The sequence below is a fragment of the Pinus tabuliformis genome, chromosome 3_1 (assembly GCF_031772625.1).
Source record: "Pinus tabuliformis cultivar Carrire ecotype Pingquan chromosome 3_1, CPIR1, whole genome shotgun sequence".
In the NCBI taxonomy this organism is placed as follows: Eukaryota; Viridiplantae; Streptophyta; class Pinopsida; order Pinales; family Pinaceae; genus Pinus; species Pinus tabuliformis.
Genome location: NC_142301.1, coordinates 458,294,132 through 458,366,220, shown reverse-complemented (window position 1 = coordinate 458,366,220; position 72,089 = coordinate 458,294,132). Strand labels below are relative to the sequence as shown.

Below are 72,089 nucleotides of genomic sequence, written 5' to 3'. Positions count from 1 at the left end.
AATTGGAGATGACAAAGGTAAGTAGCCAGAAGAAAGTGTTTGGGTTCATAAGGATCCTACAAAGGAACCTGAATTTGATTTGGAGCACGTGAAGGAGACATTCATGGAAGCTAAAAAGAGCTTCACGAAGGCCTCCACTTCAGGTAGTAAGGATGAACTAGAGCCAAGTATGGATCCTTCAATGCTCACTACCTTTCTAGAGACATGCATGAAACTAATGCGTGATAGCAAGGATATGAAGGGACTACATGAACTCATCACTAGGTGCACTGGACCAGGAGAACTATGCGTAGTCCGAAAGCTTGGGAATCACACAAAGTGAACGGGAAGTGAGATGAGGTTGACTACGCAAATCGGGGAGAATGAAATGGATCAAGTGGTTTTGGATTTAGGATCAGACGTGAACATTCTACCAAAGAAAATATGGGATTGCATGTGTAAGCCCGCATTACAATGGTCTCCTATTCAATCAACAATGGTGAATCAACAAAAGATCATATCGATGGGAAGATTGTAGGGAATAATGGTAGACAGCGAAGGTGCGGGCGCGCTTGTAGATTTCGAAGTGATAGATATTGTCGATGACAATAATCCCTATCCTGCGCTATTGGGAATAGATTGGGCTATTCATATGAATGGAGTGATAAATCTAATGAAGCGCAAAATGATATTTGAGAACAAGTCACTGTGTGTAGTGGTACCTTTAGATGCTGCGAAAGGAGCACACTACACAGAACTGGTGTGTGACGATGATGGTGATAATGATCTTGACTGTATCTACAAGATAACCGCATGAGAGCAGGATTGGGTGAATCCAACAGCAGATGGTAGGATTTCGTGGGAGCGTGATAGCTCCTGCACTTTGGATTCAGATGAAGAAGTAGAACGATGACAGAGCCGGTTACACGAGGTAACCATGCTCAATTGCAGCATGATGATAAGGTCACTATGTTGTGTAGCAACATAGGCAAGGGATCTGCCTATGTATGACGGGTTGACATCGGTGGATGAATTCCTGGATAAATTTGAAAGTGAAGTACCAGAACAACAACGATTTGATGCTCTGAAATGTGTGCTGCACGCTACACCTGCAAGATGGTGGGGTACGCATCAAAGAAGTTTTGAGGATTGGCGTGACTGCAGAAGGATGATGCACCTCTGATTTGGAAAACCCTAGCTATGGATGAAAGCCAGTTATGATGGGCGAAATAGCTTGCGTGCCCACCTTTCTAGATGGATACAGATGTGTGGTACACAGCCTGCACAAATGCACACTGCTCTCATGATAGAAAGTAGGAACAACACGCAGAAGCAGGAAAGTCGAAGCGCACCAAAGATTATCCACGAAAAAGCCTTTGAAAAAGTGTATGAAGTACTGAACACAGTCCACCATGAGAAGCACACTGACTGGGACCTATGCGTACCAGCAGTTCAATGGGCCTATAAGGCTATGTACAAAACTCTGACCGCGAAACAAATTTCGAAGCAGAAGTATAAAGCAGGTGTTCTAATTTCTGAGGAGCATGAGAAGCCAAATCTACACATAATAACACCCATAGATACAATGATTCACATAGACCTGAACGAAGAAATCACACATCTACGCAAAGAAAAACATGTAAGACTTCATGAAGAAATTCGACAAGGAAACTTTAGGCTTCGCAAACTTGAAAAAGGTTGGGTATGGCTAAGGCAAAAAAGCACTTTAATGGACAGAGGTCAAGAAGCTGGAAAACGAAGTAAAGGAAGCATTTCTTGTCGATAAAACAAGGATGGCAAGGCAAGGTGCGTACAATCATACTGAAAAATTGGAGGACTATCACCGAGAATTGGTTAGTCTATTTCTATGGCTGGCACTGCATATTGCCAAGTATAGTAACTAGGTTAGCGCATTGCAAATAATAGAGCATGTGGTACCGATCACCACAATGGCAGATAAGGATTTTTTGAGAACCATGCTAGAGGATGGGATGGAGCCCTGCACAAGTGGTGTGACCACATGACTAGCCATAGGAATGATAGTCTTAGCACTCCAAGAAGTTGAAAGGGAGCGTGGGACTAGAAAATATTATGCTTGGAAGTTGCGCGGTCTGACAGGTGCGCGCAGGAATAGCTTGTCACATGGTTCGCACCCACGCATGGAGGGATGTGCTACTGCGCGGGTGGGCTGGGAAGTGACCATTGGTGTCATTGTTCATGATGGGATGTCTGATTTGAGTCCAAATGGAGTGGGCGGCGGGCATTTAAGACAAGAATTATGGGCAAGATTTCAGAAAATCTACCACCAAGAAAGCATTGATGGCCCGGAATTGGGGGGAATGGTCAAACTCAAATTCAAAAGGTGCTATAAAACTATAAGGGCTAGCCAATAGACAACACTTGGTTAATTGGGAGTTGAGCGGTTGAACAGAGCACAGAGTGTTGAGAGCTGAGCGAGAATAGTGCCTTTAAGTTCACAAAAGTCCACATACAGTGCAGAAAGAATGATAACCACTAAGGATGGGTTGGGAATTGAGGAAGGCATCGCCGGTGAGGCTGCGTAGACCCCAGTAGTGGAGGATGTTCCAGAAGGCACTGTAGTGGTACCAGAAATCCCCAAATCACTATGAACACCAAGGCCAAAGAATGATAAGCAGGCAATGGGCCTAGTACGCATGTCCCCGAGGAATCCGCGGAACAGTAAGTTATCAATGGAAGAAAATGCAAGGCAGTCACCATTGAAACAGATGAAGAGGAAGAGGACTTGCAGGCTTTGATTGTTGTAGTAGAGGAAGAAGAAGACATGGAGGAAGATGTCCAACCAATGCACCCTTTAGTGAAATTTCCTGAGTATGTCCCTCTACGATAAGGGAAAGCCAAAGTACCAAACGATCTGGATGCAACGAAGAGTGCACTCCAAATGCCGCTCATCCCTGATGGAATTATCTTTGAGGGTCTGCCTCTAGGACGCATGCCCAACATGAAATTTGAGGACTCGGACCTCGCGGATAGTGAAAAGTTCCCACACTTACAAACGACGAACCTGATGAAACAAAATACGGAGGGGCAAGTGATCACATTAAAGCTGCGAAAATGGTTGCGTGGTGTGGAAAAGGTCGGGTTGTTGCATATTTTATGGATACCACATTTCCACCGTGCGCCCATCACAATTTTCATCATCAGACAACTACTTTGCCTGGTGCATGATGGGTACCTATGGCTGGATGAGCCTATTCCCATCACGACCAACCTCATCCACCAAATTTCTCAGCTTCCCTGTAAAGGAAAGGATCCCGTAACAATAGCCGGGAAAGGCAGTGATTTGGCGCTCGCAGAAGTAATGAAGGCCAAGTATAAATTGGAAAACAAAAAGAGGGGTTACGCTATCACCAGTATCAAGGATAAGTGGGTGCGCGTAGCAACTCAAATCATGTCTGGTAAAGTAATGAGAAAATGCCACGTCGATGAGGTACTATCGCCGGTGGTCGTGTTGGCTGAGTAGTGCGCAGAGGGAGTCCAGTTCAATTGGGCCGAGTTCCTTTGCGATGAGTTTTTGATAATTTGTCGTGAAGCCCAGGCGTAGGGTAAGACCTTCCACTATGCGTGGTTGCTCTTATCCATCTTGCTGGTAGCAGGAGAACTGCGAGAGGATAGTCAGTTGCCGAACATTGATTGAGACTTACGAGAGGCCGCGAAGTATGCTTTGCTCTGGACCACCAAGGACACGAAACGAATTCGCAGCACAAAATTTTTTTGGGTGCTCATGGAGGTCAGTATCCGAATGTGGATCAACAGGAGGTCGTGCCTGTCCCCCACGATGCATAAAAGTTTGCAGAGTTTCGCACACTTCAAGGCTGATATGCACAACTTATACATCAGGGCGCGAAAGGATTCGATACAGTAATGGACAAAGCTACCATTTGTAGCCACTGATGATGAGATCTTTGTAATGTTGGAAACATGGCCTCCAGAATGGTGCGTGATGGATTTGGTGGAGTTGGAGAAGACATTAGTGTAGAAAAGGAAGGTTGATTCCAAGTTGCGCATCACGCAATTGACTGAGAAAAGGCGGCAGGAAACAACAATGAAGGAAAAGGCAGTGCGTTAAGTGACACAAAAATCCGTCAAGTAGAAGCAGCAACAACACAGGCAGCAGAGGAAACAAAAGAACAGTGAGACGAGGGACAAGCGATGTCCTCAAGGTAGGAGGTAGAGGAAATAGAAATAGTGGGAGGGAGCGTGGACCCAGGAACCCTACCCACACAGCTTAAACAGTTGCACATCGCAGAGAGATCACGTCCAAGGAAGAAGGTCAAGGCCTCAAAGATGGCCATTGACCTAATCACCCTAACTAAAGGTGATCTCTACGACATCGGAAAAACTATTCGTGATGTCATAGGTGAAGCACTCCAAGAGTTTATGAAGGAGCACCAGAGTGTGTTGGGGGCCCTCAGGGTGCAGCTGCAGGAGTTATAGGTGCAGCCCGCACAGGAAGGAACCTTGCCTACCCACATCACAGTAGGCACATCAGCAGCAGAATAGATGCTCCGCGCAAATATGGCCAATAGGATAACCTTTCTAGAGGGAGAACTAGTCTCAGAGAGAACAATGGATCGGGTGATGCTTAATAAAATGAAAGGCATTGGCCTTAACTTCATTTCCCTTCCCTGCGACACACTTTATCAGTTGTAGGATGGGATAACAACAGAACTCCACGCCAGAGAGAGCCTCACAGTCTAGGTTCTGAGTGAGCAGAAGACTAATATAGAAAAACTTAGCTTGTAGTGCAACGAGTTGGTGTCATAGAACCGACAGTTGGTACAGACAGTTGACGACACTTACCGATGCATCCTAGAGTTGTCCATTGTAGCAGACCTACCAACAGAAGTACAGATCAACTATTTGGCAAATGGAGTCCATAACACACATGAGGAAATAACAAGAGTGCAGGTGGAGCTAAATCTCTAGATTGCTGAGTTGCAGTTGAAGAAGCAGCCTTCCACCCCCCTAGAAATCAGAGAATAGCACATCGACACTATTATAGCAGGGTTGGAAGATATTGGAGGTGAAGTGCACAACTGTCCAAATATGTTGGAACAAGCACTGGAGGTTGTTACACTAAAAAATGTCACCATGACTATTTACAGTTAGTATGGCTCAATCAACAGTCATGCTACCCTCTTAGGCAAGTCTTATGTCTCTGCTCTCCATGTCAAACTCCAAAAAGAGAGAAAGTCTTGTATAAATGTATTTATCTCTGGGGACGCAGGTTCTCTCAAACTTACCTGCGGGGATGCTCCCAATGTTCACAAAAGCTACGTCCAAAGACGCTCTGTATGTAAAGGGACAGGTGCGTCCCCCTGTAAAGGTTAGAATGCGCAAGTTTCATCTTTAAAAAGTTACTTGTGGTCATTTCTAGAGCATTCTAGAAGGTTGTTCGACGTGTATTGGGCGCCTCCAGATGGTTCATGCACTCCTATCAAAGAGGAACTTATCCCATCAATAAGGGAGTGATCCCATCCAAAGAGGGGACTATCCCATTGATGGTGGACCTGATTAACCTCCTCTTGAGTACTATAAATACAGGCATTGGGCCAGAAGGAGGGGAGGTTGAAACTATACATTTTCTAAGGGTAAATGCTGCAGGAATTAGGACTCCCATTTAGAAGCTTGTGAGGAGAGATTACCATCTTTGCTTGTTCTATTTGGAAGTGGGTGAGCTTTGTCAAAGTAGAGGAAGACTCTTGTGGACCCTGGAAGGAGCTTGCACAACACCAAGGCTCAGGTTGTAATGGTTCCTTTTGATTACCTTTAATGCAAATTGGTCCATTCTTCTCAATAACTTGTTGTTTATGGGTTATTTCATGTACTCCTTGGTCTATATGTTGAATATGCTTTGTTTCATGTTATAATCAGGTGCTATTTAATTGTTTGACTGTTGGTGATTGCAGGTTTTGGAGAAAAGGAGGAGCTCATCCAGATCAACAAAGCTTGGACTTCTACAACAGCGTTTGGACAAAGGTAAGAACGAAACACTTGATTTCTCATATCATAATGCATGTTTAGAGGAGGATAGCTCCAGTTTGTTTTGTTTGTCATTAGAATGTCTTAGACTTCTAGGAAGGTCGGTTGTGTCCGCACTTTTGACTGATTCCGTGTGACAAATTGGCGACTCCGCTGGGGAAGTTTCTTGTCAAAAGCTCCTTTTTCAACCTCAACAGTCAAACGGTAAAAATGACATAGTAAAAAGTCTTTTTATAGGTTTTTTTGGATGAATTTGTTCATTTTTCACCATGAAAAGATGTTTTTCGATGTATTTTTGCCTATCTTAAACAGGTATGAGTAATGTGTCACTTTTGTGCAGGACAAAGGGACTTAGAGGGAAAATTGTCATTTTTTCACGAACAAAATATCAGAGTCATCTTTTAAGCCCTTTTATGACTCCTAAAATATGAAAAGATTGCCGAGCGTTTATTTTACACTCGTTAAAACGGAATTAAAAGACGGTCCCCTTATAGCTCTTTTCTGACCATAAAATCAGGAAAAGATTGCCGGGTTTTTGTCGTTTCAAACTCGATACGGAAATAAAACGACGTGTCCTTGATCACTTTTTACTTTTCAGGTCAGTGGCACTAATTATGAAAGTACTCCTTGGTCGCAAGATCAAGCGGTTCCCCCAGGTATTATTTTATACTTTTTCGGGCTTGAGGGACACAAATCTACGAAAAAGTTCAACTTGGAGTCTTCTTAAGTTTTTCAGACTCTCTAAAATTGAAAAACACCGAGTTTCTCCTATACTGGGCTCGTTAAACATTTCACAGTAAAGGACCTGTTCAATTACAAACAGGAACGAACCACTCCTTCCTAGGGTTCGAATCAAAACTAGGTTGGACTCATCTGAAGGATGTGCTTATAATCAAGCACATGTTATCCTCCTCAAGCTTGTTAAAAAATAAAGAGGTACTTGCCAGAAATGGTGGGGGAAAAGAGATAAGAATGAACCTATTTGTTACCGTTTGTTTCAGAAGAAGCTTTACTACCACTCTTGAACACGACACTTTTCATTCACCTGGGTTGGGAAATTCTTCACCTCACAGTTGATCAAACCACCTTTGAAAGTCTTTAACCGGGTTTCGGGGATTAACTTTGAGTTATTTGTCACCAAGCCATCTGTCGTGTCGTTATGTGTTCAAGAGGTCTGCAAGCAAAACTTTCATCTGCAAAATACTTGTCATCCATTTGACCATCCCTGAGTCAGTCCTTACAACAACATTTCTTCAACTTGAACAATGATTTCGTGTTGCGGGCTTGCCTGCAATGGGTCGCTTTCTATCGACATCAGCACATTATCTAGAGAGATGACTTAGAAATCATCAGTACCTTGAAGTCTGCATGCATCAATGGCAGGTTTCTCGCCTTTGACGTCAGTTTACATCATTGACTTTCGATCGAAGGATTCCGTGAAATGTTCGACATCAACTCATTCATTCACATCTCATGGATTGTACTGGGTACTTTGAGAACCATTGACATTACTGGTGGTCTCTCTCACGCTTGTTAATAGTTTACATCATTGACTGGTAATCAAGTGGTTTCTACCATGTTCGACATCAACTCATTTATTCGCATGGCTAGAATCGTACCAATTCGGGAAGTAGAGATGAAGACCCTGGATCTAGTTTCCACCATCCAGGCTGCGAGGAGTTTTGTATTCATTATCTAAGTAGACTAATCATAAACAGATGGCTGCGTCCATACTGTGTCTACAAAAGTCTATGATTGTGATGTACTGCAAGATCATTCCTGTATCAGAGTAGTTAGTCTGTTAGTTAAAGTTTTGATCTGAGTATGGGAATGCCTACCTCAGTGATGATATAATCTTATACATGTATTTTGTGTTGAAAATTGCAGGTTCTGACCAGGCTCTCCACGGGATAATCCTTGAAATGATAAAGCGCTTCACCCTTCCTAGATATTACAAACCCTAATCTATTCCAGGCTTCGCACTTTAGGGGGCAATCTGTTACACTAAAAAATGTCACCATGACTATTTACAGTTAGTATGGCTCAATCAATAGTCATGCTACCCTCTTAGGCAAGTCTTATGCCTCTGCTCTCCATGTCAAACTCCAAAAAGAGAGAAAGTCTTGTATAAATGTATTTATCTCTGGGGACGCAGGTTCTCTCAAACTTACCTGCGGGGACGCTCCCAATGTTCACAAAAGCTGCGTCCAAAGACACTCTGTATGTAAAGGGACAGGTGCGTCCCCCTGTAAAGGTTAGAATGCGCAAGTTTCATCTTTAAAAAGTTACTTGTGGTCATTTCTAGAGCATTCTAGAAGGTTGTTCGACGTGTATTGGGCGCCTCCAGATGGTTCATGCACTCCTATCAAAGAGGAACTTATCCCATCAATAAGGGAGTGATCCCATCCAAAGCGGGGACTATCCCATTGATGGTGGACCTGATTAACCTCCTCTTGAGTACTATAAATACAGGCATTGGGCCAGAAGGAGGGGAGGTTGAAACTATACATTTTCTAAGGGTAAATGCTGCAGGAATTAGGACTCCCATTTAGAAGCTTGTGAGGAGAGATTACCATCTTTGCTTGTTCTATTTGGAAGTGGGTGAGCTTTGTCAAAGTAGAGGAAGACTCTTGTGGACCCTGGAAGGAGCTTGCACAACACCAAGGCTCAGGTTGTAATGGTTCCTTTTGATTACCTTTAATGCAAATTGGTCCATTCTTCTCAATAACTTGTTGTTTATGGGTTATTTCATGTACTCCTTGGTCTATATGTTGAATATGCTTTGTTTTATGTTATAATCAGGTGCTATTTAATTGTTTGACTGTTGGTGATTGCAGGTTTTGGAGAAAAGGAGGAGCTCATCCAGATCAACAAAGCTTGGACTTCTACAACAGTGTTTGGACAAAGGTAAGAACGAAACACTTGATTTCTCATATCATAATGCATGTTTAGAGAAGGATAGCTCTAGTTTGTTTTGTTTGTCATTAGAATGTCTTAGACTTCTAGGAAGGTCGGTTGTGTCCGCACTTTTGACTGATTCCGTGTGACAGAGGTCCTCACGACTTTGCAGAAGGTCTTCACGACTTTGTAGCGATTGGAGACAGAGGCATGCAAACTTCAGTAGTAGTATGACAACATCAGAGGGATTGCGCAGACAATAGTCCTCAGCGGCTTGCAAGGATGCAGCAAGCCAAGGTGTTAAAAGAGTAGGTGGATGTGGCCCGCCATAAGGAAGTTGTTCTCAAAGCGTGCGTCTAGCCATGGATCGATGAAGCCTTCACAATCATAGAAGATATTGTAGGAAAGCTCACATAGACTCTGGGGATGCATGCACGAATGTAGTGCAGCACGGGCAGAAACAGAGGTCTAAGAAGAATGAATGTAGCAGGTACAACAAGCAACAACTCAGTGTGCTGTTGACATTCAGGCCATTCGGGACCAGTTGGATGGACTCCATGCCAAGATTGTCGTGCTGACAGAGTGACTTGAGGGCGAGTCATGATATTTGTGTTGGGGGCCTGTTGGGCATGGAATCCCCCCACAACATGTTTTGGGGCTCAAAGCCCAAGTTTTGAGTATTATTGTTGAAATGACTCCGCGAATTACAGGTGTGGAGTGCAAATTGTATGTTAGAGTCATAGGGTTTTCCCCCCTAAGTTTTAAATGTAGTGTCGGCCTACCCATCATCCATGGACCATGGAATTGCATAAATAGAGTAAGGTAGATAAAAGGAACAAGATAGAATCTAATCGATAGAATACGATAGCAAAGCATAGAGCAAGAATCTAATCGTCTTGGGTCATAGTAGTAGGAAGAGGCTCTGCAAATTAGTGCGCAGAGGGCTAGTAGAGTTTGCAGTGGAGTGCACGGACCCTTGTAGCTGAGTGCATTGGGTGGAGTCAAGTCTGTAACCAAGGAAGAAGAATAATAAAGAGAAGTTTGATTCCAAATCTTGTGTATCTATTTTGAGTTATTATATGGTTGATATCTTTTACGATTATACTTTTTTATTTATCGCGCGCACTCGTATGAAGGAACATTGTTAAGTATAACTAAAGACATGTAGATAAGCTAAGTGATCAACTAATATCAGGTTAATAGTAAGGGATTGGGTAACAATGCAGATCGAGCCCCAAGTAGTGCTTCGCGTAGTCAACATCACAGGATATGAGGTACTGATAGGTGTGCGTAGCGACATGCATGCAAGGTCAGACTGCAGACCACCGAAAATCATCATACATCTCTAGGGTGTGGAAACCTAGTTCTAGCACCCTCCCATACTACTTTAGGTGAGACCTCAGTCTGTGAGCCACGAAATGTTGCCAAAAGGGCCATTACTACCAAGTTTTGTTTGGCTAAATCACCTCCGAACCTGAGTCAGGCCCCAACAAGCCATCAAGTAGCCACTTTGGAGGTCCCACTCATTTTAAGGTATAAGTTACCTTTGATATGCGCATATTTGAGGGCTATATAGATGTAGATGCCATAGATAAATGATTGAATTTGTTGGAAGGATATTTTTTAGTTCATGACTTTTCTAATTAGGAAGAGATTACTTTTTCACTTCTCAAATTCACCCCACAGGTCAAGTATTGGTAGGAAACCTACTGTGAACAAAAGGATGAGAGGGAATCCTCACTGTTTTTAACCACACCCACTTGGGATTCTTTTCAAGACACCATAAAGGAATAATATTACCCTATCAGGAGCTATGAAGATAAATACATAAAGTGGACCACGCTACGACAGGGAAGGTACCAAGATGTGCCAGAGTTCTCAAATGTTTTCCACACCCTCCACACAAACTTAAGTATCAAGGACTCTACGTGGCATTTGGTACTCAAGTACTACGATTTTCTACACAAGTACATGTAGGAAGAGATGTATTTCCTATACATCTACTCACTTGACGTGTTATACTGACACACTGTCAAGACTGGGCATAAGTTTAAACAAAAGAAGTGAGAATTTGGATCTGCAAAATTCAAAGCAAGGAATAGGCACCCCCAAACCACAGAGCAAAGGTCAAAGCCAACCTATGGTGACCTAGGACAACCTGCTGAAGCTGCTAGTGAAGAACAACACCCCAAAGACAAAGAAGGACATAGGAAAATGGTGTGAGTTCCATAAGTGCTCCACTCACAACACAAGTGAGTGTCAGGCCAAGTAGACGCTAGTGGTTAAGCTGAAGGCTTCTGATTCAGATGCATGCTTCGACTCTGAGTTAGAACCTGAGCCTAGTGCCATAGTGGACACCACCAAGATATAGAAGAATGAGCCTGAAGATCCATTGGAGGGGGAACACCTCTTCCACTCATAGATGTGGGTAAATGGTTCTCTGTTATAGTTCATTGTAGGGAAGGTATCATTGTCCATGGGGAGATCTTATTCGTTAGCCAACAATGCTACCTTCTCTACAACAACAAGCCCTTCATGTATGAGGTACTGTGTGATGCTGCTCCTCTTAAAGTCTGTGATGTATTATTAGGAAAACCGTACTTGTGGAAGTGACATGTTGTATATGAGTCTAGACCTCGCTCTGTGATTATTTCTTTAGGAAATAAGTTGTACAGGATACTAGAGGTAGCCTTGCCTACCGCCATCTCTTTCATCACTATAAAGAAATGTAGTAAGATCATTTCCCAGACTAGGAAATTTTCTTTCGTTATGATTTTCCCTCAATGAAAGAAGAAGTTTGTGGCCATGATTTCCAGATAGGGCTCCTCCACACAACAACAATAGATGGAAAAGGTCATGGAGGAGTACGAGGACAATTTTACCTCACCTACAGGGGTACTTCTTCACTGTCGGGTCAAGCAATCCATTGATCTGACCCTGAGCGTGCCACTACATAATGGACTGATCTATCGACACTCTGTTCTAGAGAATGATGAGATCAAGAGACATATTTCAGAGTTGTTGTAGAAAGGGAACATCCAGCCAAGCTCATGACCTTGTGGGAGCCCGATTGTATTTGTACATAAGAAGGATGGGGCCTGGAGACTCTGTATTGACTATCGGGCACTAAACAAGATCACTATCTGGAACAGGTACCCAATCCCACGGATTGATGACATTATGGATGAGCTCAATGGGGCCAAATATTTTAGCAGGATTGCCTTGAAGGTTGGTTATCACTAGGTGCCTATCGAACCCTCTAATGTGTGAAAGACTACCTTCAAATCCAAGGAGGGCCTTTTCAAATGGTTGGTCATGCCTTTTGAGTTGACGAATGCCCCTGCAACCTTCATGATATTGTTGGACGACATCTTGTGAGCCTGCACCAATTCATTTGTGGTGGTGTATTTAGATGACATATTGATCTTCAACTAGAGTTGGGAAGAGAACCTCCACCATATTCGACAGGTCCTTCAAACCCTGTGACAACACAAGTTGTGTGCAAATTTGGAAAAATGCACTTTCGGGATGACCCAGGTTCAATATTTCCGGTACACCATTAATGAGCAAGGTGTGCATGTGGACACAGCCAAGATACAAGTCATTTGGGGTTGGCCAAACCCAACCTCTCTAACAGAACTCCGTAGCTTTATGGATCTTTCCAATTTCCACCGTAGGTTTGTGTTTGGTTTCTCTCATATCACTTGGGCTTTAAGTCAAGTCACTAAGGGCAGATCGAAAGAATTTTTTTTTTGGTCTGAGACCCAAGAGAAGGCATTTTTCGAGTTGAATAATTGCCTCTAGTCCACACCAATGCTCACATTACTAGACCTGCAACAACCATTTGAGATTGAGATGCCTCCAACTATGCTATTGGTGAAGTTCCTACTCAGCGAGGGTATCCAGTGGCTTACCACAATGAGACACATTCAAACAAAGTCTGAAAGTATCCCACTTACAAAAAAGAAATTTATTCCATTATGCAGGCTTGTCGTCAATGTAAGCATTACATTATGGGGAATAAAATGGTTATCCACATAGACCATCGACCCCTGCAATTCATATAGACACAAGGGAAGTTGCAGAACGATCACCATCATAAATGGTCGACCTACCTGTAATAGTTCCATTTGAACATTAATTACAAGAAGGGAAAAACCATTAATGTTGCAGACTACCTCGGCCGACCACCATTCATGGTGCTGATCACTATGCTCGACTCTTATCGGCAGTAGACTCTGGGGTGGCTACATCCTTACCATATAGATCAAGAATTTGGCAGCATATACTAGACACTCCTGGAAGGGAAGCAAGTTCGAAAGTTTCACCTTAAGGATGCACTATTATGCCACTTGGGACACATCTGTCTTCCTTCACGCGAGCATGCCAAGATGATTTGGGAGGTGCATTACAGGTGGGTCGTTGGACATTTTAGAGTAGAGAAAATAATGGTCGTACTGCAGAAGTATTTTTATTGGCTAAAACTTCCTTAGCATGTTGGGAAGTACATTAGATCCTACACGGCCTGCGACATTGCCAAACCAACCATCAAGAATCATGACATATATACTCCTCTACCTACTCGTAGTTGACCTTGGTAATCTATCTCCATGGATTACACATCGAGCCTTCCTTCTACTAAGTATGACACCGAATTTGTTTCCATAGTCGTTGATGGATTCTCTAAGATGACCATCATGGCAGCTTGCAAGAAGAGTATCACAGTAGAAGCCACTGCTAAGCTCTTCTTTGAGCGAGTGTGGATACACTTTGGGATCCCATAGTCCATTATCTCATATCGATACAGCAGATTCCTAAGTGCATTTTTGTCAAGTCTCTGGTCGATGCTGGATACCAAACTTACTAAGTTCATGACGTTCCAACCCCAAACTGATGGCCAAACAAAGGTCATTAACAATATGGTCGTACACATTATGCACATGTACAAATTGAAACATCCATGCACATGGGATGAAAGCCTCCACTATGTCTACCATAGCTATAACATAGCTCTCCATGCTCAATGGGCCATAGCCCCTTTCAAGTAGGGCTGGGACTTCAGCCATTATGTCCCATTGATGTGGCCATACCGTTTACAGATACTCAAGCAGTTTCGGCTCATGTCCAACTCGAAGCCGACAGGGCTAATGACTTCATTGAGCACATTCAACACATCCGCCAGTAGATCCATCATATATTGGAGAGAGATAATGCTAAGAACAAGTAGTACCATGATCAACATCGAGTGTCGCACAAGTTCCAAGTGGACGACAAAGTTTAGCTACATTTCTAGAAAGAGCACTTCGATGGACCCCAACGCAAGCTTCGCTCGGTCTTATATGGGCCATACATCATCAACAAGGGTGTAGGTGACAATTCCTTTGAGCTCAACATCCCACCACTCCTTGGTTTTCATCTAGTGTTTAATGTAGACCGCATTTGGCCATACTTTCCACCATTTCTGGACAAATCTGACATTGCATAAAAACTTACACGAACAAAGCTCAACCCAAACTGCACAGAATAGGCCAGACTGGATCAGATCATGGATGCACAGATCAAGAACAATGGTTCACCAGGGACCATGTTCAACATAAATTTCCTCACCTCATGGATTCTTTGCATGCAATGGGGACCATTTCTTCCTAAGGGGGGAGGATTGATCCGGGTGGATATTGGTGGCGATCCGCCTATTCCACCTAGACTTCTAGTTGGTTTCATATGTTTCCTTGTTTGTTTTAGCATTTACTATTTTTAGCAATTTTTTAGGTCCTAAACTTTCGGAGCATTTTTGACCCCCTAAATGGTGTTTTTTTAGGTGAGCAGCAAGCCCATAGCCATAGGTAGGGGACTGCCATAAATCATATATTGCTTGAATATAACTTTCCGACAAGGTATTGTATGCACCAAATAGAGATAATATGACCAAGTTATGACCTCTGGAAGTTGGATGCCCAACTAATCCCAACAGGTCCCACAAACCCTTGGAATTACATCTCCTGGTGTTAGGGTTTCCCCTTGTTGTTCGATAATAAATAGGACCTTTAGCCTCATTGTAACACAATTCAGAGGTATGTAGCTACCACATCTCCTCTCAATGATAAGCTACCATCAGTCGAGATAGTTTATTTCCTTTTTGTTTGTAAGCATATTTCAGTATTATGATATTAATGAAATGAAGTGTTATTTCTACTGCATCTTTGTATCTATGGTTATATCTGTAATTTGTTGAGTTCCTATTTAAGTTCATATCACCTTACGTGTGGAACCAATACCACCCTAAATCACTTGAGCTTTCAGTGAGAAGATAACATTTACAAAGAAAAATGGTAAAAGTTTGTGGATGGAGCAACAACTACTCTATATGGTTAATAACCCAATGTGGCTGCCATATTCGAAAACATCATTTTCTTTAATTTACTAAGCCTCCAAATTTAAAATCACTACATAGAGAATCACACAACAATTTATTATGTGTCAAGTACAATACCATCACCTATGAAATATATCTTCCTACATTAAATGTTTGGCAAGGCTTATTTCCGCATCAATGTAACTTCATCTGTACCTCTTGTGGTGTGTCACTTACAATATCATATCATTTATCTAAAGATTATTAAATTTCTCATAAATTAACTTTGATACCCTTGGGACATGTGTCGAGGGTCAAAACATTGTAGAACCATGTATATTTAACATATAGTGCCATTCATATGACAAGTTTGAAGTTTGAGTGTAATATCAACTCACATAAAATGTTAATAGGTTAACCCCCAAACTGTTTTTCCCAATTATACTTTGCAACTCATCAAAGATTATAGTTGAGTGCATCAAATTCATACATGCAATGAATCTACCAAAACTTTCATCATTTTTTTTATCTTATGTCTTTCACTATCAACTTCTAGGCTTTACTCGAACATGAGACTTATAAGGGGTGGATATAATCCCTACACAAATACCCTCTTTTCATATTCTTGATTGTGAAAAACGCCTTAATTTGATAGATTTCCATAATCATGAGCACTTTTGATAAAATCAATCATGAACGGATATATAATAAACACAATGGTACATAAACAATTATAACAACCATTGAACCTTAAAATGTGGCAAAATCAGATATTCACCTCCTTATTACCACAAGGGAGAGTGGACCCTAGCTTCAATTTTGTATGAATTTCTTTTTTTAATTTTTTATATTTTGTTTTGAGGAGGAGAGTTTATAAAACATCACAATTATTTTTTCTTTTTTGCGCAAGTGTGTCAACATTAAGCATATCTACAAATTATTGAAGATATTAGTACATTAGTAGTGTAATTGAATCAAATATATAAAAGGAATTTTAATTGGTATTTTATTTTTAATTAATAACATATGGATACGAACATATCATAAATGGATAATGTCACCTAAAGTGAGATGTGCATATGATGTTTAGGCTATTTAAAGGGTTATGTCCATTTTGAACTTTTTCTCTTTCAAATGCATTGTGATGGGTAGAAGAAACTATTTTCTTAGCGAATGAAGAGACACACAATATTAATATCAACATGATACAATGAATTTGGGGTAGTTTATGATTAAATTTCATAATACACTTGTGTAACATAACCTTACATTCATAGAACTTCTAGAATGCATGAGAAATTCGTGTATGTATAAATTAATTCTTCATAGAATGGAACATAAAAAATGTTGTGCACGTAGACATTTTTTTTATGTTTTTCCACTATTTAGGAGGATCGTGATTTATGGGATGTCTACTTTTAACTAGTGCGACCATTCAAAATGTGTTAAGTTATGGTATGTTCTATGCTTGTAATAGTTTACTTCTTTTTCTTATTATATTCCACTGATTAGCAATCACATGTACCTAAAGTAAAGTGCAGATAGAACATTAAATGATTGACAGAAAACAAGCCAAGACAAGAGACACAAGATGTGGCGGCTAGCCAGGGACAAACCCCACAATGTGTGGGGAAACCCTTTCATCAAATCTTCTTTTATCTTCAATAATTCAGCAGAGAGAAATAGTACAATAAATCTGATTCATATCAGCAGTAGCAAACCCTAGATCAGCAGCATCAGCATTAGCGGCTTCATTATCAAACTAGGGCAGACCATATCTCACAAACCAACCATCGGATTGAATTCATTCCACCACCAAAAGTTTTGGCTTCCAGAGGAGGTTCAGATGAACCTACAACATAGTTCAAATGGGGAGATCTTCTAGGCCACGCAAGTCAATCTTTACTTCTGCAGTTGCAGCTTCAGTTTCGATAGTTTCCATCTTCAAACTAGGGCAGTCGATATCTTGCAAACCGTTCATCGGATTGACTTAATTCCACCATCAAAAGTTGCGGCTTTCAGAGGAGGTTCAGATGAACCTACAATGCAATTCCAAAGAGGAGATCTTCTAGGCCACGCAAGTCAATCTTTACTTCTGCAGTTGCAGCTTCAGTTTTAGTAGTTTCCGGCTTCACATGTGTGAGAGAGACCCATTCTAGCGCAGTAGAGAAGAGACTCATTTCTGCGCAGTAGAGAGAGAGAGAGATATGTGATGAGATTAATGAGTCCAAATGAGGAAAAGTCCTCTTATATTTATACACAATGTTGGTGGGTGAATAGATGCGACTTTTGGGCTTCTGAGCCTACATGAGTTGTAGGTCGGCTTGATAATAATTCCATAATCAAAATAAATTCATATCTCCATGAATACTTATCGGAATCGGATGATCTTTATATCAATCCTACACCTCTCGACGAGAGCAATCTAATAAAAATATTATCAGCCATGAATAAGATGACCCACATGAAGTTTTACCCTGGTTGCCAATTTTAACACTCCCTCTCAACGATGGAGAACTTCATCTGCAATCTGTCTATCGGTCGTTACTATTCATCCATCAAATGCACTGCCCTGTACAACCTGACCCTTGCCCTGCTCTGCTCTATTATGCCTTTTTTGCTTTGTCTTGTTCTGCCCTGCACTGACCTATACTATTTTGCTATGTTCTGCTCTGCTCTTGCATTGTTCTGTTCTGCTCTGCTTTTGTCTGAATTATGAAGAAGAAGAAATGATCGAGGATGTATCATACTGACTCAAAGTCAGTCTCAAACTATGTACCACTGGTCCTAGACTAGTCTCAACCAACCCGAAGTCAGCGTCATAGTGAGTACAACTCCACTGGTCCTAGACCAGTATCATCCTCCACTGACTCAAAGTCAGTCTCAGAGTGCGTACCACTAGTCCCAGACCAGTCTCAGCTAACCTGAAGTCAGCTTCATAGTAAGTACCACTCCTACCACTGGTCCCAGACAAGTATTGCAGTCTCAGAGAGTGTACCATTGGTCCCAGACTAGTCTCAACCGACCCGAAGTCAGCGTCATAGTATGTATCACTCTCACTGGTCCCAGACTAGTACTGCACTGACACGAAGTCAGTCTCGGAGTATGTACCACTAGTCCCAGACCAGTCTCAACCGACCTGAAGTTAGCATCATAGTATGGTACAACTCCTACCACTGGTCCCAGACCAGTATTGCAGTCTGAGAGAGTGTACCACTGGTCCCAAACCAGTCTCAACCGACCCGAAGTCAGTGTCATAGTATGTACCACTCTCACTGGTCCCAGACCAGTACTGCACTGACATGAAGTTAGTCTCGGAGTATGTACCACTGGTCCCAGACCAATCTCAACTGACCCAAAGTCAGCATCATAGTATGGTACAACTCCTACCACTGGTCCTAGACCAGTATCATTGATCCAAGATCAATGGAGGTCATCCTAGCGTACGGAGTACGGTAGATACAACGATGCATCCATCGGTACTACTAAGGTCCCTAACTTCATTTCCCTGCTCATTGATTAGATGAGAGGTACTTCCCATGAGTCCCGAACGGCATGGGTAGGATGCCTCAACAAGAGAACTAATCAATCTCGTCCTCACAGGAGAACACATCAATCCTGATACAATCACCATAAATCTAGGCTGCCATGGAGAACACATCAATCCATGCCTCATAGGGGAACTAATTATCCTGCTACACAGGAGAGCGAATCATACTGTTCCAGAAGAGAGCGAATCATCTTGTTCTAGTGTGCACCACCAGGGGAGGGTGAGTCACCCTGTGGTCATATGTTGCTCCAGTAGGAACCGCAAGCCCTCAAAGCTCCCAGAGCTCAATGTATGCAACATGCAAGACCCTTGTACAAGGCTTTCTTGCCGACTCCAAGTCGTTTGGGAAAATCACAGATTAGATATTTCCTTGGGGATTTGACAAGGTGTATCAACTTGTACATCATCTTAATGTGATGGAGCTTCCTTTCTCATCGACTTACCATATCCCAGATGATGTCTATCTACTGGAGCAATTGACGAATATGGGATTCCTCAATAATTGAATCCCACCTCTGGTTATTACAGAGAATCACAGTGGTATCCAATGTAAATCCAAACAGCTCACTGAAGAGCTTTCGCAACCAGACTGCCTCACACAAGGTTATGCTAGCTACAATATATCCTACTTCGGCGGTGCTCAAAGCCACCGAATTCTGCTTCCTGCTCATCCAGGATATTGAAGCAGATCTGAAGGTGAAATAGTACCCGGAAGTGCTCTTACGGTCCACAACACTGCCTGCCCAATCAACATCAGTATATCCAAGTAGTCTCACATCTCTGGCAGTGTATCTTAATCCATGAGATATTGTGTCCTAAAGACATCTCAGAAGATTCCTGGCATCAATCCAGTGAGGCTCAACCAAATATGAGCTCACAATGCTAACTGTAAAACATATGTTCGGATGGAGGTTCATCTAGAACATCAATGCGAATGAGTTTTTTGAAACTCAGAGGCATTTCCCAAGTCTGGTCCGACATCACTACCATATAACTTCTAAAAGTTAAGATCCTCGAGGTAGTCACAGGGTTGTAGTCCATCATACCGAATCTTTCCAATACCTTTACTACATATTTTCCTTGAGATAGGAAAATTTCCCTTGGCTTCTACCATACTTCAAGTCCTTGGTCCTTCATTTCAAATTTAGAAGCCATCTCCCTCTTACATCTGTGAATGAGAGGGTTTGCACCTGTTAGAAAGAGGTCATCCACAAACAACACCAGTATGAGAGGCTTGTCATCTTCAACCTTAAAGTAAAGGTTAGGATCAGCTTCACTCCTAGTGAATCCCAGCTTCATCAAGTAGCTATCGATCCTCTCATACCATGCTCGGGGTGCTTGCTTCAGCCCATAGAGAGCCTTCTTCAACCTGCATACATGAGATTTTCAATCATAAATCTCAAATCCTTCAGGTTGCTCCACATAGACCTCTTCTTTGATAGAACCATGCAAGAACGCGGTCTTAACATCCATCTGATGTAGGTTCCATCCTTATGAAGCCACAAGGGATATGATCAAGGGATATATCCAAGTAGTCTCACATCTCCGGCAGTGTATCTTAATCCATGAGATATTGTGTCCTAAAGACATCTCAGAAGATTCCTGGCATCAATCCAGTGAGGCTCAACCAAATATGAGCTCACAATGCTAATTGTAAAACATATGTTCGGATGGAGGTTCACCAAGAACATCAATGCGAATGAGTTTTTTGAAACTCAGAGGCATTTCCCAAGTCTGGTCCGACACCACTACCGTATAACTTCTAAAAGTCAAGATCCTCTAGGTAGTCACAGGCTTGTAGTCCATCATACCGAATCTTTCCAATATCTTTACCACATATTTTCCTTGAGATAGGAAAATTTCCCTTGGCTTCTGCCATACTTCAAGTCCTTGGTCCGTCATTTCAAATTCAAAAGGCATCTCCCTCTGACATTTGTGAATGAGAGGGTTTGCACCTGTTAGAAAGAGGTCATCCACATACAACACCAGTATGAGAGGCTTGTCATCTTCAACCTTAAAGTAAAGGTTAGGATAAGCTTCACTCCTAGTGAATCCCAGCTTCATCAAGTAGCTATCGATCCTCTCATACCATGCTCGGGGTGCTTGCTTCAGCCCATAGAAAGCCTTCTTCAACCTGCATACATGCGATTTTCAATCATAAATCTCAAATCCTTCAGGTTGCTCCACATAGACCTCTTCTTTGATAGAACCATGCAAGAACGCGGTCTTAACATCCATCTAATGTAGGTTCCATCCTTGTGAAGCCACAAGGGCTATGATCAAGTGGATGGTTGTATATCTAGCAACAGGTGCAAATATCATAGTCTATACCTCCCTTCTGGGATAAACCACGAGCAACAAAATGAACCTTATACTTTTCCATACTTCCATTTGCTGCATGCTTTATCTTGTAAAGCCATTTTGAAGTAACAATTGTCTTGTCTAGGGTCTGGGAACTACTTCCCAGACATCATTCTCCACAATAGACTCATATTCTATGGTCATAGCATCCTTCCATAGTTAATGCTTGATGATATCTGAGAATGATGAAGGTTCATTTTGTATGATCGTCCTCATGATGGTCAGGTATCCCTGATACCTGTTAAGTTTCTTAATTTGATGGAAGGTTCCTCAGGGTGCAGCATGTCCTTCAACATCATCAAGTATCCCCCTAAGCCATGAAGGCCTCTTCCTAGAAGAGGAAGGCTCATTTGGATGAGGATCAATCGGATCCATGGGTTCTTCTACATCAGGCATTGATTCATCATCCTTTTCTTTCGATTCCCTGGTGTCGGCTTCTTGAAAGCTACTCAAAGTCAGAACACTGTCCACCTTGCTAAGAGCCATATCTTTGTCAAAGGTGACATCATGACTAATCACGACTTCCCTTTGACCGGTGGTGAACATTTCTTCAGGAGTTCAGGAACCCAATGCTTGATGAGGGCATCGATTTTGTACATATACGGCGGTGATTGTAGTTTCAGCCCATAGAAACTTAGGAAGTTTTTGATCATGTAGCATGGCCCCGACAGCTTCCATCATCATGTGGTTCTTCCTTCCCACCACACCATTCTGCTCAGGAGTATGTGGTGTAGTAGTCTCCCTCTTAATGCTAACCTCAGGTATGCCTGAGTAAACCAATTCTAATATATCGGAGGTCTTGCTTTGGCTTGAGGGGAATGGTCCCCTTTTTAGCTTTCCTTTGGCACATCCCAGACATACACCTTCTTTCTCTACTTGGAATTCGGGCATCCCTGTTACCATCTGTCTTACATCGGGTAGAGCTTTGTAATGAAGGTGGGCAAACCTCCGATGCCAAAGTTCGGACTAAAGAGTTGTGTCACAAGACATGACACCTAGCGGACTTCCATCGACCTGATATAATGAATCAACACTAAACCCAAGAGTAAAGGCATCTTTAACATTATTTTTCCATATACATACCTTGCCATTGCTGAAGGTTACCATTGCATTTAATACATCCTAGAATTTCTAGCCTTCTTGAATGCTTGTCCTCTTCCTTGATTCCCAGCTCTCCTCTTACCTTTGCTGTTGAATTTGTCATTCCTTTGATTGCCATCAGAGGGATTTCAAGTTGCACCACTGCATACTATACCATGCTTCTCTAATCATGATTATCATCATGCTGCCCATGTCAATGATTTTATCCATCATAATGCTGCTCAAACTAGTGTGCATCATCATCATGCTATCCTATATGTCCATGATCTCATGTTGCCCTTTATGTCCATGATCTCATTCATCATGATGCTCATGATCTCATACATAGTGACTTGCTTTATCACAAATGTAACATCGTCACTTTCTTCTAGCCTTAGGTCCAGCCTTTCCTTTTGATTTAGTCCCGGAACTATTTCGTTTCTTTGCATGAGAAGAAAATACAGCAGGAGGACCTTTAGGCATGGGCATTTCTTGCACTTCTTCCCTTGTTCCTTCTTGAATGCATCTAGCCATTAATTCCTCGAAACCAGGAATTACATTATAGTTCGAAAGAGTAGTCCTGAACACATACCATTCAAATGGCAATCCTCCAAGAGTTATGAGTGCCATTTCTCTGTCAATAATAGTTTCCCCAATAGATAGGAGATCGTTCTTGATCTCGGTGATTCTTAAGAAGTATGCTTGCATACTTTCATCTTTACCCTTCTTGATTTCCCTCAGCTTATTTCTAAAAAACAAAACTTGATTTGCATCATTAACTTTAAATAAACTCACCAGTCTATCATAGATTTCCTTGGAGGTGTCCAGTTCAGAGATTTAGGCCACTAAGTGCTTGTCGATAGAGTCCCGGATGATCTTCTATTGTTTTGACTTCTCCATTTTTTCATTTGTTCCAGGCAGCAGTGGATGCATGTGATGGAGGCTCAACAATATTGCCTCTCACATGATCCAACACTCCTTGATTCTCAAGGGTTAGATTGATAGACATCTTCCATTCGTGATAGTCAGCTTTCTCACGGAGCTTGTCTTCAGCAGGAAAGAGTGTTGAGGACCCCATAGTTCTTTTAGGATAGCCTTGCCAATATTCTCCTCGATGATTGCTCTTGCTCTTGCTCGGGCTTTGTCTTCACCTCAGCTCGGATACCATGTTAAGTTATGGTATGTTCTATGCTTATAACAGTTTACTTCTTTTTATTATTATATTCCACCGATTAGCAATCACATGCACATAAAGTAAAGTGCAGATAGAACATTAAACGATCGACGGAAAACAAGACAAGACAAGAGACACAAGATGTGGCGGCTAGCGAGGGACAAACTCCAGAATGTGTGGGGAAACCCTTTGATCAAATCTTCTTTTATCTTCAATAATTCAGCAGAGAGAAATCATACAATAAATATGATTCATATCAGTAGTAGCAAACCCTAGATCAGCAGCATCAGCATTAGCAGCTTCATTATCAAACTATGGCAGCCCATATCTCACAAACCGACCGTCGGATTGACTTCATTCCACCACCAAAAGTTTCGGCTTCCAGAGAAGGTTCAGATGAACCTAAAGTGCAGTTCAGATGAGGAGATCTTCTAGGTCACGCAAGTCAATCTTTACTTTTGAAGTTGCAGCTTCAGTTTCGGCAGTTTTCGGCTTCAAACTATGGCAGTCGATATCTTGAAAATTGTTCATTGGATTGACTTCATTCCACCACCAAAAGTTATGGCTTTCAGAGGAGGTTCAGATGAACCTACAACGCAGTTCCAAAGAGGAGACCTTCTAGGCCACGCAAGTCAAACTTTACTTCTGCAGTTGTAGCTTCAGTTTCAGTAGTTTCCAGCTTCACATGTGTGAGAGAGAGACCCACTTCAACGCAATAGAGAAGAGACTCATTTCTGCACAGTAGAGAGAGAGAGAGAGATGTGATGAGATGAGTGAGTCCAAATGAGGAAAAGTCCTCTTATATTTATACACAACGTTGGTGGGTGAATGGATGCGACTGTTGGGCTTCTGAGCCTACATGAGTTGTAGGTCGGCTTGATAATAATTCCATAATCAAAATAAATTCATATCTCCATGAATACTTATCGGAATCGGATGATCTTTGTATCAATCCTACACCTCTCGACGAGAGGAATCTAATAAAAATATTATCAGCCATGAATAAGATGACACACATGAAGTTTTGCCCTGGTTGCCAATTTTAACAAAATGACATGTGGCAGTGATAAGGTAGTGGCATGGAATCATAGTGTACTAAGATACATTAACCATTGTCCTTATCTATTAACCTTATCCATTGCCTTATCCATTAGTATTATCCTCATAGATTACTATGCAATTATCTTGCCTTATCCATTAGTATTATCCTCCTAGATTACTATGCAATTATCTTTAAGTAGTTATTCTTAAATACACTTCATCCATTCAACTTTAGTAGTACCATTTGGAGTTTAGAGTTGCATGCATTTTCCATTACATCAATAATACCACGAGAAAATACAATGGGTTGTGATGCCATGGGCTCATAAACCACTATTGGTAATTTAATCCTTTATATGAATATCTATGCTTTTGAGGAGGGTTCGACCCTACTTTCTAGGAGATGAAGTGCACTTCACTTGGATTGTTATGCATACTTGAGTTGCCACTCTATTTTGGGCTACCCACCTTAATTTATGTTTCTAACTCCATTCTTTACTAGCTAAATCCATTATTGTCTTAGTAAACTAAAACTAAAGGGGGGTTTATTTTTTCTTACAAGTGCATACTGTAAGGATCCACACCTAGTGCACATTGTCCCTCACTCTAGGAGAGTGCGATAGATACGTAATCATGGTATTACATTTAATACAATAAATTCTATTTTTCTCTTGGCCTCATAATTTGAAGTGGTCTCTTTGTCTCTTTCGTCTAAAGAGTAGTCTCTCATTTTCTCTTCTTTCTCTTTGTTTCAAGCTCACAATTAATAATGTTGCTTATTTTTCATAGCTAGATTTTTGTATGTTTGTGATCAAAATATAACATGGTTTCAAGAAATAAGAGGGGCTTGTAAGGAGAAACACATATATTTCATTGCAGATGACATAATATTTGATTCCACATGGAGGATGGATCATCCCATATTAGTCAGTCTTACCCCATTCAACTATTTTGAATAGAAGCCATAAGTTCTACTTCGATTGTGAAGAAAAAGAGTTTATTAGATTATTATGGGTATATAATCAAATCCTAATTTAACAATAGATAAGGAAGTGTACATCAACATGATGGATGAAGCTTATGAGCTACTATGATTATCTATATCTTTAGATTGTCTCTTCCATGTAGAATCTTGTTCAACACCTAATGATTAATGGACCATATTAGAGGGTTTGTTTGGGTTGCAAGATGAATTGAGAGGAAACTATTTGGAGAATGTACTCATCTAATAAAATCCAAGTAGTTTTGACACCTTACATGAATTCTTCTCCAAGTTCAAGAGTTTGCTTCAACATGTCAAGGCAAGTGGTATTGATAGGAAGGAGGAGAAGTGGAACTTCTCTATTCTTTGTAAAGTTAGGTCTAAATATTCTGCCTCTGCTTCTTATTTCATACTACATGTGCATCAATGGGCGAGGATTAGAAGAATCCTTCTTTGGATGGCCTAACTAAGTCACTCATACAAGAGAAAAGTAATCTCATACAAAAGGGCGGCCTTAAGAATTTCAATAACTATGTGCTTGTAGTTAAAAAAATGAGGGATGGAAAGTTGGTTGTGAATCCCACAATATGTTTTAGAATCATTGTTATAACCCTAATTTAGAAATGGCATGAACATGAGCTACTCATGGTAATTATGTAGGCATAATCTGTTTGATGAAAAAATATAAAATTACTATTGGAAGGATATAACTAAAATTAGTTATAAATCCTGTTTTATTTTCATAATCACTATTATAAACCCAAAACAGAAATTGTAAGGCCACTCTAGTTCAAATGCCATCAAATATAATCTAGTCAATAGGTGAGAGAAAAACTTACCACAAGAAATTTGAAAAAGAAAAAGAAAAAGAAAATAAATTTCTTTCCTCATGGTGCTCACAATATTCAAATATGATTTGTTATGATCCCTTGTCCTTACAATGATTTAAAAACGTATGTCCGCGAAATAATGTAAATTATCCATCATTAAATCAATAACTCTTCAAATAAGGTAGCAATAACATGCATTATTCCTTAAAGAATGATAAATTCTACTTCTTCTATGAAGAGAAAGATTATAGTAACAATATTATTCATATCCCATAAGGATGGCCACATAATTATCTATAGCTACCTATCAAACCCTTATTATTATCATCCTTTGTGGTTAGGATGATTCACAAAACATATATCCATTAAATAATAAAAAAAACTCCTTACCTCTAAATTACAAATCCTTGAGACATGATCACACCATACAAAAACCCCAAGGAAGGATAAATCCACTTCTTCTCCCAAGATAAATATTATAATAACAATAATTTTTATATATTATAAGGAGGATTCCAACTTATTTATAACCAATTGTTAAAACATAGCCTTAGAACTAGTTTCCACTATGACTAAACATTAGCTACCTCATGAGTTTTAGTTAATAATAACTAGAATAGTGAGCTTAATTTGAGTTCTGATATTTAATTGCTACGAAACATATCCTATCATTAACTCTAATGGGCCTTTAGACCTTTATTACATGACTATGATAGATCTCACCACTACCTAACCCATCTAGAATGATTTTGGGAAAACTAATGGCCAAAGATAATTTTGTCCTAATAAACAAAGAATTTATCCACTACCTAACCCATCTAGAATGATTTTGGGAAAACTAATGGCCAAAGATAATTTTGTCCTAATAAACAAAGAACTTATCCAATACCTAACCCATCTAGAATGATTTTGGGTAAACTAATGGCCAAAAATATTTTTGTCCTAATAAACAAAGAACTTATCTTTTGTCCTAGTAAACAAATAACAAAGGCCTAAAGCATTATAATATATACATTGATTTTTTTAAAGTTAAATACTCTTTTATTTTTGTCTTTTATATTTATGTTTCTTAGGGCATAATCCTCACACAAATAAAATAATTTAATTCCAATTCCACTTGTTGTTTGTAATGTACATGCTACTATCAACAATAATTCTTTATAATGACTAATATTACATAATGTGAACAATCAAACCTTATTATGCTCTCTAAATTACCTAGAGAAATATTATTAAAGATCATATTCTTAGATTATGAATTTTTGATAAATGCTCAAGAAATAAAAGTAGATCACTTAATAAACTTAAAAAGACATTTTACAAATGATGAAGTCATGTGATCAATCTCTTACATATGTTTATCATTTTTAACTTAAAATCCAAATAACATTTGACTAACGAAAATATTTCAAAATACTGCACTATCTAAAAGAAAGTAGACACATACTAAAACTTTTAAAACTCATGTCACTTGATGAGAAATGCACTAGGCGTCTTTATGATAGACATCCCTATAATAGACATGTAAAATTAATGCAATTTAAAATAAGAAGGTTTTTATATAATGACGCAATATGTAGTTATTGATAGAGCTTCCGTTTTTCGGATATTAAAAAAATCTTGTGGTGACATGAGCATGTTTTCGACATTGAGTAAGAAAGTAATGATGGTCAGATTGACTCATGATTAATGATGCTGCTTAATAATAGACTAGTCTACGGACGACAGTTTGTCAAGAAAGTACTTGAAATTTAGGTTTTTTTTTTTGGGTTAAAATGTCATTAGAACACCAATTTGTATAATTCAAGGATGTGGGGAATGTTAACAAAAATTAAAGTTGCCCTCTTACCCCTAGAATCTATGGCTTGCCAAAGATCCATGAGGAAGGGGCTCTTCTAAGGCCCATTGTCAACACGATAGGAAGGCCAACTTATTTTCTTGCTAAATATTTAGCCCAGAAACTTAAGCCCCTTGTTGGCCATACAAAATCCTTCGTCAAGGACTCTGCATCGTTTGTCAATGAGTTAAAGAGTTTCAAGTTCAATTTGCATGACAAGCTTGTGAGCTTCGATGTGGTCTCTCTCTACACTAATATCCCTATCAACAAGGCCATCGAAGTCATTAGGCACATTACGGATCTTGATACAACTAATTTAGTTGGTATTTGTCTTCTACTTTTTTTGGCATTCGATGGGGAATTCTATGAGAAAAGTTGTGGTGTTTCCATGGGTTCCCCCCTCTCCCATGTGGTAGCTAATCTATTCATGGAGGATTTCGAATCAAAGGCTTTAGCTTCTTCTCGTCCTCTGCCTAAGATGTGGAAGAGGTTGGTTGATGACACTTGTGTCATCCGGTCCCATGCTAAGGAAGAGTTGGAACTATTTTTCCTCCATCTTAACAATCAATCTAGTTCCATAAAGTTCACCATGGAATTTGAAAGTAATGGTAGTCTTCCCTTCCTTGACGTCCTCCTCTAAAGGAATGATGATGGCTCTTTTTCTCATCACGTATTTCGTAAGAAAACTCATACTCAACAATATCTTCATGCTAATTCTCATCATTTCCTAGATCAAAAGCTTGGTGTTCTCAACACCTTAGTGACTATAGATTTAAGAGTTTCTGATGACAACCATCTCATTGAAGAGAAAGCACATTTCCTAAGTATTTTCTTTAATAATGGGTATAGTAAACACCAATGTACTAAGGATTTCCTCGAAGGTCAAAAAGGTCCAAGGGCTAAGAAAGATACCAAGGATCGATTTTCTAGTGTTCATCTTCCTTTTATCCAAGGTTCCACTCACAAGATTGTGAAGATCCTAAGGAAGCATAAGGTGGCTTCAACCTTTAGGCCTTTAAATACCATCCGGAGCTCCCTTAGATCTGTAAAAGACCAAGTGGACCCCAATAATATGAAAGGTGTTTACATTATCCCATGCTCTTGTGGGACTCCCTACATTGGTGAGACTGGTCGTTCGAGTAATCAAAGGATTCGTGAACATGCCGCTGACATCAAGCATGGCAGGACCTGCTCCTCTGCTTTGGCAGAGCATACACATAAATCTAGGCATCACATCTGCATTGAGGAGGCTGAAGTCATTGCTAGGGTTAGTCATTTCCATCATCGTAAATTGAGGGAGGCTCTAGAAATCGAAAAAAGGCCCAACAGTTTGAATAGAGATGATGGCTGGATTATTAGTAGAAGTTGGGTCCCTCTCATGTCCTGCTATTTTTTTAAGTTTCTTTCTTTTTGGGTTTATTTTGTTTATTTATTTACCTGTGTAGATATTGGTGTCCTTTATATAGTATTTGTTGTTGGTTTTTTCTTCATTACAGTTTATATTCATGATCCTTCATGTTTTTTTAAGTATTTTATTCGTTCTTAACTCATTTAAGTATTTTTGTTATTTGTTTAATGGGCCTCAACTTTTTATTTTATTGTTGAATATCTATATATATATATATATATATATATATATATGGAAAATAAATAAAATAAAACAATAATATACACAAGTGTATATATATATATATATATATATATATATATATATATATATATATATATATATATATATATATATATATATATATATATATATGCTTGTGTATATTTTTGTTTTATTTTATTTATTTTCCATTATTTATTTTTATTTGTTATATGATCTTGTCTCGATTAGGGTCTTGACTCATTTTCATAATTTTTGACTTCCCTCCTTGTTTGGAGTTTGACTTTGATTTTTTTTCTTGTTAGTTATATTTTTCGATTATGTCTCATTAATAGAATTTTTTAATAATAATTGTGTTTAATAAGTTAATTTTAAACTTTTTTTTTCAAAAACTAGTCATTTAATATAGTCATTACTTAATACTATTTGTTTTTAAGAAATTAATATCATAATTTTAATATTATTGACTTTGAATTTTATTTATTTATTTGTTTCTTTCTTGTTATATTTTTCGATTATTTCCCATTAATAATTTCTTTTTTAATAATATTTCTTTTTAATAAATTAATATCATAATTTAAATATTATTGACTTTGCCTTTTTTATTCTTGTTAGTTATTTTTTTCGATTATTTCCCATTAATATAATTTTTAATAATATTTGATTTTAATAAATTAATTTAAATATTATGTATAAAAAACTAGATGTTTAATATAGTCATTACTTAATAATATTTGTTAATATCACAATTTAAATATTATTTTTCAAAAATAGTCGTTATCTCAAGTTTTGGTCTCTACATTGCTCTCTATTTAAGTTATTTCCATGGTCTGCCTCTTCATCTGGTCCTCTTCATGAACCACACTGGTTGGCTCGAAACAGGTCAGGCCCCAACAAGCCAACAAATGGTTCCATTACTAGGACTGGGATCTACATAAGGGATGTCTGATGTCGTGTCATTGAAATCCGACCAAGAAGAAAATTGAAAATTGGCTGGACAAAAAATTCATGAGTTCAGAGTGCAGGAAAATTGGAATCTGCGAGTATCAAAGGAATAGTGGTTGGAGCACTACTTATATATGGAAATCCACAAAATGTTCTTTGTGTCCTTCCCCTCTGAGTTGTATGAGTGGATTGCGAAGCTAGTAGATAGTCAGGGAAGGTGTAGGCTCAACAAGCCAATTGTGTGGACTCCAGAATTGGTACACAGACTAGAAGTCTTCGAAGATAATATTGTGCGTGTTGTGGACCATTGGCTCAATCAAGTTATAGGAGGATTTATCACCAAGTTCATGGTAGACATGACAGTTAGTTATAGCAAGGCAGACTGACGCTTCCTCAAAGGATCGTGAGGTAAGTACATTAAATCTTTGAACACTTGGATTAAAATGCTACTATGTGAAGAGCAGGTTATGCGAATAAATTGATGTTTGGGGCAACGCGAAGTGGGAGGATCTATAGAAATGGAAGTAGTGAAGAATTGCAGACTAATCCCTTGGTTTCACCTCTGTGGGAGAGCAAGGATGAGCTTGCGAGAGTTTCTTCAAGGAGCGCGATCAGTCTGATAAGACAACAAATTCCGCGCATACCACCTCCACCTACACCACCACTGGTTTCACCATCTTCACCTTAAACTTTGCCCACACCACCTCCACCACCACCACAGTTTAGTATGGCGAGTGAAATAAAATTGTCGATATTCAGGGGAGTAGGGAACGAAGATCCGAACCAATTTTGATTCATGGTAAAGGTTGTATGGGAAGCACAAGGAGTCGTGGATGACAATATAAAGAAGGAAACACTGGTAAGCGCGTTGCAAGATCATGCATTGACATGGTACATTAAGCATTCTAATGACCATCCAAATGCGGGGATCACATATATCTAGACCACGCTGAATAGGGAATTTAGCAGGCCAAAATCAGAAACATAGTCGATTATCGGGTTTATGGAAATTGCGATGCTTCCAGGAAAGACTCCTTGGGAGCTGAATCAGAGACTAAAGAATATGATTCGCGAAGCCAACATGACTTTGACAGATGGACAACACCGCACATGGTTTGTGGCATCACTAATGCTGCATCTAAGGACCGCACTGTCACAGTAGAAGCTATATATTCAGGCCGAAGCCTTGGAAATAACAATGAGGCTATAAGAGACCACAATGCAAGATCCGAGCCTGGGAGTATAACAGATCCACGCACAACTGCAAAATCTATGTCTGGAAATGCAGAGTTTAAAACATGATAGGACAACTGGCCCAGAGGTACGTGAGGAGGTGTGGTGCATAAAATCCAAATGCTAGGGGCATGACAAGGACCATTGTCCAGTCTTCGCGAACTACTTGGGAGGAGGAGGGTTGATGTCATTAAGACCAGAGGCACAAGCAAGACCGAGTGCGACACCTGCATTATGGTGCGCGATTTTTCAGATAGGCGGGAAGCATGCTACGGATAATTGTCATCTATTACAGAAGTATACGCAAACTTCACAACAATTGTTCTGTAATTTCTATAGGTTGATGGGCCATGATGAGTGCTCCTATAGAAGTTACGAGTTGATGATGGACTAGACTCCTGCCTATAGAGTGCAGATCGAAACACGAGCACTCAATCCAAATACAGGGATGGTGCGCATAGTATTTCATGGGCACGGACGAGGTCGAGGTGGAATGGGACCAAGGAGTTGTTTGTGGACAGTTGAATTGTTACAATTGTGGAGGGCCAGGACATTATGCCCGCGACTGTACAAATCCAACAAGAGCATCATGTTTATATTGTACTCAGTTTGACCATGAGATGGAGGACTACCCCACATTGATAGCAAGGTTGCGCAATAAAGGAATACTCCAGCTGCCAACTCGGAATCTACAAATGATGAGGTCTGAGTTGCACGAGGAGGACCCGAATGTAAACATAGTGCTTCAAAGTGGTATCAAAATTGGAGATGACAAAGGTAAGTAGCCAGAAGAAAGTGCTTGGGTTCGTAAGGATCCTACAAAGGAACCTGAATTTGATTTGGAGCACGTGAAGGAGACATTCATGGAAGCTAAAAAGAGCTTCACGAAGGCCTCCACTTCAAGTAGTAAGGATGAACTAGAGCCAGGTATGGATCCTTGAATGCTCACTACCTTTCTAGAGACATGCATGAAACTGTTGTGTGATAGCAAGGCTGTGAAGGGACTACATGAACTCATCACTAGGTGCACTGGACCAGGAGAACTACACGTAGTCCGAAAGCTTGGGAAGCACATAAAGTGAATGGGAAGAGAGATGAGGTTGACTATGCAAATCGGGGAGTATGAAATGGATCAAGTGATTTTGGATTTAGGATCAGACACGAACATTCTACCAAAGCAAATATGGGATTGCATGTGTAAGCCCGCATTACAATGGTCTCCTATTCAATCAACAATAGTGAATCAGCAAAAGATCCTACCGATGGGAAGATTGCAGGGAATAATGGTAGACATCGAAGGTGCGGGCGCGCTTGTAGATTTCGAAGTGATAGATATTATCGATGACAATAATCCCTATCTTGCGCTATTGGGAATAGATTGGGCTATTCATATGAATGGAGTAATAAATCTAATGAAGCGCAAAATGATATTTGAGAACAAGTCACTGTGCGTAGTGGTATCTTTAGATGCTGCGGAAGGAGCACACTACACAGAACCGGTGTGCGACGATGATGGTGATAATGATCTTGACTGTATCTACAAGATAACTACATGAGAGCAGGATTGAGTGAATCCAACAGCAGATGGTAGGATTTCGTGGGAGTGTGATAGCTCCTGCACTTTGGATTCAGATGAAGAAGTAGAACGATGGCAGAGCTAGTTACACGAGGTAACCATGCTCAATTGCAACATGATGATAAGGTCACTATGCTGTGTAGCAACATAGGCAAGGGATCTGCCTATGTATGACGGGTTGACATCGGTGGATGAATTCCTGGATAAATTTGAAAGTGAAGTACCAGAACAACAACGATTTGATGCTCTGAAATGTGCGTTGTGTGCTACGCCTGCAAGATGGTGGGGTACACATCAAAGAAGTTTTAAGGATTGGCGCGACTGTAGAAGGATGATGCACCTATGATTTGGAAAACCCTAGCTATGGATGAAAGCCGGTTATGATGGGCGAAATAGCTTACATGCCCACCTTTCTAGATGGATACAGATGTGTGGTACACAGCCTGCACAAATGCACGCTGCTCTCACGATAGAAAGTAGGAACAACACACAGAAGCAGGAAAGTCGAAGCGCACCAAAGATTATCCACGAAAAAGCCTTTGACAAAGTGTATGAAGTACTGAACAGGGTCCACCATGAGAAGCACACTGACTGGGACCGACGCGTACCAACAGTTCAATGGGTCTATAAGGCTATGTCCAAAACTCTGACCACGAAACATATTTCGAAGCAGAAGTATAAAGCAGGTGTTGTAATTTCTGAGGAGCATGAAAGCCAAATCTACACATAATAACACCCATAGATACAATGATTCACATAGACCTGAACGAAGAAATCACACATCTACGCGAAGAAAAACATGTAAGACTTTAGGAATAAATTCGACAAGGAAACTTTAGGCTTCGCAAACTTGAAAAACGTTGGGTACGGCTAAGGTAGAAAAGCGCTTTAATGGACACAGAGATCAAGAAGATGGAAAATGAAATAAAGGAAGCATTTCTTGTCGATAAACCAAGGATGGAAAGGTAAGGTGCATACAATCATACTGACAAATTGGAGGACTATCACCAAGAATTGGTTAGTCTATTTCTATTGTTGGCACTGCATATTGCCAAATATAGTAACTAGGGTAGCGCATTGCAAATAATAGAGCATGTGGTACCGATCACCACAATGGCAGATAAGGATTTTTTGAGAACCACGCTAGAGGATGGGATGGAGCCCCGCACAAGTGGTGTGACCACATGACTAGCCATAGGAAGGATAGTCTTAGCACTCCAAGAATTTGAAAGGGAGCGTGGGACTAGAAAATATTATGCTTGGAAGCTGCGCGGTCTGAGAGGTGCGTGCATGAATAGCTTGTCACAAGGTTCGCGCCCACGCATGGAGGGATGTGCTACTGCGCGGGTGGGCTGGGAAGTGACCATTGGTGTCATTGTTCATGATGGGATGTCTGATTTGAGTCAAAATGGACTGGGCGGCGGGCATTTAAGACAAGAATTATGGGCAAGATTTCAGAAAATCTACCGCCAAGAAAACAGTAATGGCCCGAAATTGGGGGGAATGGTCGAACTCAAATTCAAAAGGTGCTATAAAACTATAAGGGCTAGCCAACAGACAACACTTGGTCAATTAGGAGTTGAGCGGTTGAACAAAGCACAAAGTGTTGAGAGCTGAGCGAGAATAGAGCCTTTAAGTTCACAAAAGATCACATACAGTGCAGAAATAATGATAACCACTAAGGATGGGTTGGGAATTGAGGAAGGCACCACCGGCGAGGCTGCGCAGACCCCAGTAGTGGAGGATATTCCAGAAGGCACCGGAGTGGTACCAGAAATCCCCAAATCACTATGAACACCAAGGCCAAAGAAAGATAAGCAGGCAATGGGACCAGTACGCATGTCCCCGAGGAATCCGCGGAACAGTAAGTTATCAATGGAAGAAAATGCAAGGCAGTCACCATTGAAACAGATGAAGAGGAAGAGGACTTGCAGGCTTTGATTGTTGTAGTAGAGGAAGAAGAATACATGGAGGAAGATGTCCAACCAATGCACCCTTCAGTGAAATTTCCCGAGTATGTCCCTCTACGGAAAGGGAAAGCCAAAGTACCAAATGATCTGGATGCAATGAAGAGTGCACTCCAGATGCCGCTCATCCCTGATGGAATTACCTTTGAGGGTCTGCCTCTAGGACGCATGCCCAACATGAAATTTGAAGACTCGGACCTCGCGGATAGTGAAAAGTTCCCACACTTACAAACGACGAACCTGATGAAACAAAATATGGAGGGGCAGGTGATCACATTAGAGCCGCGAAAATGGCTGCGTGGTGTGGAAAAGGTTGGGTTGTTGCATATTTTATGGATACCACATTTCCACCGTGCGCCCATCACAATTTTCATCATCAGGCAACTACTTTGCCTGGTGCATGATGGGTACCTATGGCTGGACGAGCCTATTCCCATCACGACCAACCTCATCCACCGAATTTCTCAGCTTCCCTGTAAAGGAAAGGATCCCGCAACAATAGCTGGGAAAGGCAGTAATTTGGCACTCGGAAAAGTAATGAAGGCCAAGTATAAATTGGAAAACAAAAAGAGGGGTTACGCTATCACCAGTATCAAGGATAAGTGGGTGCGCGTAGCAACTCAAATCCTGTCTGGTAAAGTAATGAGAAAATGCCACGCCGATGAGGTACTAGCGCCGGTGGTCGTGTTGGCCGAGTAGTGCGCAGAGGGGGTCCAATTCAATTGGGCCAAGTTCCTTTGCGATGAGTTTTTGATAAATTGTCGTGAAGCCCAGGCGCAGGGTAAGACCTTCCACTATGCGTGGTTGCTCTTATCCATCTTGCTGGTAGCAGGAGAACTACGAGAGGATAGTCAATTGCCGAACATTGACTGAGACTTACGAGAGTCCGCGAAGTACGCTTTGCTCTAGACCACCAAGGACATGAAACGAATTCGCAGCACAAATTTTTTTTGGGTTCTCATGGAGGTGAGTATCCGAATGTGGATCAACAGGAGGCCGCGCCTATCCCCCACGACGAATAAAAGTTTGCAGAGTTTTGTAGACTTCAAGGCTGATATGCACAACTTATACATCAGGGCGCAAAATGATTCGACACAGTAATGGACAAAGCTACCATTTGTAGCCACTGATGATGCGATCTTTGTAATGTTGGAAACATGGCCTCTAGAATGGTGCGTGTTGGATTTGGTGGAGTTGGAGAAGACATTAGTGTAGAAAAGGAAGGTTGATTCCAAGTTGCGCATCACACAATTGACTGAGAAAAGGCGGCAGGAAACAACAGCGAAGGAAAAGGCAGTGCGTGGAGTGACACAAAAATCCGTCAAGCAGAAGCAGTAATAACACAGGCAGCAGAGGCAGCAAAAGCATAGTGAGATGAGGGCCAAGCAATGTCCTCAAGGTAGGAGGCAGAGGAAATAGAAATAGTGGGAGGGAGAGCAGACCCAGGAACCCTACCCACACAGCTTAAACAGTTGCACATCGCAGAGAGATCGGGTCCAAGGAAGAAGGTCAAGGCCTCGAACCTCGCCATTGACCTAATCACCCTAACTAAAGATGATCTCCACGACATCGACAAAATTATTCGTGATGTCATAGGTGAAGCACTCCAAGAGTTTATGAAGGAGCACCAGAGTGTGTTGGGGGCCCTCAGGGCGCAGCTGCAGGAGTTATAGGTGCAACCCCCGCAGGAAGGAACCTTGCCTACCCATATCACAGTACGCACGTCAGCAGCAGAATAGATACTCTGCGCAAATATGGCCAATAGGATAACCTTGCCAGAGGGAGAACTAGTCTCAGAGAGAACAATGGATCGGGTGATGCTTAATAAAATGAAAGGCATTGGCCTTAGCTTGATTTCCCTTCCCTGCGACACACATTATCAGTTGTAGGATGGAATAACAACAGAACTCCATGCCAAAGAGAGCCTCGCAGTCTAGGTTCTGAGTGAGCAGAAGATTAATATAGAAAAACTTAGCTTGTAGTGCAACGAGTTGGTGTCGTAGAACCGACAATTGGTACAGACAGTTGATGATGCTTACCGATGCATCCTAGAGTTGTCCATTGTAGCGGACCTACCAACAGAAGTACGGATCCACTATTTGGCAAATGGAGTCCATAACACGCATGAGGAAATAACAAGAGTGCAGGTGGAGCTAAATCTCTAGATTGCTAAGTTGCGGTTGAAGAAGCAGCCTTCCACCCCCCTAGAAATTAGAGAACAGCGCATCGGCACTATTATAGCAGGGTTGGAAGATATTGGAGGTGAAGTGCACAACTGTCCAAATATGTTGGAACAAGCACTGGAGGTCCTCACGACTTTACAGAAGGTCTTCACGACTTTGTAGCGACTGGAGACAGAGGCATGCGAACTTCAGTAGTAGTATGACAACATCAGAGGGATTGCGCAGACAATAGTCCTCAGCGGCTTGCAAGGATCTAGCAAGCCAAGGTGTTAAAAGAGTAGGTGGATGTGGCCCGCCATAATGAAGTTGTTCTCAAAGCATGCATCTAGCCATGGATCGATGAAGCCTTCACAATCATAGAAGATATTGTAGGAAAGCTCGCGTAGACTCTGGGGATGCATGCACGAATGTAGTGCAGCACGGCAGAAACAGAGGTCTCAGAAGAACGAATGAAGCAGGTACAACAAGCAGCAACTCAGTGTGTTGTCGACATTCAGACCATTCGGGACCAGTTGGATGGACTCCGTGCCAAGATTGTTGCGCTGACAGAGTGACTTGAGGGTAAGTCATGATGTTTGTGTTGGGGGCCTGTTGGGCATGGAATCCCCCCACAACATGTTTTGGGGCTCAAAGCCCAAGTTTTGAGTATTATTGTTGAAATGACTCCGCGAATTACAGTTGTGGAGTGCAAAGTGTATGTTAGAGTCATAGGGTTTTCCCCCCTAAGTTTTAAATGTAGTGTCGGCCTACCCATCATCCATGGACCATGGAATTGTATAAATAGAGTGAGGTAGATAAAAGGAACAAGATAGAATGTAATGGATAGAATACGATAGCAAAGCATAGAGCAAGAATGTAATCGTCTTGGGTCATAGTAGTAGGAAGAGGCTCTGCAAATTAGTGCACAGAGGCCTAGTAGAGTTTGCAGCGGAGTGCGCGGACCCTTGTAGCTGAGTGCATTGGGTGGAGTCAAGTCTGTAACCAAGGAAGAAGAATAATAAAGAGAAGTTTGATTCCAAATCTTGTGTATCTATTTTGATTTATTATATGGTTGATATCTTTTACGATTATACTGTTTTATTTATTGCACGCACTCGTATGAAGGAACATTGTTAAGTATAACTAAAGACATGTAGATAAGCTAAGTGATCAACTAATATCAGGTTAATAGCAATGGATTGGGTAACAATGCAGATTGAACCCCAAGTAGGGCTTCGCAAAGGCAACATCACAGGCTTCGAGGTATTGATAGGTGTGCGTAGCAACGTGCACGCAAGGTCAAACTGTAGACCACCGAAAATCATCATACATCTCTAGGGTGTAGAAACCTACTTCTAACACCCTCCTATACTACTTTGGGTGAGACCTCAGTCCATGCTCCATGAAATGTTGCCAAAAGGGCCATTACTACCAAGTTTTGTTTGGCTAAATCACCTCCGAACCTGAGTCAGGCCCCAACAAGCCATCAAGTAGCCACTTTGGAGGTGCCACTCATTTTAAGGTATAAGTTAACTTTGATATTCGCATATTTGAGGGATATATAGATGTAGATGCCATAGATAAATGATTGAATTTGTTGGAAGGATATTTTTTAGTTCATGACTTTTCTAATTAGGAAGAGATTACTTTTTCACTTCTCAAATTCACCCCACAGGTCAAGTACTGGTAGGAAACCTACTATGAACAAAAGGATGAGAGGGAATCCTCACTGTTTTTAGCCACACTTGGATTCTTTTCAAGACACCATAAAGGAACAATATTACCCTATCTGGAGCTATGAAGATAAATACATAAAGTGGACCACGCTACGATAGGGAAGGGACCAAGATGTGCTAGAGTTCTCAAATTTTTTCCACACCCTCCGCACAAACTTAGGTATCAAGGACTCTACGTGGCATTTGGTACTCAAGTACTATGATTTTCTAAACAAGTACATGTAGGAAGAGATGTATTTCTTATACATCTACTCACTTGACATGTTATACTTACACATTGTCAAGACTGGGCATAAGTTTAAACAAAATAAGTGAGAATTTGGATCTGCAAAATTCGAAGCAAGGAATAGGCACCCCCAAACCACAGAGCAAAGGTCAAAGCCAACCCAAGGTGACCTAGGACAACCTGCTGAAGCTGCTAGCAAAGAGCAACACCTCAAAGTCAAAGAAGGACATAGGAAAATGGTGTGAGTTCCATAAGTGCTCCACTCACAACACAAGTGAGTGTCAGGCCAAGCAAACGCTAGTGGTTAAGCTGAAGGCTTCTGATTCAGATGCATGCTTCAACTCTGAGTTAGAACTTGAGCCTAGTGCCATAGTGGACACCACCAAGATATAGAAGAATGAGCCTGAAGATCCATTGGAGGGGGAACACCTCTTCCACTCACAGATGTGGGTAAATGGTTCTCTGTTATAGTTCATTGTAGGGAAGGTATCATTGTCCATGGGGAGATCTTGTTCGTTAGCCAAAAATGCTACCTTCTCTACAACAACAAGCCCTTCATGTATGAGGTACTGTGTGATGCTACTCCTCTTAAATTCTGTGATGTATTATTAGGAAAACCGTACCTGTGGAAGTGACATGTTGTATATGAGTCTAGACCTCGCTCTATGATTATTTCTTTAGGAAATAAGTTGTACACGATACTAGAGGTAGCCTTGCATACCGCCATCTCTTTCATCACTACAAAGAAATGTAGTAAGATCATTTCCCAGACTAGGAAATTTTCTTTCGTTATGATTTTCCCTCAACGAAAGAAGAAGTTTGTGACCATGATTTCCAGATAGGGCTCCTCCACACAACAACAATAGATGGAAAAGGTCATGGAGGAGTACAAGGACAATTTTACCTCACCTACAGGGGTACTTCTTCACTGTCAGGTCAAGCACTCCATTGATCTGACCCTGATCGTGCCACTACACAATGGACTGATCTATCGACACTCTGTTCTAGAGAATGATGAGATCAAGAGATATATTTAGGAGTTGTTGTAGAAAGGGAACATCCAGCCAAGCTCATGACCATGTGGGAGCCTGACCGTATTTGTACATAAGAAGGATGGGGCCTGGAGACTCTGTATTGACTGTCGGGCACTAAACAAGATCACTATCTGGAACAGGTACCCAATCCCACGGATTGATGACATTATGGATGAGCTCAAGGTGGCCAAATATTTTAGCAAGATTGACTTGAAGGTTGGTTATCACTAGGTGCCTATCGAACCCTCTAATGTGTGGAAGACTGCCTTCAAATCAAAGGAGGGCCTTTTCGAATGGTTGGTCATGCCTTTTGAGTTGACGAATGCCCCTGCAACCTTCATGAGATTGTTGTACGACATCTTGTGAGCCTGCACCAATTCATTTGTGGTGGTGTATTTAGATGACATATTGATCTTCAACTAGAGTTGGGAAGAGAACCTCCACCATATTCGACAGGTCCTTCAAACCCTGTGACAACACAAGTTGTGTGTAAATTTGGAAAAATGCACTTTCAGCATGGCCCAGGTTCAATATTTCCGGTACACCATTAATGAGCAAGGTTTGCATGTGGACACAACGAAGATACAAGTCATTTGGGGTTGGCCAAGCCCAACCTCTCTAACAAAGCTCCATAGCTTTATGGATCTTTCCAATTTCCATCGCATGTTTGTGTTGGGTTTCTCTCATATCACTTGGCCTTTAAGTCAAGTCACTAAGGGCAGATCAAAAGAAATTTTTTTTGGTCTGAGACCCAAGAGAAGGCATTTTTCGAGTTGAAGAATCACCTCTAGTCCACACCAATGCTCACATTACCAGACCTGCAACAACCATTTGAGATTGAGATGCCTCCAACTATGCTATTGGTGAAGTTCCTACTCAGCGAGGGCATCCAGTGGTTTACCACAATGAGACACATTCAAACAAAGTTTGAAAGTATCCCACTTACAAAAAAGAAATTTATTCCATTATGCAGGCTTGTCATCAATGTAAGCATTACATTATGGGGAATGAAATGGTTATCCACATAGACCATCGACCCCTGCAATTCATATAGACACAAGGGAAGTTGCAGAACGATCACCATCATGAATGGTCAACCTACCTATAATAGTTCCATTTGAACATTAATTACAAGAAGCGAAAAACCATTAATGTTGCAGACTACCTCAGCCGACCACCATTCATGGTGCTGATCACTGTGCTCGACTCCTATGGGCACCACACTCTGGGGTGGCCGCATCCTTACCATATAGATCAAGAATTTGGCAGCATATACTAGACACTCTTGGAAGGGAAGCAAGTTCCAAAGTTTCACCTTAAGGATGCACTATTATGCCACCTGGGGCACATCTGTCTTCCTTCATGAGAGCATGCCAAGATGATTTGGGAGGTGCATTACAGGTGGGTCACTGGACATTTCAATGTAGAGAAAATGATGGTCGTACTGTAGAAGTATTTTTATTGGCTGAAACTTCCTCAGCATGTTGGGAAGTACATTAGATCCTACACGGCCTGCGACATTGCCAAACCAACCATCAAGAATCATGACCTATATACTCCTCTACCTACTCGTAGTTGACCTTGGAAATCTATCTCCATGGATTACACATCGAGCCTTCCTTCTACTAAGTATGACACCGACTTTGTTTTCATAGTCATTGATAGATTCTCTAGGATGACCATCATGTCGGTTTGCAAGAAGAGTATCACAGTAGAAGCCACTGCTAAGCTCTTCTTTGAGCGAGTGTGGATACACTTTGGGATCCCATAATCCATTATCTCATATGGATACAGTAGATTCCTAAGTGCATTTTGGTCAAGTCTCTGGTCGATGCTGGATACCAAACTTACTAAGTTCATGACGTTCCAACCCCAAACTGATGGCCAAACAAAGGTCATTAGCAATATGGTCGTACACATTATGCACATGTACAAATCGAAACATCCACGCACATGGGATGAAAGCCTCCACTATGTCTACCATAGCTATAACATAGCTCTCCATGCTCAATGGGCCATAGCCCCTTTCAAGTAGGGCTGTGACTTCAGCCATTATGTCCCATTGATGTGGCCATACCATTTACAGATACTCAAGCAGTTTCGGCTCATGTCCAGCTCGAAGCCAACAGGGCTAATGACTTCATTGAGCACATTCAACACATCCGCCAGGAGATCCATCATATATTGGAGAGAGCTAATGCTAAGAACAAGTAGTACCAAGATCAACATCGAGTGTCGCACAAGTTCCAAGTGGACGACAAAGTTTAGTTACATTTCTAGAAAGAGCACTTAGATGGACCCCAACGCAAGCTTCGCCCGGTCTGATATAGGCCATACATCATCACCAAGGGTGTAGGTGACAATTCCTTTGAGCTCAACATCCCACCACTCCTTGGTTTTCATCTAGTGTTTAATGTAGACCGCATTTGGCCATACTTTCCACCATTGCTGGACAAATCCGACATTGCATAAAAACTTACACGAACAAAGCTCAACCCAAACTGCACATAATAGGCCAGACTGGATTAGATCATGGATGCACAGATCAAGAACAATGGTTCACCAGGGACCATGTTCAATAGAAATTTCCTCACCTCATGGATTCTTTGCATGCAATGGGGACCATTTCTTCCTAAGGGGGGAGGATTGATCTGGGTGGATATTGGTGGCGATCCGCCTATTCCACCTAGACTTCTAGTTGGCTTCATATGTTTCCTTATTTGTTTTAGCATTTACTATTTTTAGCAATTTTTTAGGTCCTAAACTTTCGGAGCAGTTTTGACCCCCTAAATGGTGTTTGTTTAGGTAAGCAGCAAGCCCATAGACATAGATAGGGGCCTGCCATAAATCATATATTGCTTGAATATAACTTTCCTACAAGGTATTGTATGCACCAAATAGAGATAATATGACCAATTTACGACCTTGAGAAGTTGGATGCCCAACTAATCCCAACAGGTCCCACAAACTCTTGGCATTACATCTCCCGGTGTTAGGGTTTCCCCTTGTTGTTCGATAATAAATAGGACCTTTAGCCTCATTGTAACACAATTCAGAGGCATGTAGCTACCACATCTCCTCTCAATGATAAGCTACCATCAGTCGAGATAGTTTATTTCCTTTTTGTTTGTAAGCATATTTCAGTATTATGATATTAATGAAATGAAGTGTTATTTCTACTGCATCTTTGTATCTATTGTTATATCTGTAATTTGTTGAGTTCCTATTTAAGTTCATATCACCTTATGTGTGGAACCAATACCACCCTAAATCACTTGAGCTTTCAGTGAGAAGATAACATTTACAAAGAAAAATGGTAATAGTTTGCGGATGGAGCAACAACTACTCTACGTGGTTAATAACCCAATGTGGCTGCCATATTGGAAAACATCATTTTCTTTAATTTAGTAAGCTTCCAAATTTAAAATCACTATATAGAGAATCACACAACAATTTATTATGTGTCAAGTACAATACCATCACCTATGAAATATATCTTCCTACATTAAATGTTTGACAAGGCTTATTTCCGCATCAATGTAACTTCATCTGTACCTCTTGTGGTGTGTCACTTACAATATCATATCATTTATTTGAAGGTTATTAAATTTCTCATAAATCAACTTTGATACCCTTGGGACATGTGTCGAGGGTCAAAACATTGTAGAACCATGTATATTTAACATATAGTGCCATTCATATGACAAGTTTGAAGTTTGAGTGTAATATCAATTGACATAAAATGTTAATAGGTTAACCCCCAAACTGTTTTTCCCAATTATACTTTGCAACTCATCAAAGATTATAGGTGAGTGCATCAAATTCATACATGCAATGGATCTACCAAAACTTTCATCATTTTTTTTTATCTTATGTCTTTCACCATCAACTTCTAGCTTTTACTCGAACAAGAGACTTATAAGGGGTGGATATAATCCCTACACAAATACCCTCTTTTCATATTCTTGATTGTGAAAAACGCCTTAATTTGATAGATTTCCATAATCATGAGCGCTTTTGATAAAATCAATCATGAACGAATATATAATAAACACAATGGTACATAAACAATTATAACAACCATTGAACCTTAAAATGTGGCAAAATCAGATATTCACCTCCTTATTACCACAAGGGAGAGTGGACCCTAGCTTCAATTTTGTATGAATTTCTTTTTAAAATTTTCTATAATTTGTTTTGAGGAGGAGAGTTTATAAAACATCACAATAATTTTTTCTTTTTTGCGCAAGTGTGTCAACATTAAGCATATCTACAAATTATTGAAGATATTAGTACATTAGTAGTGTAATTGAATAAAATATATAAAAGGAATTTTAATTAGTATTTTATTTTTAATTAATAACATATGGATACGAACATATCATAAATGGATAATGTCACCTAAAGTGAGATGTGCATATGATGTTTAGGCTATTTAAAGGGTTATGTCCATTTTGCTTTTTTTCTCTTTCAAATGCATTGTGATGGGTAGAAGAAACTATTTTCTTAGCGAATGAAGAGACACACAATATTAATATCAGCACGATACAATGAATTTGGGGTAGTTGATGATTAAATTTCATAATACACTTATGTAACATAACCTTACATTCATAGAACTTCTAGAATGCATGTGAAATTCGTGTATGTATAAATTAATTCTTCATAGAATGGACCATAAAAAATGTTGTGCACGTAGACATTTTTTTTTTATGTTTTTCCACTATTTAGGAGAATCGTGATTTATGGGATGTCTACTTTTAACTAGTGCGACCATTCAAAATGTGTTAAGTTATGGTATGTTCTATGCTTATAGCAGTTTACTTATTTTTCTTATTATATTCCAACGATTAGCAATCACATGTACCTAAAGTAAAGTGCAGATAGAACATTAAATGATTGACAGAAAACAAGCCAAGACAAGAGACACAAGATGTGGCGGCTAGCCAAGGACAAACCCCACAATGTGTGGGGGAACCCTTTCATCAAATCTTCTTTTATCTTCAATAATTCAGCAGAGAGAAATAGTACAATAAATCTGATTCATATCAGCAGTAGCAAACCCTAGATCAGCAGCATCAGCATTAGCGGCTTCATTATCAAACTAGGGCAGACCATATCTCACAAACCGACTGTCGGATTGAATTCATTCCACCACCAAAAGTTTCGGCTTCCAGAGGAGGTTCAGATGAACCTACAACGCAGTTCAGATGAGGAGATCTTCTAGGCCACACAAGTCAATCTTTACTTCTGCAGTTGCAGCTTCAGTTTTGGTAGTTTCTGGCTTCAAACTAGGGCAGTTGATATCTTGCAAACCATTCATCGGATTGACTTCATTCCACCACCAAAAGTTGCGGCTTTCAGAGGAGGTTCAGATGAACCTACAACGTAATTCCAAAGAGGAGATCTTCTAGGCCACGCAAGTTAATCTTTACTTCTGCTTCCTGCTCATCCAGGATATCGAAGCAGATCCGAAGGTGAAACAGTACCCGGAAGTGCTCTTACGGTCCACCACATTGCCTGCCTAATCAACATCAGTATATCCAAGTAGTCTCACATCTCCGGCAGTGTATCTTAATCCATGAGATATTGTGTCCTGAAGACATCTCAGAAGAATCCTGGCATCAATCCAGTGAGGCTCAACCAAATATGAGCTCACAATGCTAATTGTAAAACATATGTTCAGATGGAGGTTCACCAAGAACATCAATGCGAATGAGTTTTTTGAAACTCAGAGGCATTTCCCAAGTCTGGTCCGACACCACTACCGTATAACTTCTAAAAGTCAAGATCCTCTAGGTAGTCACAGGCTTGTAGTCCATCATACCGAATCTTTCCAATATCTTTACCACATATTTTCCTTGAGATAGGAAAATTTCCCTTGGCTTCTGCCATACTTCAAGTCCTTGGTCCGTCATTTCAAATTCAAAAGCCATCTCCCTCTGACATTTGTGAATGAGAGGGTTTGCACCTGTTAGAAAGAGGTCATCCACATACAACACCAGTATGAGAGGCTTGTCATCTTCAACCTTAAAGTAAAGGTTAGGATAAGCTTCACTCCTAGTGAATCCCAGCTTCATCAAGTAGCTATCGATCCTCTCATACCATGCTCGGGGTGCTTGCTTCAGCCCATAGAAAGCCTTCTTCAACCTGCATACATGAGATTTTCAATCATAAATCTCAAATCCTTCAGGTTGCTCCACATAGACCTCTTCTTTGATAGAACCATGCAAGAACGCGGTCTTAACATCCATCTAATGTAGGTTCCATCCTTGTGAAGCCACAAGGGCTATGATCAAGCGGATGGTTGTATATCTAGCAACAGGTGCAAATATCATAGTCTATACCTCCCTTCTGAGATAAACCACGAGCAACAAAATGAACCTTATACTTTTCCATACTTCCATTTGCTGCATGCCTATCTTGTAAAGCCATTTTGAAGTAACAATTGTCTTGTCCAGGGTCTGGGAACTACTTCCCAGACGTCATTCTCCACAATAGACTCATATTCTATGGTCATAGCATCCTTCCATAGTTAATGCTTGATGACATCTGAGAATTATGAAGGTTCATTTTGTATGATCGTGCTCATGATGGTCAGGTATTCCTGATACCTGTTAAGTTTCTTACTTTGATGGAAGGTTCCTCAGGGTGCAGCATGTCCTTCAGCATCATCAATTATCCCCCTAAGCCATGAAGGCCTCTTCCTGGAGGAGGAAGGCTCATGTGGATGAGGATCAGTTGGATCCATGGGTTCTTCTACATTAGGCATTGATTCATCATCCTTTTCTTTCGGTTCCCTGGTGTCGGCTTCTTGAAAGCTACTCAAAGTCAGCAGATTGTCTACCTTGTTGAGAGCCATATCTTTGTCAAAGGTGACATCATGAGTAATCACGACTTCCCTTTGACCGGTGGTGAACATTTCTTCAGGAGTTCAGGAACCCAATGCTTGATGAGGGCATCGATTTTGTACATATACGGCGGTGATTGTAGTTTCAGCCCATAGAAACTTTGGAAGTCTTTTATCATGTAGCATGGCCCCGACAACTTCCATCATCGTGTGGTTCTTCCTTCCCACCACACCATTCTGCTCAGGAGTATGTGGTGTAGTAGTCTCCCTCTTAATGCCAACCTCAGGTATGCCTGAGTAAACCAATTCTAATATATCGGAGGTCTTGCTTTGGCTTGAGGGGAATGGTCCCCTTTTGAGCTTTCCTTTGGCACATCCTGGACATACAACTTCTTTCTCTACTTGGAATTCGGGCATCCTTGTTACCATCTATCTTACATCGGGTAGAGCTTTGTAATGAAAGTGGCCAAACCTCTGATGCCAAAGTTCAGACTAAAGAGTTGTGTCACAAGACATGACACCTAGCGGACTTCCATCGACCTGATATAATGAATCAACACTAAACCCAAGTGTAAAGGCATCTTTAACATTATTTTTCCATATACATACCTTGCCATTGCTGAAGATTACCTTGTAGCCTCTGTCTTCCATTGCCAAGATGGACACTAGGTTCCTTTTGAGGTCAGGTGCATTTAATACATCCTAGAATTTCTAACCTTCTTGAATGCTTGTCCTCTTCCTTGATTCCCAGCTCTCCTCTTACCTTTGTTGTTGAATTTGTCATTCCTTTGATTACCATCAGAGGGATTTCAAGTTGCACCACTGCATACTGTACCATGCTTCTCTAATCATGATTATCATCATGCTGCCCATGTCCATGATTTTATCCATCATAATGCTGCTCAAACTAGTGTGCATCATCATCATGTTATCCTATATGTCCATGATCTCATGTTGCCCTTTATGTCCATGATCTCATTCATCATGATGCTCATGATCTCATACATAGTGACTTGCTTTATCGCAAATGTAACATCGTCACTTTCTTCTAGCCTTAGGTCCAGCCTTTCCTTTTGATTTAGTCCCGGAATTATTTCTTTTCTTTGCATGAGAAGAAAAGGCAGCAGGTGGACCTTTAGGCATGGGCATTTCTTGCACTTCTTCCCTTGTTCCTTCTTGAATGCATCTAGCCATTAATTCCTCGAAACCAGGAATTACATTATAGTTCAAAAGAGTAGTCCTGAACACATACCATTCAAATGGCAATCCTCCAAGAGTTATGAGTGCCCTTTCTCTGTCAGTAATAGTTTCCCCAATAGATAGGAGATCGTTCTTGATCTTGGTGATTCTTAAGAAGTATGCTTGCATACTTTCATCTTTACCCTTCTTGATTTCCCTCAGCTTATTTCTAAGAAACAAAACTTGATTTGCATCATTAACTTTAAATAAACTCACCAGTCTATCATAGATTTCCTTGTAGGTGTCCAGTTCAGAGATGTAGGTCACCAAGTGCTTGTCGATAGAGACTCGGATGATCTTCTATTGTTTTGACTTCTCCATTTTTTCATTTGTTCCAGGTAGTAGTGGATGCATTTGATGGAGGCTCAACAATATTTCCTCTCACATGATCCAACACTCCTTGATTCTCAAGGGTTAGATCGATAGACATCTTCCATCCGTGATTGTCAGCTTTCTCATGGAGCTTCTCTTCAGCAGGAAAGAGTGTTGAGGACCCCATAGTTCTTTTAGGATAGCCTTGCCAATATTCTCTTCGATGATTGCTCTTGCTCTTGCTCGGGCTTTGTCTTCACCTCAGCTCGGATACCATGTTAAGTTATGGTATGTTCTATGCTTATAACAGTTTACTTCTTTTTTTTATTATATTCCACCGATTAGCAATCACATGTACATAAAGTAAAGTGCAGATAGAACATTAAACGATCGACAGAAAACAAGCCAAGACAAGAGACACAAGATGTGGCGGCTAGCCAGGGACAAACCCCAAAATGTGTGGGGAAACCCTTTGATCAAATCTTCTTTTATCTTCAATTATTCAACAGAGATAAATCATACAATAAATATGATTCATATTAGCAGTAGCAAACCCTAGATCAGCAGCATCAGCATTAGCGGCTTCATTATCAAACTATGGCAGACCATATCTCACAAACCGACTGTCGGATTGACTTCATTCCACCACCAAAAGTTTCTACTTCCAGAGGAGGTTCAAATGAACCTAGAGTGCAGTTCAGATGAGGAGATCTTCTAGGCCACGCAAGTCAATCTTTACTTCTGAAGTTGTAGCTTCAGTTTTGGCAGTTTCCGACTTCAAACTAGGGCAGTCGATATCTTGAAAACTGTTCATCGGATTGACTTCATTCCACCACCAAAAGTTACGGATTTCAGAGGAGGTTCAGATGAACCTACAGTGCAGTTCCAAAGAGGAGATCTTCTAGGCCACGCAAGTCAATCTTTACTTCTGCAGTTGCAGCTTCAGTTTCAGCAGTTTCCAGCTTCACGTGTGAGAGAGAGACCCATTTCAGCGCTGTAGAGAAGAGACTCATTTCTGCACAGTAGAGAGAGAGAGAGATGTGATGAGATGAGTGAGTCCAAATGAGGAAATGTCCTCTTTTATTTATACACAACGTTGGTGGGTGAATAGATGCGACTGTTGGGCTTCTGAGCCTACATGAGTTGTAGGTCGGCTTGATAATAATTCCATAATCAAAATAAATTCATATCTCCATGAATACTTATCGGAATAAGATGATCTTTATATCAATCCTACACCTCTCGATGTGAGGAATCTAATAAAAATATTATTAGCCCTGAATAAGATGACACACATGAAGTTTTGCCCTGGTTGCCAATTTTAACAAAATGACATGTGGTAGTGATAAGGTAGTGGCATGGAATCATAGTGTACTAAGATACATTAACCATTGTCCTTATCTATTAACCTTATCCATTGCCTTATCCATTAGTATTATCCTCATAGATTACTATGCAATTATCTTGCCTTATCCATTAGTATTATCCTCCTAGATTACTATGCAATTATCTTTAAGTAGTTATTCTTAAATACACTTCATCCATTCAACTTTAGTAGTATCATTTGGAGTTTAGAGTTGCATGCATTTTCCATTACATCAATAATACCATGAGAAAATACAACGGGTTGTGATGCCATGGGTTCATAAACCACTATTGGTAATTTAATCCTTTATATGAATATCTATGCTTTTGAGGAGGGTTCGACCCTACTTTCTAGGAGATGAAGTGCACTTCACTTGGATTGTTATGCATACTTGAGTTGCCACTCTATTTTGGGCTACCCACCTTAATTTATGTTTCTAACTCCATTCTTTACTAGCTAAATCCATTATTGGGTTAGTAAACGAAAACTAAAGGGGAGTTTATTTTTTCTTACAAGTGCATACTATCAGGATCCACACCTAGTGCACATTGTCCCTCATTCTAGGAGAGTGCGATAGATATGTAATCATGGTATTACATTTAATACAATAAATTCTATTTTTCTCTTGGCCTCATAATTTGAAGTGGTATCTTTGTCTCTTTTGTCTAAAGAGTAGTCTCTCATTTTCTCTTCTTTCTCTTTGTTTCAAGCTCACAATTAATAATGTTGCTTATTTTTCATAGCTAGATTTTTGTATTTTTGTGATCAAAATATAACATGTTTTCAAGAAATAAGAGGGGCTTCTAAGGAGAAACACATATATTTCATTGTAGATGACATAAGATTTGATTCCACATGGAGGATGGATCATCCCATATTAGTCAGTCTTACCCCATTCAAATATTTTGAATAGAAGCCATAAGTTCTACTTCTATTGTGAAGAAAAAGAGCTTATTAGATTATTATGGGTATATAATCAAATCCTAATTCAACAATAGATAAGGAAGTGTACATCAACATGATGGATGAAGCTTATGAGCTACTATGATTATCTATATCCTTAGATTGTCTCTTCCATGTAGAATCTTGTTCAACACATAATGATTAATGGACCATATTAGAGGGCTTGTTTGGGTTGCAAGATGAATTGAGAGGAAACTATTTGGAGAATGTACTCATCTCATCAAATCCAAGTAGTTTTGACACCTTACATGACTTCTTCTCCAAGTTCAAGACTTCGCTTCAACATGTCAAGGCATGTGGTATTGATAGGAAGGAGGAGAAGTGGAACTTCTCTATTCTTTGTAAAGTTAGGTCTAAATATTCTGCCTCTGCTTCTTATTTCATACTACATGTGTATCAATGGGCGAGGATTAGAAGAATCCTTCTTTGGATGGCCTGACTAAGTCACTCATACAAGAGAAAAATAATCTCATACAAAAGGGCGGCCTTAAGAATTTCAATAACTATGTGCTTGTAGTTAAAAAAATGAGGGATGGAAAGTTGGTTGTGAATCCCACAATATGTTTTAGAATCATTGTTATAACCCTAATTTAGAAATGGCATGAACATGAGCTACTCATGGAAATTATGTAGGAACAATCTGTTTGATGAAAAAATATAAAATTACTATTGGAAGGCTATAACTAAAATTAGTTATAAATCCTGTGATATTTTCATAATCACTATTATAAACCCAAAACAGAAATTGTAAGGCCACTCTAGTTCAAATGCCATCAAGTATAATCTAGTGAATAGGTGAGAGAAAAACTTACCACAAGAAATTTGAAAAAGAAAAAGAAAAAGAAAATAAATTTGTTTCCTCATGGTGCTCACAATATTCAAATATGATTTGTTATGATCCCTTGTCCTTACAATTATTAAAAAACATATGTCCGCGAAATAATATAAATTATCCATCATTAAATCAATAACTCTTCAAATAAGGGAGCAATAACATGCATTATTCCTTAAAGAATGATAAATTCTACTTCTTCTATGAAGAGAAAGATTATAGTAACAATATTATTCATATCCCCACATAATTATCTATAGCTACCTATCAAACCCTTATTATTATCATCCTTTGTGGTTAGGATGATTCACAAAACATATATCCATGAAATAATAAAAAAACTCCTTACCTCTAAATTACAAATCCTTGAGACATGATCACACCATACAAAAACCCCAAGGATAAATCCACATCTTCTCCCAAGATAAATATTATAATAACAATAATTTTTATATATTATAAGGAGGATTCCAACTTATTTATAACCAATTGTTAAAACATAGCCTTAGAACTAGCTTCCACTATGACTAAACATTAGCTACCTCATGAGTTTTAGTTAATAATAACTAGAATAGTGAGCTTAGTCTGAGTTGTGATATTTGATTGCTACGAAACATATCCTATCATTAACTCTAATGGGCCTTTAGACCTTTATTACATGACTATGAGAGATCTCACCACTACCTAACCCATCTAGAATGATTTTGGGAAAACTAATGGCCAAAGATAATTTTTTCCTAATAAACAAAGAATTTATCCACTACCTAACCCATCTATAATGATTTTGGGAAAACTAATGGCCAAAGATAATTTTGTCCTAATAAACAAAGAACTTATCCAATACCTAACCCATCTAGAATCCAATACCTAACCCATCTAGAATGATTTTGGGTAAACTAATGACCAAAAATATATTTTCCCTAATAAACAAAGAACTTATCTTTTGTCCTAATAAACAAATAACAAAGGCCTAAAGCATTATAATATATGCATTGATTTTTTTAAAGTTAAATACTCCTTTATTTTTGTCTTTTATATTTATGTTTCTTATGGCATAATCCTCACACAAATAAAATAATTTAATTCCAATTCCACTTGTTGTTTGTAATGTACATGCTACTATCAACAATAATTCTTTGTAATGACTAATATTACATAATGTGAACAATCAAACCTTATTAGGCTCTCTAAATTACCTAGAGAAATATTATTAAAGATCATATTCTTAGATTATGAATTTTTGATAAATGCTCAAGAAATAAAAGTAGATCACTCAATAAACTTAAAAAGACATTTTACAAATGATGAAGTCATGTGATCAATCTCTTACATATGTTTAACTTAAAATCCAAATAACATTTGACTAACGAAAAGATTTCAAAATACTGCACTATCTAAAAGAAAGTAGACACATACTAAAACTTTTAAAACTCATGTCACTTGATGAGAAATGCACTAGGCGTCTTTATGATAGACATCCCTATAATAGACATGTAAAATTAATGCAATTTAAAATAAAAATGTTTTTATATAATGACGCAATATGTAGTTATTGATAGAGCTTCCGTTTTTCGGATATTAAAAAAATCTTTTGGTGACATGAGCATGTTTTCGACATTGAGTAAGAAAGTAATGATGGTCAGATTGACTCATGATTAATGATGCTGCTTATCTACGGACGACAGTTTGTCAAGAAAATACTTAGAAATTTGTTTTTTTTTTTTTTTTTTTTGTGTTAAAATGTCATAGAGAAATTTGAATTACATTTTTTAAATATTAGGGTTTTCTATGTTCAAAAAGCTTTTGATGGTTCTGAATCGATTTCTACTATAATCAAACACTCATATATCAGATTTTTTGAAAAAAATATTGTGAAGTTTAAATAAAAAATAACTTTCTAATCGAATTTATAACCTCCTTAAACAACACTCGTTAAAAATAATAACAATTATATAATTATAATTAGCCATAATTTATTTTCCTTATAACTAATTAAATTTTATTATAAAATAGATATAATTTCATCATCTATTATTATAATTATAATTACCTTCTTATTATTGTGAATATTGGGAATATATTGCACATGCAATTTCACCCCTACCTTATTTAGATTTGCTACATAATTCATTTCCTTATCACATTGTATATTTATATGTATATGATAAATTAGAACACCAATCTATATAATTCGAGGATGTGGGGAATGTTAAAAAAATAAAAGTTGCCCTCTTACCCCTAGAATCTATGGCTTGCCAAAGATCCATGAGGAAGGGGCTCCTCTAAGGCCCATTGTCAACACGATAGGAAGGCCAACTTATTTTCTTGCTAAATATTTAGCCCAGAAACTTAAGCCCCTTGTTGGCCATACAAAATCCTTCATCAAGGACTCTGCATCGTTTGTCAATGAGTTAAAGAGTTTCAAGTTCAATCTGCATGACAAGCTTGTGAGCTTCGATGTGGTCTCTCTCTACACTAATACCCCTATCAACGAGGCCATCGAAGTCATTAGGCACATTAGAGATCTTGATACAACTAATTTAGTTGGTATTTGTCTTACTTCTACTTTTTTTTGGCATTCGATGGGGAATTCTATGAGAAAACTTGTGGTGTTTCCATGGGTTCCCCCCTCTCCCATGTGGTAGCTAATCTATTCATGGAGGATTTTGAATCAAAGGCTTTAGCTTCTTCTAGTCTTCTGCCTAAGATGTGGAAGAGGTTGGTTGATGACACTTGTGTCATCCCGTCCCATGGTAAGGAAGAGTTGGAACTATTTTTCCTCCATCTTAACAATCAATCTAGTTCCATAAAGTTCACCATGGAATTTGAAAGTAATGGTAGTCTTCCCTTCCTTGACATCCTCCTCTAAAGGAATGATGATGGCTCTTTTTCTCATCACGTATTTCGTAAGAAAAATCATACTCAACAATATCTTCATGCTAATTCTCATCATTTCCTAGATCAAAAGCTTGGTGTTCTCAACACCTTAGTGACTAGAGATTTAAGAGTGACAACCATCTCAATGAAGAGAAAGCACATTTCCTAAGTATTTTCTTTAATAATGGGTATAGTAAACACCAATGTACTAAGGATTTCCTCGAAGCTTAAAAAGGTCTGAGGGCTAAGAAAGATACCAAGGATCGATTTTCTAGTGTTCATCTTCCTTTTATCCAAGGGACCACTCACAAGATTGTGAAGATCCTAAGGAAGCATAAGGTGGCTTCAACCTTTAGGCCTTTAAATACCATTCGGAGCTCCCTTAGATCTGTAAAAGACCAAGTGGACCCACAATAATATGAAAGGTGTTTACATTATCCCATGCTCTTGTGGGACTCCCTACATTGGTGAGACTGGTCATTCGAGTAATCAAAGGATTCTTGAACATGCCGTTGACATCAAGCATGGCACGACTTTCTCCTCTGCTTTGGCAGAGGATACACATAAATCTAGGCATCACATCTGCATTGAGGAGGCTGAAGTCATTGCTAGGGTTAGTCATTTCCATCATCGTAAATTGAGGGAGGCTCTAGAAATCAAAAAAAGGCCCAACAATTTGAATAGAGATGATGGCTAGATTATTAGTAGAAGTTGGGTCCCTCTCCTGTCCTCCTAGTTTTCTAAGTATTTTATTCGTTCTTAACTCATTTAAGTATTTTTGTTATTTGTTTAATGGGGCTCAACTTTTTATTTTATTGTTGAATATATATATATATATATATATATATATATATATATATATATATATATATATATATATATATATATATATACTTGTGTATATTTTTGTTTTATTTTATTTATTTTCCATTATTTATTTTTATTTGTTATATGATCTTGTCTCGATTAGGGTCTTGACTCATTTTCATAATTTTCGACTTCCCTCCTTGTTTGGAGTTTGACTTTGATTTTTTTTTCTTGTTAGTTATATTTTTCGATTATTTCTCACTAATAGAATTTTTTAATAATATTTGTGTTTAATAAGTTAATTTTAAACATTTTTTTCAAAAATTAGTCATTTAATATAGTCATTACTTAATACTATTTGTTTTTAAGAAATTAATATCATAATTTTAATATTATTGACTTTGAATTTTATTTATTTATTTCTTGTTATATTTTTCGATTATTTCCCATTAATAATTTCTTTTTTAATAATATTTGATTTTAATAAATTGGTTTAAATATTATTTTTCAAAAACTAATCATTACTTAATAATATTTTTTTTAATAAATTAATATCATAATTTAAATATTATTGACTTTTCCTTTTTGATTCTTGCTAGTTATATTTTTTGATTATTTCCCATTAATATAATTTTTAATAATATTTGATTTTAATAAATTAATTTAAATATTATTTTTAAAAAACTAGATGTTTAATATAGTCATTACTTAATCATATTTGTTAATATCACAATTTAAATATTATTTTTCAAAAATAGTCGTTATCTCAAATTTTGGTATCTACATTGCTCTCTATTTAAGTTATTTCCATGGTCTGCCTCTTCATCTGGTCCTCTTGATGAACCACACTAGTTGGCTCGAAACATGTCGACCAAAAAAAAAATTATGTTATGTGATTTCTACCAAAAGACTTTTTGTAATTCATTATGGATCACGGAAGCCTGAATTCAGAAAAAACCCACATTTCTCTTGTTTTATATATAATGGCAGGAGAAGATGTAGGTGGTGAAGGAGTTAATAGGCACTTTTCTTTTATTCTATATATAATGGCAGGAGAAGAGGTAGGTTGGGTTCAAGAGTAACTGATTTACCACCACCTCAAAGAAGAAACCATGAATTTATTCAACCACCCACAATTGGAAAATTCTTTCTCATGTGAGGAAAAAGTAATTTCGCAAAGGAAACAACTTTGGGCAGGTTTCTTTTAAAAGGAGGAATCCAAGAAGAATTGGGGAAATTAGTATTTTCAACATAATTAAATAAACATATTTATGGGATGGGTTTTGGTGAGGCCACCCGAATGGTATAGATATTTAAAATTGTTTTGAATTTGATGCATAACATGGAACTTGTCTATGCCAATTATTACAAAAGGAGTAGTTGTTAAGTGTGATTTTTTTGATTTTCTTGTGGATTTCTAGATTGAATTTGGCGAAAACATTTGCATCTAAATTTTGATTTGAGTTGTTTAAATTGGTTTTGACTCTATATATGGATTCAAGACCCTCAAATATCCCTTGGGAATTTTGATTGTGAAAAATTCACCCATTAAGATATTTATTTCAATGAATCCCTCTAAGATTCTATACAAATTAAAAGGGAAAATAAACTGGAAAAATTTCCAAAAAAATCACACTTAAAAACTACTCCATTACAAAAACCACCATGACATCCAAAACCTGTTGTTGTTGGATTGGAATCAGTGAGATGAATCTACCATGTTTTAAATACTTTCAAGATTGTGTCACCTTAAAAAGGATTCAAAGTAGATTCACGTGGGAAGTGTCGATGTAATGTAACTGACTTATAGCACTAGTATATAATCCAACACGGTTGTTTGAGCTAGAAGCAAATATTTTACAATGATGTAATACCCAAACGATGCAAATATATTGCAAGGGCGAAATATCCAAATGATGATTTACTTGTTTTAGAGTGAATTTGATTTAATGTATACATAATATAATTCAAATTTTCAAAACACATTAAAATTTGATCCAATCCATTTAGCTCAAGTGCTATAGCCTCATGATGCATGAATTTATTTTATGGTTTTGTAGCTATGGTAGGCACACGTTTGATCCTTGTTTCGATATATGGTACCATCTGTTAAGCTCCATTGATTTTACACAAAAGCTACCTTGATTTATGGAATTGCAGCTTTTCTTAACTTATGGAAACCAACTGCAGTAGTTTCCTTAAGTTAAGAAAATCAACTGCAATTACTAAATTTATAATTGGGAGCTACTAAAGTGGTCCATCACTTTGATCTGATCTCTACCTTGATTTGTGGTTTTTCTAACACATAGCTTTTAGAAGCTTGATGGAAGCTTAGCTATATGTTCATCTGTTTGGAATCCCCTTCAGTTTTACACCATCTAGTTGAGATAGCAGAGCTTGGAAGTGCCTTCAGAGCAGCTGTCTTCTTTCCTTTTTGCATGTGCAGCTGGAGCGTGGTGTTTTAGAAGGAAATTGCATCAACAGTTTCACCAATGGCTGGAGGTAATTCGTATCCCTGGGCATTAAGTTTCAGTGATTCTTTTCAGTTCTTTCCGCATGCAGAATCGCTGTTTAAGTTTATTAGTTTTCTAACAGTTGGTAACTAAATGTTGTTAAAAAGACTAAGGTGATTGAACTTCAACCCTCCCATAAAATTTACAAATGTATTTAACAGCAGATGATATTCATCACATTGGACTGAGCTCGTGGGCGGAATATATGTTAATCTCGTGGACTGTTGCCAGTTTTTTTTTTCAGTCAATTTAAGCTGCCACCAATGGATACTTTTCCCTTTTTTGGTCAATTTGAATTTCTTTCGAGTCTCTGTCTCGAACAACGCATTAAGAATGTCTCTAGACAGGTAGTCAACATCCTTAAACAACATATGGGAAAACATAGGTAGTTATCTTTAACGTAAGTTGGAAGTTGCGGCCTATGTCGTGTGTTGGTTTTCGAAGGGATATTTCATAAACCGATGATATTTGATATATATATATCGAAACTTCATTGGAGAAGGATAAGGTGAATTTCCAGGCGTGATCTCTGCTATTCTGGAAAGGGAATCCTTGATTGAGTGATTGCATTATATTCGCCTCGATTCCAAAATGCCCATCAAGAAACTCGGAAACTATATAAATTCCCACTGGTTTGTATGAATTGGTTTTCGGTGTTAGTTATAAACCGTTTCCACAATGTAAATCAAGGAAGTGTCGAACTATTTTTCGGCTGTGCATGTTGCACATGTTGGAGTAGTAGCTGCCTCATTTGTGTTTGCTTCTGCTTCGTTTTGTATCATGCAACGTTGGTTTTCTCTTGTATTTTCTCATGTTTGTAGCTTATATGTGTAGATGTATACACATATAATGTGTTAGGTTTATATGCACTCAGCAGCAACATTGCTCATGGCGATTTCACTGCTGATTGACTTTAAGCGCTTTCTCATTATTTTGTCCAAGACGTGCATCTTCCAATCATTGTTGCACATGTTTGCTAGTGTCTGATGCATCAGCTGATGTTTGACAATGAAGCGTTATATGCTTGATTATATGCAGCCCATCTGAATGAATTGAATGATCAGTTGGATTAGATTCTTGAAAATGAAATGGGACATTATCCATTTTAGAATCGGAAAGTTAAACCACATTATATTCATTTTCAAGCAAATTCATTAATTGATCATTGAAAATAATTTATTCATTTATATTATTTTCATTTAAATAATATCACAACAAATCAGTAAATATGTTTCCTTTTTTTATGGATTGAAGGAACAATATTTGTGTGTGAATAAAGGTTGCTGTTGATATAAATCATGGTTCAGATCTTGTGAGCAAAATAGCTTGTTTGCTGGTCTATTTTGTTGTTTTATAAACTTAAGGACGGAGCCTGAAGTCAAGCCAGCTAGTCTTCGAACTGCATTTGCTATGCAAATGCAAAGTAGATCAAAGCTGATTCAGTCAATCTCCGGGTTAAGTTTATAAATTGAACAATCAATTTGTAGTCATTTTCGGTAATGCTGACTGCTTTTGATTTTGCTGGAGAATTATTACAGTTTTATGGAGTTTATTAAAATGTCATTTTGATTTACTCCTTTCAGTAAACATTATTTTTCTCTCTGGTTAAGTTTTGTTTATGCAACAAAATAATGTCTAGTGATCCATATGATTTTAATTAATTAGAGAATAGCCACAGCATCTTTAATTAAATAAAATTATATATTGATTGGCAAGATCACATAAAGATTATTTAGACATTAAATTTTAATTAATTACACTGAATATAATAAATTTTATCCCACAGAAATTTTTATTATATTTATGTGATTAATTAGGATAAAATTTCATAACCTACCCACAGGAGTTATGAATTAATAAGTTTTATCATAAATTTTTATTGAATCTGTTTGAATTGAAAATTTAGCCCACAGGCAATTTTCATGTCATTTGATTCAATTCTTTTTAGCATGTTTTACAATGGTAAAACATGAAAGTTCATAAAGTTTTATTGAATCTGTTTGAATTGAAAATTTAGCCCACAGGCAATTTTCATGTCATTTGATTCAATTCTTTTTACCATGTTTTACATTGGTAGAACATGAAAGTTTATTAAGCCTCAACATAAGCATGTGATTCTTTATTTTGATGCAGTAGTACAACCTGCAAATTTCTCTGAAATTCGTTCTGACATTCCCGAACTTGAGGAAGTAATCTCGTTTGTTTGTTATGAATCTGATATGGTTAATATTAATATTAACACATGGTGGATTGATTCTGGATCAACAATTCACATTTCGAATTCCTTGCAAAGGTTTGCAAAACCTAAGGAAGCCAGTAGGAAGTGAGCAAAGCATCTTATCAGGAAACAAGATGGGCTCGCATGTGGAAGCTATAAGAACATGTTATTTAACTTTAAGTAGTGGCTTTGTTTTGGAGTTAGAAAAGACCTTTTACGTTCCAAGTTTTTCTAGAAACTTGATTTCAGTTTCAAGGCTTGTACCTTTTGGATATTCCTTAAACTTTTCAGAAAAATCTTTCAGTCTATTCTATAAATCTGATTATGTTGGGAATGGTATTTTGTCTAATGGTCTTTACTGCATTAATTTACAAAACAATGTCACATATGATTCAATGCATGTTCATACTGGCACTAAAAGATGTGTTGTTAATGAAGATTCCTCTAAATTATGGCACCGGAGACTAGGTCATATCTCCATAGATAGAATTAAAAGATTGGTAAATGAAGGAATACTTAATACTCTAGATTTTACTGATCTTGAGACTTGTGTGGACTGCATAAAGGGAAAGCAGACCAACAAGTCAAAGAAAGGTGCCAATAGGAGTTCAGACATATTAGAAATCATACATACTTATAGATTTTATTGTCCATCTCACAGCACTAGGATTGTGGAATCAGGAAATGCAAAGTTTCTTGAAAATGACTTCATCAGTGGGAGCGATCAAACCAGAAACATAGTTTCTGAGAAAGATCATTCAGAATCTCAACCTTCCACTTCAAGTGAAAGATTTATTATTATTCATAGCACCCCTCAAGTACAAACTGGTGTTGAACAACCAATTGTTGAAGTTCCACAAGCTGCTAACGATATTCCAGTAGATCAAGGAGTTCAAGAGTTGCCAAGAACTTTTGAACAACAAGTTGAACCACATACTTCTCAGGAAGATGATGGTACAACATTAAGAAGATCTACTAGACCTCAGAGATCAGCAATTCCTAATGTATGCTCAAGTCTACACAAGACCTGACATTGCAGTTGTTGTGGGAATGATGGGACGATATCAGAGTGATCCAGGTTTAGACCACTGGAGAGCTGCAAAGAAAGTAATGAGGTACCTTCAAGGGACCAAAGACTACATGCTTATGTATATCCTATTTTGAGGCTGCTTTACATGGTGTATGGCTTAAGAATTTCATTTCTGGGCTTAGAATTATGGATTCTATCTCTAAGCCATTGAGAATATATTGTGATAATTCAGCTGCTAGTTTTATGGCTAAAAAAGTGGGAGTCGAAATAAACACATCGACATTAAGTATTTAGCTATAAGGGAACGTGTTAAAGAAAATAAAGTGGTCATTGAGCACGTCAGCACTGAGTTAATGATCACTGATCCTTTAACTAAGGGCATGCCACCGTTTAAATTCAAGGATCATGTATTTAATATGGGACTTGGTTCCATTATGAAGTTTTTCATTGTATGGACAATGATATTTTAATGAAATTATTAATTATTGTGATGTTTTTTCTCATATTTATGTGCACCTTAAGTTGATTTGAGAAAATTCATTTAAGAAGGACCAAGAATAAACATAAGGCTTATTCATTAAGATATTGTTGCCACATAAATTATAATAAGAATAAATGCATAGTAATACATGGAAGATAATACTCGTCATAAGAGGACTTATCGCCATGATTCATGTATCTATTACTTAATACAGATTGTCAATGGTTTTTGAGACATTAAGTTTGGAAGTATGGACCAAGTGGGAGAATGTTAAACTCCATTGATTTTACACAAAAGCTACCTTGATTTATGGAATTGCAGCTTTTCTTAACTTATGGAAACCAACTGCAGTAGTTTCCTTAAGTTAAGAAAATCAACTGCAATTACTAAATTTATAATTGGGAGCTACTAAAGTGGTCCATCACTTTGATCTGATCTCTACCTTGATTTGTGGTTTTTCTAACACATAGCTTTTAGAAGCTTGATGGAAGCTTAGCTATATGTTCATCTGTTTGGTCCCCAAGCTCATATCTCAATCCCCTTCAGTTTTACACCATCTAGATGAGATAGCAGAGCTTGGAAGTGCCTTCAGATCAGCTGTCTTCTTTCCTTTTTGCATGTGCAGCTGGAGCGTGGTTTAGAAGGAAATTGCATCAACAGTTTCACCAATGGCTGGAGGTAATTCGTATCCCTGGGCATTAAGTTTCAGTGATTCTTTTCAGTTCTTTCCGCATGCAGAATCGTTGTTTAAGTTTATTAGTTTTCTAACACCATCCTCTAAGATATTTAGATTGAAAGGCGTTTTCTCTATCAAGTTGGTTGGACAAACACTGTTTAGCCCAGACAATACCCTGAATCCATTTTCGTTGTTCTCTCCCATCAGAATTCAACATGTGTAAACCTTTTATCAATCCCGACTCATTCTGTACAAAGTACGACCACCTTTAGAGGTGGGGATATAACACTTGCTGTTGAGTACAATCTTCTTTGGCTCACAATTTCCCTGCGAAGAGTCTGTTGCAGTTGACGCACAACTAGCACCTTCCTCTTCCTTGGATTCATCAAGATCAGAAATGACATACCACATTTCGACTCCTCTAAGCTCGTAAACACTCTATAATTTAGACGTAGGAGTGTCATCAACATGGTCGATATGTCATCTGGTTTATGTTTTTTCGAAACATTCGGAAGATGCAATCTCATTTTACTACAACATGTGTACGAGTACTATAGATTATCAAATTAGAAACATTGATTCAACTTTAGATGTGCTCTATTCTAACTGTATTGACTATTTAGAACTGGAAATTGATCATAGTTGTGTATTGATTAATACCTAGATGAGCTTGAATGGCATTCTTTATCAATAGATCTACAAATAGTAATCGATGATGATCAAAATAATTTTGAAAACCCGACAGGGGTGCTTGCAATTAGCCATGACGACAAGGCAGAAATGGTCAACTGTTACTCCTGGGCCATGAGGCCAGACTGTGAAGGAGAAATAATAATAAGCAACGAGAGCTTAAACAACTCAACGAACCTGCGAGTTGATTCTCCCATGCAGCAATTTTATGGTGCAGAAGTTGATTGGCTTCTTGACCACCTGGATAACATGAGTGCTGCCATGGATTCAAATGATTTAGCCATAAATACCAATAAAATTTAGCCATAAAGAGCAATAAATTGTGGAGTACTCATCTCCAGGTCTGTGATGGCATGTACTACTCGCTAATAATATTAACACAAGTTGAGCTATTTTTGTTATTTCAGATTGCTCTACATTCTCAAGCTTTGTCTCAGACTTTCAGAACTATTGAACATTAAATTTGACCTCTTCTGTAGATCGTTTTCTAGCTTTACAACGGTTCAACTATTCGGTCAAGGAGACTTTACTTAAGTTTTTTTATTTTTATTTTTTTTAAGTAGGTTGAATGGAAGAAAGATATGCTTACTAGTGGAATGCTATTATCAAAATTGTGTGGAAAGATATCCCGCGCTGGCTTTGCAGAACTTGTACAATGTTTGAGTTAGATGCTGCAGGGGGATACAAAGGTTCCAAGGGTCGAAGGAAAATATCCGATATGTAAAGTAACTTGAGTAGGGCATCTTTTTATGTGGAGCTAAAAAATGAAAATCTATAAAAAATATATTTGAGGATCTTATGAATGGTCAGGCAAATAATGATTTCGCAATAGATAAAGGCTGATTATAAGTGCAAAGAGGTTTCTATTAAAGTTTTTTTATTCCTTAGGTTACTTAAGGAAAAATAAAATTGATTATCTATATATATATATTTATATATTATGATGGAGAGATTTGTATTCAATTATTTAATTTCGTTAGGCATTTATTAAATCAAAGGCATATATAGGTTTGTACTCAATTATTTATTTTGATTGGCTTGAACACTTAGTAGATCAAGGGTTGCTATGAATCTATGTTATTTTGAAGCATACTATGGAGTTAACCAAAGAGTTCATTTTTTGATTTTTTTTAACTTTGTGTAATCATATATTTGAGCTTTTTATCCATTGTTTACTTTCCACTGAAGCAAATTGCTTTCCGTGTATTTTTTATATTTGTTTAATATGATAGTTTTAAAAAAAAACGAACTACCTATCTGGAGAGCATTTCTTGTGATATGATTGTTTTAGTATTGATAATTTTTGGGCCTTTTTGTAATTGACATTTGTTCAATATGGGAGACCTTTACTACCTTCATAGTGATTGACCTTCATTTCTCTGGTTTCTAAGATAAGTTCTCCTCCAGATTCCACATTAGTAAAATTTGGGAGAAAATATGGGTTCTTTGGCCCCGTCTGATGCCAAACCCTATGTTGCTTTGATGTTATTTTCAGCTCCAACATTTGCAGCTACCTAGGTGGAAAAAGACAACTTGTGCTTTTCTGCTATTTTTCCTTCTCATTTTTTCCAATTCAAGAATGACCATACATGAGCACTGCAACAACAAGAATTTCAAATGTGTCTGCCATGTCTATGTATTGGAGTATTATTGTATCCATGTCCCTTATTTGGGTTCAAAAATTTTATAGTTTCTACAAGTTTTATGTTCATGTTTGGGTTTTTGAGATAATGGGAATCTAAGTTTCCTGAACTTTGCAATCCAAAAGACCCACATATTATAAGTTATCTTGGAAAATACCACTTGTCCGGAGGTAGGATTGATCAAATGAGCAATGATTTTGTAAATATAATATAGACGACCTTCATTCAAATATGGGACCTATCTTAAATTTCAATACCTTGGACAACTATGGGGGTGACATGGTTATTGCAAACGATGTACAATGGTTATTGGAAAAGCTTGGAATTCAACATATCTTCGATGATAATATGAATTTAGTGACAGGGTGTTCTGATCATATGAACTTCATAGTTTCCTTTCATTTTATGTCATGACTCTGTTAGTAGCGATTTTAGTTTTTGGTCTATGGTAGTCATTTTAGTTTTTGTTAGTTTATCTTATCCAAGTTACTTTACTTTAGTTATATTACTTGTTTTCTTTAGTTATAGTTAAAAACCAAAGTAGTTTATCTTACATTTATTTTAATTTTGGTTTAAGATTAAGTATTTAGCTTTGATTTAGTAACATTGATTTCTGATTTTATTATTTAACAAATTTGATTTTTGTTTGAAAGATAATATTAGAATATAAATTAAAATTTTATATATTTATGTTATAGTTTGAGTTATTTAAAATTATTTTTTATTTAAAATTATTTTTAGTTAATAATTTTAATTTAATTAAAATTTTATATTAGTTTTTATTTTTATTCTTAGATTTTATTTAAAGTTTTATTTAGATATAGTGTAATAATATTTTTTAAGAAATTGTTGATTGTTTTGATTCAAGGTGGATATGGAAAATTTTGAGGCACAAAATCATGAGAGGCTAAAGAAACTCAAATGGTTATAAAGGAGAATGAATAAAAAGCTGAAGGGGTTCCATTTTTTTTGTTGCAAAAATAGGCTTTTTGTACTATTGTGAGGGACTTATTCACTGTTCCTTTGCACCTCTTGGTGCAATTTCTAGCTTAAATCTAAGTAAGTGTTGATTTAGCTATCAACATTTGAAAACTTAATTATTTAAATATTTAATTTGTGCCAGCTTTTCGATATTCATATGGTAAAACAATGCATTAAACTGAATGCATGCTCCCTTGTATGCATTAAATATGTTGGTTTGCTTTCTACCCCATTTTATCGCTAGAAGAATAGTGACTCTGCTATGAGACCTTGTGGTTGCACATGTCAAGGTAGTGGCACATATGAAGGCATTTGAAATTGAATGGCCTAGGAACATGCCATGATTGGTTTTACAATTTGTCTTGTTTTTTTCAGTAACAATAACAAAATAACATGAAATGTTATACATAGATGAATGATACGTGAGTAAGGGACATTATATTAGCAAAAATATGTTACATAGAGTATATGTTGAGAGGAGAATTATGTAAAGTACAACAACCAAACTATAAAAAACTAAGGAAGGTCTATCTGTCTGTGATAGGGAAACCAAATGGAACTTCTGTATAGTTGAAAATCTAATTGAAAGACATGGACCAAGAAAAAATATTGATATGGCTAACAAAAGTGAGCCTCACCCCTACAAAAAGGTTTCTCTCTGGAGTTTCCATCAAATACTAAACAGCAAAGACAACTAAAATAAAATACAACGGGAAAATGCCTATAGGATGACGTAGTCGAGCCACATGTTTTCCTCTGGAGCTGGAGGATTTTTGCAGTGCTTTTCTAAGGCCATGTTTGCCTACTCCAACATCGATAGGAGTAACTTCTTCCACCTATTTTTCAATGATGAGGAAGCCTTATGAGCTTATTTCATGCTGAGAGGGCTCACCTTTAGCCACCTAGGTGTCATTGGATGAAGATATCATCTAAATGTTGACTTTGGTTTTAGGTTTTTGGCTGGGAGAGGATCCCTATATTACAATACCTTTACCTTTCGCTTCCACCAGGGGGAGAGGAAGGGAGCTAGTCTGGTGGGAGGAGTTCAAGTCTACTAAGATTTCCATTATGCTGGTGGTGGCTAGAGATACTTGGAAAAGAGGGAAATCAATCCCATTTTTCTCTGAATAATTTGCATAGTGCCATACAAGTTTTGTTGAATTGAGCACTCACCTACACTATCCTTTTTTTTGTTCCACCTATTGCTTCATCCATGATCTAGACGTGGCGAGCCAAAAAGTTCGAAAAATCCCAATGTAAGTCTTCTAAACCTCAGTGCTCCTCAACCTCCATTGAAGCCACCAAGCCACAAATATGATTGAGGATGTTTGGGTCAAATAGTTCCATATTTTCATCATGCTAGGGATAGCTCGGTGACTTGCCTCGACCAAGACCTCTTTGTCTAGCCCTTTCTCTTTCTCTAATCATTTCTACTAGCTAGGAGTTAATATACCTAGGACGATAGCCTTTAATATTTGTGGGGGGGGAGAGCAATGGTTTTGTTGTTGTTGTTGATGCCTATGCCCTACAAGAAGGAATGAGCAATAAAACAACTAGACTGATTCTGGGATATTAATTGAAGCATCAAAGCTAGTGTAAGGACAATCGTGAGTAGGATTCATAAGGCATGAGTAATTATCTAAATTAACTGAAGCATAATCCCCTTGGGGGAGTACTGTGATGCATGACCACCACTCAGACACCTCATTCATTTCTGACGTGAGCATTGGCTTGCAAGGCCTAATAGGGTTTATAGACCAAAGGATTACCCATAAGGATGTACGGGTTGAATCTTGTCTTGTCCCTCACCCATTCTATGATGCCTTTAGCATCTTCGAAAACCTATACACTCTCCAACCTCAGCCATTTTTTCGCTATAAGAACACCCCATAATGCAATGATCTTTTCCTTTCTTTAAGTACCTTTCCCACCTTCCCAGTAGAAATGATAGAACTTACTTGGATTAATGATTGTCTGCTCCACATCCACACTCCCTCATATTGCATGCTCCAACAAATAAGATCATTGGATAATTCCTCCATAAGTCTATGTACTTGCCTATTATGTATCCTCTGTTCTTCTTCATTGGACTAATTTCATTGTAATATGATATTGTCTTGTCTCTTTTATGATAAAAAATAAGTGCATTTCTACTACACCAGATGGACCACATAATGCATAGTAGGAGGGTCTTGAATTTGTTTATGGGTTTTGTTCCACTTTTTAGTTATGCGACCAATGACTCACTGTGAGGGACTATTGTGATCATTAATATATCCATTGTCCCATCACATAGTGCCTCCGCATACAGACATTTGTACAACAAATGTTCTGTGTCTTCTCGCCCCCTGATACATAATACGCATATGCTTGGTCCATAAAACCCATGCCTTTGTAGGTTGTTCCAAGTCATAATTTGATCATTTATAGCCAACCAACTAGAGCATTTTATTTTTTTAGAATGTCTCATTTCCATATGACCTAGATCCATTTATTATATTTGAATGTCTTCACTTTTCTCGGAAGTTTGTGATATATGTATTTGACAATCGGATAACCCTTTTCAAGATTTCCACACCAGTTGAAATGATCCTTCTAATCATTGAGAATGATACCTGCTGATTTGAATTGTGCTATATAATGCTAGCATTCATGAACTAACACCTTCGGCAACCCAAACTCCTCTGCCCCTCTCCATGCTTGATGATCGATGTTTTGATTGTGATAAGTATAGATTTGTTGTAACTTGTGGATACCTTTTTCATGGATGAAGTTAAGTACTTGTACAGATAATGAGTGATTCCCACCCATACCCATCATGGCATCCAAAACAATCTCTATCATGGTGCGAACACCAATCTCCGATATAATATCTCCCATAAGCCATTGAAGTGTTTTTATCATACTACTCCATATATAGGATTTACAAATTTTATTTCCGGCCCCAATACATATCCATGTCGTGAAGCATTGACCATACATATATTTATCTTTTATTATAAGTGGCCATAATCTATTCCCTGTCATGGTCCTCCACATATACTTGATGATTAATGCCAAATTTAATGAATATGTGTTGACGATTCTCCAACCTCCTTCCTCAACTAGCCTAGCTAATGCATACCACCTTACCAAATGGATCTTCCATTTTAACTATGCCCCAACCTATAAAAAGCATCCAATGATAGCCTCCATCTTGTGTATAGTCTCTCTTGGCAGTAAGAATAGATGCATCCAGTGTATCAAGATATTCTGGAGCACCGATTTCAACATAATCAGTCTGCCCTCATTGACAACCACATGTCCTTCCAGTGGTCCAACTTTCCATGAAATATTTCTATCATCCAATCCTAATCTTTGTTACACTATCCATTCAGTTTCATACTAAACCCTAAGTAAAACCTTCATCAATGTGAATGGAAGGCACACAAAATAGTTCTATCATTTCCTGTTTTAGAGGCTACCTATTGACATGAGCTTACCTTTGACTATTGTCAAGTATTCATGATATGATTGAGAGTTATCCTTTTCTTCTATGCTTGTGTTTGCTTATTTTTACAATTAGCTGGTCTTTGTAACTCGCAAGCTAACCTCCTGAATTGGCCTTACAATAGTTCTGGACTTGCCTCCAGAAATTGCACAATCCATGAGGCAGGTAAAATTTTAGGGGCTAATATTCGTAGGTGGGCTAATTTCCCACGGTTTTTCCAAATAAAAAGATTCGCTAATTTCCTTTTTTTCTAGAAAATTTTCGCGTAAATTTTATCGTACAAAACTATTTTACCTTAAAAATCATCAAAATCTTATATAAAGAATATATAAAATTATTAGAAATTTGGATATCTTTACAAAAATATCACCAGAAAATTTACAAATTTCATATCATGGACTAGTGAGATTCGCCAAGGTTTCTAAACTTTATGATAACTTTCCATCCTCAAAATTTTCCCTCCCACGAGGGCAAGCCAATCTTGATGATTGGAATTTCATAATCCAGATTGGAAGTTTTGCCTTAAGCTTAGAAACAACATAGTCATGGAAGGCAACTCATTACTAATCCTAGAAGTTATGCAATCCATCACTGAGCTCAGAAAATGTGCAGTTCCTTGAGCAAAAAAGTTGCCCATTTCCCTAAAATTGCACAATCATTCCTGATAGTGTGCATGGAAAGTTTCCTGAAAGATAAAAAAGAAGAAACACAAAAAGTAAAAAGGAAATCCCTAGAAATTAGGGTTTCATCATTAGTTTCCTGAAGGTGGCACTGGCCCTATTTTTAAAAATTTCAGCCAAGTGTCATTGTTTCCTTGATTTTAGGTATGCACGTCCTAAACCTTAATTCACTCAAATCTATTTAATAGATGTATCTAGAGCTCATTTGTACATTCGATATTGGAGCTATAGCATTCCCGAGGAGACTAAGGAACCTTCAGTGGAGTTGTCATTGCTCTCCAAGATGAGTTTTTCTTTTTTCATCTTTTACCGCTTTTTTGTTGCCTTTTGTCATTTCGCTTCTACAAGTGTTGTTTTTCTTGTTTCTCTTCATGGTTGCAACTGTTTTAACTTGTATTAGCTTTTAGAAGTGTTGTTTCAGTTTGTCATTTTCCTTTCATAAGTGTCGCTTCGATTTTCTATTATTTGCACACAGGAAATCGTGGTTGCAACAACTCTCCTCACACATTTGTTCTTCCTTCCATTTGTTGAGTTTTTGCACTTAATTTACATTGATTCATATTTACTTAGTGAGATCTGCACTCAAACTCACATAAGCACTTAGATCTGCTCGTTTCCCACATTTGCATTGGGCAGATCCACACTTTCCTTAGCTGGTTTTCATAGTGCCCAGCTAGGCATTGCGGAATCCAAAATCACAAGCTACAACCTGGTCTCTAAGACTACACAGTGCATATTATAGGCTGGCCCAACAACGCATTGTGTTGTTCTAGGATTCAGTTTGAACATTGGCCACTGATACTGCATAATGCTTAGTCTCTCCCAATCACTTCCAAGGTTGGAATGCGCACTGTGTAATCTCAAGCCTCAAGCCTCAAGCTACACCTTGGTTATTGGGAATGCACAATACGCAGTTCCCTCTACTAATCTCCCTCACTTGCCTAAGAGAATTGCACAATTTTTCTCACCAGTGCACCGATTTGCTACCTCATATTGTTGTGAAGATGGATTTGAAAAAGGCTAATGTTTGCTTGCCATGAGTGTCATTTTTGTCCCACTGGTACCATATTTGTTGAGCATTTGTTGGGGCATTCGTTTTTGAAGGAATTAATACAATTTGGACAAAAGTTAAAAGAAGGCGACAAGTGGAGGAAATGGTCGTTGGAGAGCTATGGAAATAATAACTGGGAAAAAGGAAGGAACTCACAAATACTAGAAGTTGCGGAGGGATGATGGGAAGGAGAAGATACAACCGAGCGGTAAAAGAGCAAGGACAATTGAGGAATGGAGACAACCAAGCAAGGGAAAAGGCAGAGAGCCTGGGAAGGAACTCGTAGTTCAGGTTGGCGCTCAGAGAGAAGGAAAAAGAAGACAAAAGGCAGAAAGGAGAACCAAAAAGGGTTGTTGTTGTTATTAATGCTATTCCTCTTGTGTTGTGGAGATATGAGAAATTATCTATGTCTATCATTCCATAAGCTCGTATTATGTCTTGTTATATTCCTCTATGTTGAGGAAGAGGCCTTGATCTTGATGTAATGTATTCACCTTTCATATTAATAATTAACATTGTGATTGGGATCATATTGTGTTATTCATATGTTATTTTGCCTCTTTAAAATTTTTACGTATGTGCATAATTAAGTAACAACTATGGTACAACATGTATGGCTTATAGAGATCCGACTTCATTATAGAATGATTCAATGTTCTCTACTCTTTATTTTCCAATATGTTTCCCCCTGATACTAGATTTCAATCCTCATCTAACTAAGGTTGCATCATGCCTCGTGTGAGACTCCTTACCCATTCTGGGTAAGGTGAGAATGTTATCACTCTGATAGACTA

The 72,089-nt window shown here is 38.5% G+C and overlaps 1 pseudogene; it reads left to right on the top strand.

Annotated features, from left to right (window-relative positions):
• Positions 1 to 35,438: 35,438 nt before the first annotated feature.
• LOC149187722 (uncharacterized) lies at positions 35,439 to 63,753 on the top strand (annotated as a pseudogene).
• Positions 63,754 to 72,089: the final 8,336 nt, after the last annotated feature.